At 37.7% G+C, this 70,834-nt stretch overlaps 6 protein-coding genes across 9 annotated transcripts; 2 read left to right on the top strand and 4 right to left on the bottom strand.

Moving 5' to 3' along the window:
- Positions 1-25,507: 25,507 nt before the first annotated feature.
- LOC143753550 (uncharacterized) lies at positions 25,508-27,273 on the bottom strand. The gene is made up of 2 exons (XM_077245949.1): positions 26,375-27,273; positions 25,508-26,214 (listed from the first exon to the last, which is right to left on the bottom strand). The coding sequence occupies exon 2, from the start codon at positions 26,068-26,070 to the stop codon at positions 25,618-25,620; it is 453 nt and encodes a 150-aa protein (XP_077102064.1). The 5' UTR covers positions 26,071-26,214; positions 26,375-27,273; the 3' UTR covers positions 25,508-25,617.
- A 2,145-nt stretch (positions 27,274-29,418) lies between these two features.
- LOC143753549 (uncharacterized) lies at positions 29,419-31,411 on the bottom strand. The gene is made up of 2 exons (XM_077245948.1): positions 31,333-31,411; positions 29,419-30,266 (listed from the first exon to the last, which is right to left on the bottom strand). The coding sequence occupies exons 1-2, from the start codon at positions 31,357-31,359 to the stop codon at positions 29,892-29,894; spliced, it is 402 nt and encodes a 133-aa protein (XP_077102063.1). The 5' UTR covers positions 31,360-31,411; the 3' UTR covers positions 29,419-29,891.
- Positions 31,412-32,139: 728 nt separating this feature from the next.
- Positions 32,140-37,977, bottom strand: ccdc86 (coiled-coil domain containing 86). The gene is made up of 5 exons (XM_077245946.1): positions 37,358-37,977; positions 36,139-36,268; positions 34,339-34,413; positions 33,365-34,241; positions 32,140-33,216 (listed from the first exon to the last, which is right to left on the bottom strand). The coding sequence occupies exons 1-4, from the start codon at positions 37,840-37,842 to the stop codon at positions 34,104-34,106; spliced, it is 828 nt and encodes a 275-aa protein (XP_077102061.1). The 5' UTR covers positions 37,843-37,977; the 3' UTR covers positions 32,140-33,216; positions 33,365-34,103.
- Positions 37,978-39,935: 1,958 nt separating this feature from the next.
- glb1 (galactosidase, beta 1) lies at positions 39,936-49,747 on the top strand. Its single transcript, XM_077245945.1, has 16 exons — positions 39,936-40,086; positions 41,072-41,241; positions 41,560-41,710; positions 42,559-42,619; positions 42,727-42,821; positions 43,335-43,515; positions 44,538-44,596; positions 45,341-45,462; positions 45,606-45,646; positions 45,737-45,849; positions 45,961-46,035; positions 46,735-46,824; positions 47,004-47,117; positions 47,680-47,811; positions 47,953-48,216; positions 48,991-49,747. Exons 1-16 carry the CDS (start codon positions 40,030-40,032, stop codon positions 49,243-49,245), a joined length of 1,980 nt encoding a protein of 659 aa, XP_077102060.1. The 5' UTR covers positions 39,936-40,029; the 3' UTR covers positions 49,246-49,747.
- Positions 49,748-52,210: 2,463 nt separating this feature from the next.
- cldnd1b (claudin domain containing 1b) lies at positions 52,211-61,577 on the top strand. 3 transcript variants are annotated; one of them, XM_077245942.1, is made up of 7 exons: positions 52,211-52,418; positions 56,643-56,704; positions 57,505-57,687; positions 58,415-58,910; positions 59,051-59,158; positions 59,728-59,865; positions 59,966-61,577. In XM_077245942.1, the coding sequence occupies exons 4-7, from the start codon at positions 58,616-58,618 to the stop codon at positions 60,184-60,186; spliced, it is 762 nt and encodes a 253-aa protein (XP_077102057.1). In that variant the 5' UTR covers positions 52,211-52,418; positions 56,643-56,704; positions 57,505-57,687; positions 58,415-58,615; the 3' UTR covers positions 60,187-61,577. The 3 variants fall into 3 exon arrangements, with proteins under 3 accessions (XP_077102057.1, XP_077102058.1, XP_077102059.1); XM_077245943.1 differs by having other exon boundaries at positions 52,220-52,418; positions 57,533-57,687; XM_077245944.1 differs by lacking the exon at positions 56,643-56,704 and having other exon boundaries at positions 52,248-52,418.
- acy3.2 (aspartoacylase (aminocyclase) 3, tandem duplicate 2) lies at positions 61,255-67,475 on the bottom strand. 2 transcript variants are annotated; one of them, XM_077245940.1, is made up of 8 exons: positions 67,241-67,475; positions 66,977-67,140; positions 65,241-65,476; positions 63,726-63,921; positions 63,270-63,363; positions 63,079-63,186; positions 62,890-63,002; positions 61,255-62,422 (listed from the first exon to the last, which is right to left on the bottom strand). In XM_077245940.1, the coding sequence occupies exons 2-8, from the start codon at positions 67,058-67,060 to the stop codon at positions 62,225-62,227; spliced, it is 1,029 nt and encodes a 342-aa protein (XP_077102055.1). In that variant the 5' UTR covers positions 67,061-67,140; positions 67,241-67,475; the 3' UTR covers positions 61,255-62,224. The 2 variants fall into 2 exon arrangements, with proteins under 2 accessions (XP_077102055.1, XP_077102056.1); XM_077245941.1 differs by having other exon boundaries at positions 66,977-67,074; positions 67,241-67,362.
- Positions 67,476-70,834: the final 3,359 nt, after the last annotated feature.

Raw genomic sequence — 70,834 nt, 5'->3', positions numbered from 1 at the left:
CAGGACCAAGGGATTCTCCCCGAGGGGAAATCCGCTCCGCACGTTCAAAGTCACGCGGCGCTGCCTTCGTGCTCTGGTCATGTGGAGAGAAACTTGGTTCCTATCCAAAGGTCCTGTGCTGGGGGCTCTTTGTCGTCGCATAACGCTAACGACGGATGCTTCCCTCACAGGGTGGGGGGCGGTCATGAGTGGTCGCCCAGCCCAAGGTCTGTGGCAGGATCATCATCTTTCGTGGCACATAAATTGTCTAGAGATGTTGGCTGTGTTTCAGGCTCTGAAACACTTCCTAACAGACCTGAGAGGCCATCATGTGTTAGTTCAATCAGACAACACGTCGGTGGTCTCTTATATAAATCATCAGGGGGGCCTGCGGTCTCGCCGGCTTTACAAGTTGGCCCGTCAGATCCTCCTGTGGTCCCAAGGGAAGCTACTATCTCTGAGAGCAATGTATCTCCCTGGGTATTTGAATGTGGTAGCAGACTCCCTGTCGAGGCAGGGGCCGAGGCCAGGGGAATGGAGACTCCACCCCGAGGTGGTGGAGCTCCTTTGGTTGAGTTTCGGTCGCGCCGAGGTGGACCTATTCGCTTCCAAGGAGACCACTCATTGTCATCGGTGGTTCTCCATCACTCTTCCAGCCCCCCTGGGGTTGGATGCTATGGTGCAGCCGTGGCCGAGGTCACGTCTGTACGCCTTTCCCCCGATTGCTCTGTTACCAGGAGTTCTGGAGAGGGTCCGCCGGGATGGGGTCAGTCTACTACTAGTAGCCCCGTTCTGGCCGGCCCGAGTATGGTTTGCGGACCTGATTTCTCTCCTGGACGGTTCTCCTTTGGAGCTCCCGGTCAGGAGGGATCTACTCTCCCAGGCGGGGGGCACGATACTTCACCCCCGCCCAGAATTGTGGAAACTGTGGGCTTGGCCTCTGAGGGGGCCCAGCTCATAGACTCCGGTCTCTCAACCGAGGTTGTTGAGACCATTCTTAACTCCAGAGCTCCATCCACGAGGAAGCTTTATGCCTTGAAGTGGAAACTTTTCACTTCTTGGTGTGGAGAACACCTGCAGGACCCAGTTAACTGCCCAGTGGGTGCAGTGCTGGAATTCCTGCAGGAGCGCTTCTCCACAGGGTTATCCCCCTCCACACTAAAGGTGTATGTGGCGGCACTAGCTGCTTACCACGTCCCTTTCAGTGGAGTTTCTCTTGGGAGACACCCGCTTATAACTCGTTTCCTCCGTGGCACTTTGAGGCTGAGGCCAGCAGTTCGTACGAGGGTGCCGACTTGGGATCTGGCCATTGTATTAGAAGGTCTTTCCCTAGCTCCTTTTGAACCTATCGAAGAAGTTCCCGAGAAGTTTCTCACTTTTAAGACTATCTTTTTGCTTGCTATCTCTTCACTAAAAAGAATCGGAGATTTGCAGGCTCTGTCGGTTTCACCCTCGTGCCTGGAATTTGCACCTGGCATGGTTAAAGCTTTTCTGCATCCTAGACCAGGTTACGTTCCTAAGGTTCCTACTAATATTGTTAGACCTACGGTTCTGCAGGCTTTCTGTCCTCCTCCATTTATGTCATCGGACCAGGAGAAACTTAATTCACTCTGCCCTGTTAGGGCATTAGACGCTTATGTCCACAGAGCTGCCCTGTGGAGGAAATCAGAACAACTTTTTGTATGTTTCGGGCCACCCAGGAAAGGGTGTCCGGCGTCTAAACAGAGAATGAGCAAGTGGGTGGTTGAGGCTATCTCACTTGCTTATGAGTCGGCTGGCCAGCCTTCACCTTTGGTTGTCCGAGCTCACTCTACCAGGAGTATGGCTGCTTCTAAAGCTCTTTTGTCGGGGGTTTCCCTGAGTGATGTTTGTGATGCGGCTGGATGGTCTTCACCGCATACTTTTATTAAGTTCTATGACCTAGACTTAAGCTCTACCCCTGGGGCACAGGTGCTCTCGTCCTCTGTGCGCTAGTCTCACATGACGGTCATTTGGTCCTATGGCGACGTGGGTATTCGCGTTCCCGCAGCGTTTGACGCAGCTCGAAGTTCCCTTGAAAGGGAACGTCTCGGTTACGTATGTAACCCTAGTTCCCTGATAGGGAACGAGACGCTGCGTCGCTCCGCCATACTCCCGGCACTCCCGTTAGCGCTTCCTTCAAGCCTATCAGAAGCTAATGCGCTTGTGTTTTTGGGGTGCTTTATAGTTTCCTGGTCGATGACGTCACCCGCCTATGACGTTTCATCTCTCCATTGGGCTGATTCCATACGTGCTTCATGACGCACAACGCAGGGGCGTTCCCGCAGCGTTTGACGCAGCGTCTCGTTCCCTATCAGGGAACTAGGGTTACATACGTAACCGAGACGTTTCCCCCCGTTATTTTCGTCTTCCGGGTTTAAAATCTTCATCGCAGGCTGTGACGTGGCAGGGCACAGTGTAGTGCGTTGATGACTCATCGGTCTCTCATAATTATTAATGAGACTTGAGTTTTTATATCCTATGAGAAGACACTGTCTCTTAATTATTCATGACACCACGTGGATCTTCCCACAGAAATGTCAAACTGTGATATCGCGTAGTAAAGGAGAGAGACAATCATGGGACGCAAGTGTATATTTTCGTGGTGCAAAAGTCAAAGTGGGTTGAATATATTTCCCCGCGATGCTGCCAGGGCTGGACTCTGGCTCCGGGTGGTTGGTTGGCCATCAACCACGGACACATGTAATACGCGTGCCGCAAACATTTTACCCGAGAGAGCTTCGAGAACTGGATGGTGGACTTCGGCCTTGTCGATGACCAATGCATTACGTCTTGCGAGTAATGCGGTACCAAGTCCTGAGGACTTTTCTATCCCTTCAGAGGTATGTGTGTATCTAAAATGTAACCCTGGTCATTTTACATGCCTTTTGTTAAATAAGCGGTCGTTATGAACATTTTAGATATTTCGATAATATATCAATTGTATGCTTAATGCGGGAGACTTGTGAATGTGTAGTGTTGACCTGCGGGCCGGGCGACACCGTGTGGTGCCTGTGTGTGTGTGTGTGTGTGTGTGTGTGTGTGTGTGTGTGTGTGTGTGTGTGTGTGTGTGTGTGTGTGTGTGTGTGTGTGTGTGTGTGTGTGTGTGTGTGTGTGTGTGTGCGTGCTTGCGTACAGCCAGGCGAGCCTGCGAAATGATTCGGGGTCAGAGAGAGAAGCGGTAGGATGTGTGTTTGGACGAACGACTGAAAACTCTGAAATTATTGTTCATTATTGATCGTACATTGTACAGAGGTCAAAATTGTTGTACAAATACGATAATTATCGTACATCTGGCAACACTGCTGGCTGATGACAGTTCCCACTCTCCCCTGCCGTGCCACACCCACTCCCTCCCTTCTTCTCACAGCCATCCACGCCCATTTAAGTTGCATTTTTCAAAAAGATTGTGAGCTAGACTTGAGCTGAAAGAGGGTGGTTTCATGATGACCCTTTAAGACATGTTTGAATGGTGCTCGTAAGGTAGGCCTACTCGGTTCGGCTCGTAATTCCTCTTACACAATGCGAGCCGCGACCATACAAATGAACAATTTCCAATCGATTTCTCCAGGGAGATTTAAAGAATTCAAAAGTGAGCTTGTAGAACTGCAAAAGAAATACTGTGCTTTACCTAGCCATTTAGGGATCACTTTCCTCCTGACTGCTCTCCTCACTATCTTCTTTTCTCTCGAACATGGTAGATTATGATGATAGTTTCATTTATGACACAGACAACTCCAAGAATATTAGGCTGCTGTCACTTTAAGACCGAATGCACGGACCGAGCTTTTCAGTAAGGTATGACATAACCGAGAGAATACTTGCAATCAACTTGCTACGAAGGAGCAATCATTTCGATGTTCCAGAGCTGCCTGTCTCTCTCTCTCTCTCTCTCTCTCTCTCTCTCTCTCTCTCTCTCTCTCTCTCTCTCTCTCTCTAGCCTCTGTATCTGGATAACCGATCGGATTTCTGTTTCCTGCATAATATTTAAATTAGGTCTGTAGCTCGACACCAGATTAAGAGTAGGCTACTAAAGATGATACCAATTAAACGATGTACCAATTGCTTTCACTCACTCACTTTACTTTCCTGTGCAATCTCCAGTCTTAGATCAAATTAAGTTTTTTGAACGAAGGAATATGTACAGAGTTGATCATACAAAAATAACTGGGTTGATCATGTTAAACAAATCACATCATCGATCGTCTGGGTTTAAGATTAGTCCTATAGCTTGCAATGACTATACAGAAATGACAGAAATGGGAGATTGATAAACATGCTGAAACAATAAAAACATTCAACATTTAAAACATTAAAACAAATTCGATTCCGATTATTCCTCTGGCAAAGCAGCGTGAAGCTCTTCATTAAGATCTCATAACTGTGATTGTAGCCTATAGCCTACAGGCGATCGCCTCGTTCAGATAATGTGTCAGAATTAAAATGAAAAATGACACGCATAGTATCATGTAAGTCTAAATAAACGGTTTTAAAGATTGCGTTTATTGTAAGGTTAAAATAAGTTTAATTTCTTGTCTAAACTGCGTCTGGCCATTATTTTCTGACAGTCAGGAGGGGAGACTGGGCGGGGATGTATATGGCGTCCACCTGTGAATGCAGACACGATGGCTGGATTGAGTTTACATTACACTGAGGTCCGATCACAATGTGTCCTCGACTACCTCCGAACCTGGAGACGCTGATCGCATAACATTTCGATCAGAAGTGCGTTTACATTTGTCTTTTGAATGTGTAATAGCCTATGGGGACAACATCCGGATACAGGTGTATGCCAACAAATGTAAACGCAGCCCCTCCCTCTCTCTCTCTCTCTCTCTCTCTCTCTCTCTCTCTCTCTCTCTCTCTCTCTCTGCGTGCTTACAGCGATTCCTGATTTTCGCCTCTTCTACCGTGGTTACAACCGTTTGAATGTGTACATTGGCAAGACAAAACTCGTCCAAATTATGGTTAAACTAAGCAGTTTATCCGCGAATCACATGCGTGGAAAACAGTGGGGGCTGGTCCGTACTGCAGATCCGTTGCACCCCTTATAATTAATGAACACACTTATCATCATGATTGCTATCTTACCAGGGAAAAATCCTGCTCCAGTAGGCTAAGTAAGTAAACGTATCCCCGTGCCCAAAAATTTACTCAAAAGCGCTTCCCTGCCTCACCACGCATGCGCACCAGTTATGTGCACCCCTGATTTGTTTGTTTGTTTGTTTGTTTAAAAGGGACCATGTGCAATTAATAACATAAATGTAAACATTTGATGCATTACACCAGAGTTAGCCTAAGGCTAATTTACATCTGCTGTCCCCAGGTACAAATAAATACAAATACATACAGTACAGATTAAAATATCAACATTATTCAAGAATATGCGGCATATCAAACATAAAACATCAAACATTGTTCTAGAGCATATAACATGTACTTAATGCCCCTCACTGACACGCACACACACACACCAACGCACACACACACCATAATCACAACTGTATAGAACTGGCTGCAAAATAATACATAGGGCCTACTCTTAATACACGTGTCTAAAAAGCAATAAAATATACTTATTCTGTACCTTGTACAACTTCAGGAAACAACAGCAATTTTACACAACTTAAAATATAAAACAAACTAAAAATGAATCTTGATTCATTTTATTTATAGCACATACAGAATTAGGTTACATGACAAAACATTTTTTTCAACATAGGCTATTTTACAAAATATGATTTTTCAACTAGAGCGCACTGAATTTATCATATGCTTCACAGCCTGAATTAAAATCCATACCAGTACAAACAATAGTTCCTCCTATAATCTTACTATTCTGTTCAACTTTAACCCTCACCATAAATGCTACGGTGTCTGGGTTTTTAGATCAACATTTTTCTACACAATCATTAGCTTTCACTCTCACTACATTTAAAAGCGAGCTCTAAAATATTATTTGAAACAATAATTGAATAAGGACTTATCCACACTCACAGCGAATAACTCCAACAAATCCAACAGTTTTAGGAGACCTGTCCATAATCATTCCCAAGACTCTCAATGACAACATATGTATAACAGACTCTAATAGCAAACCAATTTCACACCCATATTTCTTCAAAACCACCCCTATATCTCATAAAAGGGAAATATTAAAGCCAGCCTCCCATATTGTTCATCCTTTGTACATAGTTTTGGGTGTAACTCAATAAGACAATACAATACCATGCAACTTATTTTATCGGCCATATTTAACATGGCAGATAAAAGATACCAGTATCTGTTTGGTACAAGGTCTTGAACTTCTAGTATACAAACTATTTTAAGCCTAATGGTTTAAAATGTGTATTTTGCTTTACTCTCCTATCTGTGTATTATTGGTATGTGAAAGATGTAGACAATATTAAACCCATTTTACTTCAATACCAATATAGCATATCTCTGCAGTGAGTGTTAGGGAGGCTCTTGAATTGTTTTAGCAGTGATATAATGGGGGCAACACCCCGAGATCACACCCAGACCTTTTGTTTGTACACTAAATCCAAACAGAAAACACAGTTATTATGGTTTGGCTTCGGGACCCAGATTTATCACCGAACATCAACAGGTGATCCAGCACAGTTGTTTATGTAATATCAAACAATATAAATATGAATAAAGACAATAATTCACCACACAACACAGATTCTGACACATGACATTTAACCTCAAAGGCAAAAACATGGGAAGCGTTTTCTCCTCTTTTAGTAAAAGTTTACATTTATTTTGCTATCCTAAATATGTATAATTATTATTGGTTAATTGCATTTTATTTTAGTTCACTGTTTTTGTTTTCTTTTTGTCTTGACGTACTTAGGTTTATACATGGTTGAGGATATCATAGACAGTTGGACCAACTGGGAATATTCTGCACATCCTGCTCTGACATATTAAACCATTTTTTTTACAGATCTTGCAATAGAGTGCAGCAGCGATGATGTGTTTATAGGCCAACCCAGAAGTTTGCATCAGTCTGGTTCACTCGACAAATGCCCAATAGCATTTTGTCAGCAGTGAGTCAATTTACCCATGAGCCTCAGCATATTTTACCCACAGACCAGAGAGGAAAAGCTGCTGTATTGTTTTGATTTGATGTGTGATTTTTGTCCCTTCTGTTAATGTTGAATATATTAAAGTGTCTTAGTAACCTGGTATTTAATAGGTAAACTGTCAATGGTATTTTTTTAAGAAAGCTTTAAGTGGAATAAAGATTATTTTTGTGAAATAAATTTGTATTGTCTTTAAGTCACGTCTATGCCTTTAAATCCAATTCGAACCAACAAGGTCCTTTATTTTATTTTAACCACCTTTGGTTTTCTTTTGGGTATTTTTACTTCATTTTCTCTCACTGGCTCTCTCCAGCGCTGGAAAGCTTTTTTAATATTAACGCGGGCCCAAAAGCTCTTTCCTGATCAACCCTTCATTTTCCAGTGATATTCGTATGAACTTTTCTCTTTTTGTCTCTCAGCCACCTCTCTTTACAGTCTTTCTTCAAAGCTCTGTCTTACTCGTTCTCTTTCCTCCACGGTAATACGCCCCTAATGCTGATTGGCTACACGTTTGTTGTTGGTCCAACCAACCTTTCAAAAAGCGCTTTTCAAATATTCCTCATCATCTGCCACTTTTTTGTGTGGTGTGCCCCAGGGATCCATTTTGGGACCTTTATTGTTTTCCCTTAATATGCTTCCCTTGGCCCACATTTTTCATATCACTACTAGACTAACATGATCTAGTTCTTCTGATATTGTTAAAAGAAGCTATCTTTTGAGATCATTTCAAAGATGAAGCATCTTCTCTCAACAAAGATTTGGAAGTTGTCATACATGCACAATTTAATTATTGTAATTCGCTTTATTCTGGTCTCCTTCAATCTTCATTATCTGGATTGCAAGTTGTACAAAATGAGGCTGCGAGACTTTCGACTGGGTCTAAAAAGAGGGAACATTTCTCCTCCATTTTATCATCTCCCACTGGCTTTCCATTAAATTCTTATATTTGTATATAAGACGTTGTCTGGCCATGAACCGTGTATATCAGTGACCTTCAGCCATACTGTCCTGCAAGGGCATTCAGATCTTAATCACTTACTCTTAACTGTGCCACTGTGTCGTTACAATTCAAAGGTCGATGGCTTGGCCGAGGCCTTGGAATGGTATCGCACATCATGTGATGACATTTTTTAATTAAATCTTATTTGTATTCTTTAGCTTTTAACCCTTAATTGTTGTTCTTATTGTATAGAAATGCGTTGCCACACTGTACAGCACTTTTGATCAATTTATATTGTGTCTAAATCTGCTCCATAAATAAATGTTTTTGTTGTTATTGGTGAATTTAGGATGAGGAAACTCTGTCCTTAAAAAAAAAAACATTAAATACCTGAAATTCCTACCTGATGATTGTTTTTATCAGTAACTGGTTCCTGTTTACAGAGATGGTTTTATCTTATATAATAATCAGTTGTCACGGTGGCTGTAGTGAAGCGATCGAATAAAGGAGATAACAAAATTTTCTTTATTATAATCCACCAAGAGAAAGCTCAGGAGATTGCAGAAGAATAGCATAACAACAGCTTAACATTAACAATACCAGACAAAGAAACACAGGAAACTCAGGGTTTCAATACACGGAGGATGATTGACTAACAAGGAAGACGAACAAGGAACTAGGGAAAACAGGAACTCATAAACTAAACAAAACAGAACATACATGTGACACCAGTACTATCTATATTTGGAAAGAAATTAGTTTTATTCGCAATATTAGTAGCTAAGCAAACTGCTGTACCTTGATTTTAAGCTCAAGTGTGTATGCTCAAAGTCAAACAAACAAAGGAGCAGCAGATATTATACCGCAAAGTACAGACTTGCATCCTGAAAGAACGAATTAGGGAGGACATGCGCACACAGAATGCATCTTTGTGAGAAATAAGGTGTGCTGTGATCTTATTTCGTAACTGCCCGCGATGACTTAACGGTTCGATTATCTCAAGTATCCAAGGATCCGGGTACTTTCATGCGTCCTCTTGCATTCCTGGCTTTGACGCCATCCCTGCACCACTTTACTCTTCTAAATTATTGAGTAGGCCTATACAGTGGTACAGGGATTATGTCAAAACCCGGAGGATTAATTCGCCAGTTACCCTCGAGATTTTCCTTTGGATTTTTATAATAGGGTTTTTAAATGTAGCCTATGAGTCTGTGGTAAACATAACTTGACGATGATACTTGGACATTTGCTCTACAAAGTAAATTGCACCCATACAGGAAAAAAATAAGTGAACTTAATAAGTGAACAAATGAACTTTTAATAAGTAACTAGATAAGAATGTTTGAGGCGTGAGTGTGTGCATTCGTTTAGCTACACTATCCGCGAAAGACGTAGCTAATCAAGTCTTAAAGGAGAACTCCGTCGCAGTACCATCGCGGAGCCATCTTTGGAAAACAGTCTCGACCAGTCGAACCACGAACGCAGTTCTACGAGCTGAACTGTGACTTGGAAACTCACAGTTCAGCTCACTTAGCACGGCATTCGTGGTTTGACTGGTCGAGGCTGTTTCCCAAAGATGGCTCCTGCCTGTATACGCGATGGTACTGTCTTTACAAAGTATATTATTATTAAACTGTCTGTACACTTACAAAGTTCTCAGTGCTTCGGTTTGTATGTAGAGACCCTCATTAAGCTACCGTGTTAGTGTGAGGCTATTTTGAGCCTTGTTAGTGGTATTAACAGGTATTAATACCACTGTTGTTAATAGTGGTATTAACAACATTTTGCCCCATATACTAGCGTTATAAGCTAAACAGTTTTTAGAGATAAAACTCTTTACACTCGATTATCATGAAAACAAATCCCAGAGAACAGTTGACTCGGTACCAATGTGTTATTACACCCCAGGTTCATTTTGCGCCGGAGTTCTCCTTTAAATTAATAGGCCTACTTAAATATTTGAACATATATGCATATTTTGCAATAAATTTCACCCATGTGTTTATATATTAATAAACATTTATATAGGCCTAAATAAACATTTTTAAATGAATAGTTTTATATTGTCTATCGTTTTATTATTATTATTATTAGTAGTAGTATTATTATTATTATGCTGTTCGCAATGCTTTATAGGATTGTAGATCTTACGGTCTTGTAACTTGTAGGCCTAACTGTATTTTTGTCTGATTTTCAAATACTTTTTTGCTTCAAATCAAAGTTTGTATGTTATGATTCACCAGTTGGCTTGGTTCATGGTTTATAACGCTGTAACAAAGACTTTATAAAAAAAATCCATATGCGAAATTAATGGAAAAATACTTTTATAAAATGTCCTGTTTTATAAAAAAATTTAAATGTCCTGTTTATCATTTTTAATTTTCAATGATTTAAATACAGATGATCAAGCTATTTTAAGACATGAAGAAATTTTTATCAAGGAAAAAACATTTAATTATGAAATTTTGATGATCAAACATGGACTTTAGAAGTCGCGTCTTGCCTTAAAATAGCTATAGGCTATTTTTGGATTCTGTTAATACACTAACTACAGGGGCAAAACACCTTCTGACCAAGTAGCCTACCGTCAGAATGACGACCAAGAAATGCTGTTGTCACGTTTGTTACCATGCCAGCAGCAGAATATGCTCCACTACTCCAGAAGTTGATGAACTGGTAAATTCCCATATCATGCGTAAAGCACACCGCGTCATGTCTCCACATCTATTTGCAATAAAAAAACTTCCGCGTCATTTTATTTGCTAGTGTAGATTTGACAGGAAAGTGGAGGAATGGGTTCTGAACACGACGTATTCAATTAAAAGAATATTAAGTTTATAGCAATTCAGCAAAACTCATTTAGGCATAGTAAATACCAATAATTAAATTAATGACTGTTAATGAAATTATTGCACACCTGTATCTTCAACACACCTTTTTGACAAACGTGTATCAAAATATACAAATAAATTGCTATAAATAAATTGCTGGTATTTATGTGATGTGGCCCATAATGACAGTTATTGTCATCTTCTGAATGCAATGACTAACTCCACAAATCATACGTTTTTTTGTTTGTTTGTTTGTTTGTTTTTTGAAGAGGATGATGAGAGTTATATGTTATAACTTAAGACACCCTAAAAAATGCAACTTCGATTAAAGAAGTTGGAATTTACACAGAATATATTCTTTCTTTTTTTAATATTGTCTATTTTCTAGACTACTTGAACCCTGTTTATTGCTGTATAGTATATTAGGCTACTAAGATTACAACTGCACAAACAATACTAATGAATACAATGCATGCATTGTGTGCAAGGCATTCACAATGACTAGATCGGCCAAAACTGTGCAAAGGCTGAGTGGCAATTGGTGAGAATTACTATGGGTGGAGGTGGACTGTCAATTTGTAGGTTGTCAAATGAAATGAGCCTTATAGCTTGAGGAAACATATCATGTTAGTCTGGTTATTTTGGCCAGAAGCGTAAATATGAAGGTGTGAACAGCTACAGTAGATATGCTTCTTCATGCTTCCTGAAACTTTTTTAAAACTTCCGAAAGGTATTTCGCTCAAGAATGAATCTGAAATCACACTTCTGTAGCCTATCCATTAGAAATATTTTTTAAAAAATTATTAGGCAACTGATAAATATTGAGCCTTAATTTAAAGTGTCATAAAGGGTTTAAAGGCTGCTGTCAGGTGCTTCATAGAGTAATTAAAATATAGATTAGATCCGGTTTGCGTTGTACCGCACAGCACAACATGTCTCATGCCAGTGCGTATCTATACCACGAATGTTATTTCTCGTGCCATTTATACGCCACAAATGTTTTTTGCGTGTATATGCTACGCACTGAAATTGTGACGCTGTCAATCAAAATGTGGAGCGGTGATTCGTTCCTTGTGTTTCTGTCAGAAAACAAATGGGTAATTCAGTAAATTAAAATTTTAATTTAACAGAATTTATCAACTTGTTGCCTGGTTGTTTTAATTCACATCCTTTCTTTAAAAAATATGAACGTTTTTGGTGTTATATTCTTAATATATAAGACTGTCAATGAACTAATTTCATGTTGTTTTATATTTTATAAGTTCATTATTTATTTTGTTTGCTTTTAGTTGAACTTGGTGAGAACTGTTTCAAAAATAGTTATCTGCATGATGCCTGCTGCCTTGCTCAGTGATGTTGAATTTAAATGACATGTAAAATAAAGACATGTTACATTGTGATGTACTGGTGTTTTCTGGAAGGGACTAAATAACAAAGTATTTTTATCAGCTGAAATGCAGAATACAAATATTTTTATTAAGTTAAATAGACATTGTATAACAGTTTCAGGTTATGTTTTAGTGTTGGTAACATGTCCCACATTGTCCCACACAAACTTATTAATCGTCCCACATTTGGTTTGTTTGATGGTGGTCACCCGAATTATATACAGTAGGCTATAATAGATTAGCCTACATAGGCACCCGTCCAGGGTGTTTGTCCGTGGATGGATTGATGGATGGATGGATGAATGGATGAGCATATTTATCATGATATTTATAACTTACCTGTTCAGTTCACCACACAACAGGTGTTGTGCCGAGATTCGACGGCCTGCCAGAATACGGATGCATTCCGCGTGTACGGGCATGACGTCATTTGATGACATCCTTGCGGTCAAATTAATTTAATAAATGTTTGTGTTACTCTTCCGCATACCACACTTCCTGCAGGTCAAGTGTTCAGTAAAACAAAATTAGATTATGTGATGTCATGTCTTACAAAGACACTTAAAAATAACCCGACATTTCCTATTACAATGCCAATGTGCTGATAAGCTGCATGCTTTCAAATGCAGAGAAATGAAACAATGCAACAATTCATGACACACCCGAAGTCTCTGTTCTCATCACGTCACCTGAATGAGAGTCCAAACTAGCGCAACAGCCACATTCTCTGACCCATAGATAACAGTCTTAAGAAGGTATAGTTTTCATTTGCATAACAAAGCATTCTTGTTTTTCTGTTTGTCATATGGCTCCAGTTTTATTGTTGCTGACAATTTGCATGTGTGTCAACAGGTTTCAAAGAAGAGCAATGAAGTTTCCATATAGCTACAAATACAGGCCTACATGTGATCTTTGCTCTGCTATCTGGTGGGTCATTCTTAAAATACAGTGACACGTCTTATGACATCATTGGTTTACCCGGCTAAATAGCTATAGAAATGAACTAAATTAATAAATTTTAATACATGTATTTATTTATAAATGTTTTAACATATTTTGTTTTCCAGGATAAAGCATTAGTGCAAATCACAACAATGGTGCAAAAAGTAAAACAAAATAGGTAAATAATATAATAAATAATTAAAAAATTATCATTATTATTATTAGTCATTGGTGTTATCAATGTTAAAAACTTTAAAAACAAACAAAGTTTCATATGTGCACATGCATGTGATTTACCCACCTTGTTGAAAAAGTGTTTTCTTTTCATATTGTTTTATTTATTATTGTCATTGGTGTTAATGTTTATGTAATGTTTTAAGGTTTTCATTAAAAATTATTGTATGCAATTATTTGTTTATTATATCTGATCAATAGTACGAATTTTGACAATATTAAAACCATAGGAAATACATTTTTATGATAATTTGTATAAGAAATAAAATGAACTAAAAACAATTTCAATGACAATGTTTGATATCTTTAAATATAAATTCTAAACATATATAACAAATTATAAATATTATATTAAATTATAAACATATATATATATATATATATATATATATATATATATATATATATATTGTATATATTATTTCTTTCTAATTATAAATATAAATATAGGCTATTCTTACTGTCAGCATTTATGGTAGAAATTTTTGATTCGGAAAAAGTGTAAGGTTTGATTTGCGATTTCTCAGTTTACAGATATCCTGCATGAAAAACTTGAAGAATTACTGTAAGAAAAATAAATAAATCGTTTTAAAATAAACATGCTTTTTTGGCATTAAAGAAATTGGCTATTAAATAAACAGATAAATGTAAAGAAAAAAAAGTCTGAATTTATGAGACAGATCACTGCAAGATATGCAGAACAGGATGTTGTCTTGCAGGTCGACTATTCGACAGACAAGCACTTCTGATTTACTCTCTGGGAATCTGAAGCATGTGTCATGTGTGGCATGTTACTTTCAAAGTCATTGTCTGGATTGAAGAGCTCAAGGCTGTTTCACACATTCTGATCTGAAGTGAACCCACGCAGATGATGTCAGTTTAGAAACCACACAATTTATCATGTGATATTTACCATCAATGCATATTTGAGTGCAGGGCTCTGATTTAATTGCAAGTGAGAATTTACTTTGGATCGAATTGAATGTGTAACAAACCTATGAAGAGCCTGAAGCATCTGTCCCGAGGAAGAGGGCAAAACCCTTTTATTTAAGAGGAACTTCCTTCACTTGCATGTTGTGTGTATAAGATCTCCTCTTAATTATAGTAGAATCACTGTTGCACACAACAAATTGTTCAAAACTGTGGGACCGACATAATATTTGGAAAAAAGGTAACACTCAAAAGCTGTTTCATTTGTTAACATAGTTAACTACATTAGTTATTTCTACAGCATTTATGAAGGTACATTTCTACATACTAATAATTTTTTTAAATCAAAAAGTATATTTTTCAAATTAGTTAATGCACTGTGGACACATGGACAAACAACAATTGTGTTTTAATAAAATCACTATAAGAAAGTTCAAGTAAAAATATGAAAATATATTGCTCAAGTTAGTTCATGTTAACTAATGAGACCTTAAAGTGTTACCAAAAATATTTCAATAATTTAAAACAATAAGCATTGAAATGGTTTACATTTAGTTTTACACTTAATTCATATTCATATACTGGATTTTCAGTTTATGTCTGTTCTTGGGAAAAGTGTAAAACAATACATATCTATGCAAACAATTTTAAAACTAACGAACATAAATGATGATAGGGTTAAAAAAAATAGCCTCTAAGATGGTTTTGATATAATAATCATACAAGTTTAAAACTGTTAGTAGAAACACATATCGCATGAAAAGTGTCTATTATTGTTACTGTACGTACAACCTTTTTTATTATTATTATTATTAATGCCATTAACCAGAACACTACAATGAGATATAATCATTCAAAGTAAAACAAATACAAAGCAAATAAAGTAAATTAAAATAAGAACAGTGCCAGAGGGCACGACATTTTTTTTTACAAACAACAGAAAAAGGGTGCTACTTTATACATGCTTACAATGCTATAAGCTCTAATTGCCTGTTTACTTGTGCAATTACACAAAATATTCTGTATGTACAATGTGACTGTACCGGTTGAGTCATCATTAGTCAGATGTTTGTAGGCGTGTCAGTATAAGAGTGACACCTTGTGGTTTAATTTTGTTTAACATGCATGTGTCATTTAGATTTTTTTGATGCCAAGAAACCACAAATATGCTGTTTAGCCTACTTGAGGGCAAAAGCGTCGTGGCGAGTGTGCCACCCACAGTGGCAGCTGGCACACCTAAACATAGATTTATAAATTATTTTTTAAAAAGTCTTAATAAAAATGTTTTTCTAAACTTGGACTATTGTTGCTTACTTACAATATTTGTACATTTAAAATGTATTTTAATTTTTACATTATTATCGTTAAAATATAGGCCTATCTGCCGACATTCGGACTGCAAACCAATCCGCAAACAGCCGCTGACTGTCTGATGGTATAACAAGGTTGTGCTGTTGAGGCTCGCGCCTCATGAGGAGAAATGGAAACAACGAGCGCAGTTCACACAAAGAAACTTAATGAACATATCGGTTAAAAAATTCATGTGGAGTTTTTTCATAACACATGATACAGTTAAGCAACATCACAAGACCACGGGTGCTGAATACCAAAGAGGTTTTGTTTTGCGATTGGTGGGGACATTACCAGAAGCTGAGGAATCAGAAGATTAATAGGATTAATAGGATAATATTAAGGTTTTTATTCTATATTGACCTTAACAATATGTTAATGAATTCTGTAATGTTATGGTTACTATTAAAGACAAGAAGGGAGTTTAACAGAGACTTAGCTACTTTACTCCGTTCATAGTGCAGTGCAATAGTGCAATACGGTCTTGTTTCTTGCTTTTTGAAGCCAAACACATGTCTGCATCTGTCATTAAAGGGATATAGTTAAGGGAATAGTTCACCCAAAAATTAAAATTCTGTCTCTCCCACAATTGTTTCAAACCTTTATGAATTTCCTTCTTCTACTGAACACAAAGGAAGATATTTTGAAGAATGTTGGTAACCAGACAGTTGATGGACCCCATGAACTTCCATAGTATGAAAAAAAATGTCAATGGGGCCCATCAACTATCTGTCTAGTTACCGACATTCTTCAAAATAACTTCTTTTGTGGTCAGCAGAAGAAAGAAACTGGTTTGAAACAACTTAATGATGACAGAATTTTCATTTTTTAAGGAAACTATCCCGTTAGCAGAAATTCACTTTTGTTAAAAAATTTGTTTCACATCATTGCTGTCCAGTTTGTCCTGTTGGACATGACACACAGCAACTTGTGCCATTGTTCTGAGCCATGCTTTAAGTGTCCTAAGAGCAATGAAACTTATTTCAGCCTCAGCTGATGAGACTGGGATGACAAGGGTTTCAACTTGATCAAACAGACCTCTCATTTCAACAGACCAAGCAATTTTGTTTTCATGTTTAATGTGGACTTTCCATGGTCATAATGATTTGTATAGCCTACTGTAGGAACTGTGTATATTCCCCACACGAACCCTATCACAGATAACTTTATGCATTTTCAAAAAACGTCACTTAGTATGATTTATAAGCTGTTTTCAAAAAAGAAAAAAAGAAAAATCCCCACAAGGATTTCGGAAATTGCCGTCTTTGTGGGGACATTTTGTAGCCTGACGTCGTCATACTCAAATTCTAGTCAGAACTTCCCGACCTAAAACTTTTGTGGGCGGGATTCGGCCTGGCATCCAGGCTAGACATTTTGTCTAGTCTTTGTCAGTACAAAAATGGCAATAGGGCCTATACGAAAATCTTGTCCTTGTGGGTATTTTCGGTAGTTTCTTTCTTTTCTTTTTTTCCTTTTTTGGAAAACGGCTTATAAATCATGTTTTAATAAGTTTCAGTGGTCTTTGCGCGCGTGCACACACACACGCACTAACGATTATGTTTGCCATATCCCGCGATTGTCATACATTATAGCCTATTGTAAAGACGGTAAAAACCATGGGCTTTATTCCTGCCCAGGAGAAGTGCGCCATGACTGGGATGCTCTTTTCAGAAAAATCAGCCCGTCTTTTCGTAGAGGTTTTATGATTTTCAGAGCTCCACCACGGTGGAGATTGAACTCACTCCCCAGCCAGAGTGCACTCTCTCAGGCTTGTGTCAATGCCTTGAAGGCCCTGGAGCTTTGAGACCACCGCAACTTTTTGGACTTTGTCATTTTTAAAAGCTTGGTAAAAGACCGTCTTTGCTCCAGACGGAGCTCCAGGGGTGGCAGGCGAATCTGACTCTGGCCAAGTACGGGCCACCCTCCCTGGCTGGCCAGGGAAGTCTGAGAGCATGGAGCTCTGAACCCATCACAACTTTTTGGACGTTGTCATTATTAAGAGCTTGGCTTCAGAGTCAACATCACCATGGGCTTTATTTTGTAACCAGGACAAGTGCGCCATGCCTGGAATGCACTTTTTCAGAAAAATCAGCCCGTCTTTTCCAGGAGGTTTCATGTTTTTCAGAGCTCCACCACGGTGGAGATTGAACTCACTACCCAGCCAGAGTGCACTCAGGCCTGGGTCACAGCCATTGAGGCCCTGGGGGTTTGAAATTGTGTAACAGAGCATGTGTGTGTGTGCGCGCGCGCGATCGCGAGTGAGCGGGAGTGTGTGTGATTCGCGATCGAGCAAGAGAGTGTGTGTTTGTGTGCGCGCGAGATCGCGAGTGAGCAAGAGAGTGTGTGTGTGTGTGTGTGTGTGTGTGTGTGTGTGTGTGTGTGTGTGTGTGTGTGTGTGTGTGTGTGTGTGTGTGTGTGTGAGTAAGCGATCGCGAGCGAGCGACGAGCAAGAGAGAGAGAGAGACAAAGAGAGTGTGTGTATGTATGTATGTAGGCCTTATCTAAGTGCGCGCGATCGTGAGTGAATCGGGTGTGGCTGCGTGACATGTGACCTGTGTTCTCCGCCATCTTTAAATTATTTATGTTAAAATTTTCTCTTCTGACCCCACCAGATGGCAGTGTAAGTGTCCTCCCTTTGTGAAAAACATGTTTCATTTACACAGAATTAAGTATTATGCTGCACACAACCAAAAATGTGATGTCCTCATATGAGGTCACAGGGTCTCAGGAGGATACATAAAACCCACAAGATCCAACCAGGCAACAGTGGTTATATATAGGCCTAGAAATATTTTAATTTTTGATTGAAATTATTGCCAGGGACAAATCAGTGTCACTGGATATTGGTAGGGACCACGCCTGTCGCACAAGCCCTGAAAAGTGAAGCCAAAACGTCTCAATCGCCCCCCGGTGACCGGTCCTAGTATAGCTCATAAACCCCGCCTGCCCATGTTATTCAATGAGACGCGAGACCAACTAAACAATTAAATTACACTTCACGTATCTTTTTTCCAAAGATAGTTTCGGTCATTTACTGTAGTTTTCATCACGCTGATGTAATTTCAAGTGTTTGTTTTTAAAATAAGTTTGTTTTTAGTTAGTTATTTGATTCTATAAAAACAGCGCTGTGGCGTACATGATTGACAGCTGTGATTGACAGGTTCTCTGAGCAAAGTAGTCACTGAAGCAACAACTGACTTTTTTCGGGATCTTTGGAGGACTGAGGAGATTGGAGCTTTAAATTTAATATCTAAATTTCTATAATTAATTATTTCACACCGACATAATGGGTTGTTCTGCAGCAGAGGCGCGTGCTTACGATTGATTCAGCGAGAGTGAGGGCGGGACGCGATATTTTTTTACACAGGATGATAGGGGAAGACTCATGAATATTCATTAGGGAACTCATGCCTGATTGGTCTGATGACCTACCCCCTAACCCCGCCCCTAAACCTACCCGTCACTGGGGGTCTGATGACCTACCCCTAACCCCTCCCCTAAACCTACCAGTCACTGGGGTTAAGACCAATCAGGGATGAGTTCCCTAATGAATATTCATGAGTCTTCCCCTACCATCCTGCGAAAAAAAATATCGCGGGCGGGACGTTGATTTTGCGGCTTTACTTCCTGCTTACTACTGCGCATGTCTGGTCCTGAAATCGCAACTGCGCAGACTCAAGTCCCAAGATGTCAGCGCCATATCGGGACAATCATAGATATCATATAGAGACTAGATGCCCTATTGGCCGCTGGGAAACCGAGAAATCCGGCCGCCATCTTGAACCGGTCATATTAGTTTTGTTGCGTGGCAGCAGATAAGATGCCAGAGCATTGTGGAGCATTTTCCTGTTCTAATCGCCGGACCATCGAAAAGGGGGCTTTTCACAAGTAAGTCTTAACATTACCGTATTGGTTGTATTTTGTGAATAGAATATTACCAGATAATCGAGAAGGAGCAAGGATATTTGCTATTACTGAAATGAAATCGTTGTGAAATGCTGTTTACTGCATCAGCCTGTGTTCACCCGGCATGGAGAGGTGGGGTAACTGTTAAAGTAATAATTACAAGAGCTTCTAGGTTATCAGATAAGCATTCAACTGCCCTGTTATAGGTTATTTGTGTTTGCGCACATGATATCAGGAAGCAATGTAATACACGCATGACAGCGATGCGCAAATTGAGTTACCCCTCCAACTTCTAGTGTTATTGATAACATATATCTTATCACATGCGATTTGGCTACTGATATTACAGAAGTCCTGTGGTAAAATTACATTATTAACTAACTCCATCTACCCTTGGGGTAGACTGAGTACAGTTGAGACACTTTTTTGCGTTTTGATTTTTCACACAAAAATAGATACTGAAAAGAAGTGAATTTCTACATGACATGCCACATGACATTTCATTAGCTTGTAGACTAAGATATTATCAATCAATAATACCCATAAGTAGTTTATATTTTCCACAATTAGCTCATAAAATAAGGTGCTTTTTGTCTTAACTTTGTACATATTTGTACCCATATGTGGTACAGTTGAGACAGTATCATGGTACAGTTGAGACACCCATTTTTAATGATGTAAAGGTAACTAAATGTTCATTGCAAATATAATAAATAAAGACCAATAAAGAAAAAAAACAATTGGGCAACATGTTTATTTATTCATCCATTTAAATTAATTCATTTTATTTAAATTAGCACTGGTTAAAATATATAAAACAGAAACAATATATTTAATATATTTATTAATAATAGGCTACACAGTTTAAATATCACAAATATCAAATTTTATTTTCATTTGCGTCCTATGCTGGCTAATTACGACGTTAAACCTGTTATCATAACACTGAACAACTAAACAGTGTGTTCCTTAATAGAAATCTATCGCGGGTACAGTTGAGACACGTGTGTCTCAACTTACCCCGCTGGCCACCTCGCACATTTCTCTAGATTTTGCAATGATCTTGCATGACACAATACCATGAAATATGCCAGTTTTTAGTGCACAGAATAACGTTTGTGATGACACCAGTTACGTTTAACAGTCACATAAGGATAATAAGCTATTCATTGTGGAGTGTGCAAAGTGAACGTCTTATCTTAGAAAAAAAAACTTTTGCCGATATCTTCGGATCGGAGATGCGTCCGTTGTTCAAATTTCCCAGGATCAAAGAGGACACTAATACGCATGTGCACAGCAAAAATCACAAGTTGTGCTTGCTGCGCACGCAAGTTATTTAAGGTGTCTCAACTGTACCTATGTCTCAACTGTACCCAGTCTAAAGTTAATCCGAATAGGCTCCCACATCCACACACAATAAAAAAGGTATAGGCCTAGGCTTAATGTTGTCCGAATTTAATTTTTAGAAATTACTGATGCAAACAAGTTGAAAAGCTTCTTCTCAATTTTTATTACAGGTGGCTGCGTTCGGTGGATTCGGTGGCTGCGTTCTGTGTCTGAAAGTGTGTGTGTGTGTGTGTGTGAGAGAGAGAGAGAGAGAGAGAGAGAGAGAGAGAGAGAGAGAGAGAGAGAGAGAGAGAGAGAGAGAGAGAGAGTCTGTTCGTGTTTGTTTGTTTGTGTGTCTGTTCGTGTGTGCGTGTCACAAATCATAAATTGTTTCTTCAACTTATTAAAATATCTTACTGCAACTATCTGTTTCTGCTTCTTTATTATATTTATAGTGTGTGATTTATAAAATACATTATATCCTTCATCACACATAATGTGTCTGGTCACTTTATATCTTATATCAGAATATTATATTACTGTTAAGACTACTATGGATATTAAAATACGCCGAACCATGTGTCCTGTATCATAGCTAGGGCCTATATGAATGACCTTTGCAGCAAAAAAAAAAAACCCGCGTGAAAATCAGTTCAGTATTCAGTGAGATATGATTAATTTAATGCGCTGATCAGCTCATTTCACCTGCCATTCAGATTACACTGAGCGGAGCGGATGACCGGTTTAAGATGGCGGCTCCAATTCTCGTCCGTGCCAATATGCGGTAAAGGGTCAATAGGGCGTCTACCTATATGATGTCTATGGGGACAATGGCGGCTTCACTTCTCGCCAATGGAAGAGACATAGACAGTAAAAGAAGGGAAGAGAGCGAAGAGGCGTCGTCCATCTTTTTTTACAGTCTATGGTAGGGGCACGTCCCTATAGCGTCCCTATATTCTACGCTCTTCTGAATACCATATCACAGTTGAAAATGTGACACTGATTTCATATGACAGTTCAATAAACAAGGAATTAATATCAAGTCACTTACATTTTAGACACAATATTGACTGTTTTTGTTCTATTTGAGCAGCGAAAATAGTTCAAAACAAAGATCACAGTAGAACCACAGCGCATCTCACCGGAAAACAACCGCATTACTGAATGATTCAGCGCTTTGAATTAATCGGTTGAGTCAAAGATTCAATGACCCATTAAACAACTGCCTCATTCCTGAATGATTCAGCCGTTTGAACGAATCATTTGAAGAAATGACTCAATAACTCACTCATTAAGACGGTCACCTGCCGCCCCCTACTGGTTGTTTAGTTTCGTAAAAGTAGGCTATCGTTCTATTTGTATATTCAAAAAGTATTTAAAACAATCTCAGAACATTATTTAATGCAGTTGTAATATTTCAGTGTAAATTAATTATTTGATTGGTAAGAGCCATATAGTTTCTTATTGTTTCAATTGAATTTATTGATCAAATTTAAGAACTTGAAATGAAAGATGAAGCATATATTTAAACCGATTAGGGAAAAATGCTCTTTATAAAAGGTTAAAATTTCAAAAATATCCTGATTTAAACATGTAAAAGCTGACTGACCACTGATGAGAATATTGCTTCAGAATAAATTGTATTCACAACACAAAAAAAATCCCATTTTTTTCTGGACAAGCAATTTTTTTACTTGGACAAGTGAATGTCCGATTTACTTGTTCGAACGACAAGCACATGAAAAGCCTTAATATTGAGCCCTGAGTTATAATTTAGGCTATATGGTATTATGTTTATGTGCCGAGCCTGAGTAGGCCTATAGTTTTACACATCAGCCCAGTCTATTCAGTTAGTCATATAGGCTACGCCGGGTCAAGTTTTTCTTATGCACACCCAGAGACGCTTTTCTGGCTACGCTAGTGCTTGAGGGACCCCGCTTGTAATATTAAGAGGGCTTTTAGAGTTGTCAATATCATCACAGTCATTTTTCACAACATTTTTTTAACAGGAGCAATACGCCTACTGTGGTTAACTTCACTAAACAAAACTTACTTTGAAACAATTCTCACTCTATAGTAATAGTCAGTAAAAAAATAATCTAGAAGCATCTTACGGTCGAGGACGTCTTTGGTCTTTACAATTTAGGCAACGTAGCCTAGTTCATTTTTACCCAAAGTGAAATTTTAAAACATTAACTGCAGAGGTCGCCCTAAGAGCAGGCTGTGTATTGTGATATTTAGGCTATAGCTTACCTGGGGCCTGTTTCAGAAAGGAGGTTAAGTGAAAACTCTGAGTATGTTAACCCTGAAATGAGGGAAACTCTGGGTTTTTTGTTTCAGAATGGGAGGTAAGTCAAACCTGAGAAAGCAGGGTAAGTCAAGCCTGTTTCTGAAAGAGAGGTAACTTATACTCAGAGTCAGTTACCATGGTAACTTACTCTGTGAACCTAACCTGGTCGGGAGCAGGTTTACTTCCTAAGCCCAGAGTTTATTTCGGTTTCCTCCCCTTTTTTAAAGAGGAAGCGGTGTTTAAACACCTCATTCATTCTTTCGGTACATTTATTCATTGCTGTTTTTCCCCCAATTTTTTTAATAAGATGAAGTCTATATAACTTCTTAACTGGCAACTGAAAATACAGAAGATTAGAGTTACATCATGTAGTTCTAAACAAATTCTACATAATTAAACTGTGGCATTCACTGAAAATCACTGAACTGTGTTCATCTGTGCACCAGAAGTTGATGGACCTTCCTCCTGCTGTTCTTCCACACTCTGGGGACGGGGGAGAGATAAGAATATCCGTTTATACTAGATATAAACTTAGATTCTATAGGCTACTCCACATAAATAATGTGAAGAAATGTGAATGTGTAGATTGTTCGATGTGTAGACACATAATATTAACATTTCCTCTGTAGGCCTCTCTGTGGCAGCAGAAACTGTTTCTTCATCCTCATCGTCCTGTGAAGATGAGCATTTGGTTGAGCACATTTTATAATACTATTTGTCACAATTTCTGGTGTATTGAGTAGGCTATTTACAACTGCCTTGGGTTCTGTTGGGACAGGAGGCCCCAAAAGACAAATATTACCATCAGAATCTGTTGGGAGCAACAAAAAACCCAACCCAAAGTAAAATATATGGAAATATCAAAAACAGCCTAAAAAAATAACACATATGCAGACCTCTTACATTTTATGAAGGCACTTGAATCTTCGGGAGTGACTGGCTCTGAAGTCCCTCCAGGAATTCCCTCAGCCATTGGCCTTCCAGCATTCAGGCTCAGGGCCATCTCCATCTCCTCTGCATCTCCATCTTCATCTCCTCTGCATCTCCATCTCCTCTGCATCTCCATCTTCATCTCCATCTCCTCTGCATCTCCATCTTCATCTTCATCTCCTCTGCATTTCCATCTCCATCTCCTCTGCATCTCCATCTCCTCTGCATCTCCATCTTCATCTCCATCTCCTCTGCATCTCCATCTCCATCTCCTCTGCATCTCCATCTTCATCTCCTCTGCATCTCCATCTTCATCTTCATCTCCTCTGGATCTCCATCTCCTCTGCATCTCCATCTCCTCTGGATCTCCATCTCCTCTGCATCTCCATCTCCATCTCCTCTGCATCTCCATCTTCATCTCCATCTCCTCTGGATCTCCATCTCCTCTGCATCTCCATCACCATCTCCTCTGCATCTCCAACTTCATCTCCATCTCCTCTGGATCTCCATCTCCATCTCCTCTGCATCGCCATCTTCACCTCCTCTGGATCTCCATCTCCATCTCCTCTGCATCTCCATCTTCATCTTCATCTCCTCTGTATCTCCATCTCCTCTGCATCTCCATCTCCATCTCCATCTCCTCTGCATCTCCATCTTCATCTCCATCTCCTCTGCATCTCCATCTCCATCTCCTCTGCATCTCCATCTCCATCTCCTCTGCATCTCCATCTTCATCTCCTCTGCATCTCCATCTCCTCTGCATCTCCATCTTCATCTCCATCTCCTCTGCATCTCCATCTTCATCTTCATCTCCTCTGCATTTCCATCTCCATCTCCTCTGCATCTCCATCTCCTCTGCATCTCCATCTTCATCTCCATCTCCTCTGCATCTCCATCTCCATCTCCTCTGCATCTCCATCTTCATCTCCTCTGCATCTCCATCTTCATCTTCATCTCCTCTGGATCTCCATCTCCTCTGCATCTCCATCTCCTCTGGATCTCCATCTCCTCTGCATCTCCATCTCCATCTCCTCTGCATCTCCATCTTCATCTCCATCTCCTCTGGATCTCCATCTCCTCTGCATCTCCATCACCATCTCCTCTGCATCTCCAACTTCATCTCCATCTCCTCTGGATCTCCATCTCCATCTCCTCTGCATCGCCATCTTCACCTCCTCTGGATCTCCATCTCCATCTCCTCTGCATCTCCATCTTCATCTTCATCTCCTCTGTATCTCCATCTCCTCTGCATCTCCATCTCCATCTCCATCTCCTCTGCATCTCCATCTTCATCTCCATCTCCTCTGCATCTCCATCTCCATCTCCTCTGCATCTCCATCTTCATCTTCATCTCCTCTGGATCTCCAGCTCCTCTGCATCTCCATCTCCATCTCCTCTGCATCTCCATCTTCATCTTCATCTCCTCTGAATCTCCATCTCCATCTCCTCTGCATCGCCATCTTCACCTCCTCTGGATCTCCATCTCCATCTCCTCTGCATCTCCATCTTCATCTTCATCTCCTCTGTATCTCCATCTCCTCTGCATCTCCATCTCCATCTCCTCTGCATCTCCATCTCCATCTCCATCTCCTCTGCATCTCCATCTCCATCTCCTCTGCATCTCCATCTTCATCTTCATCTCCTCTGGATCTCCATCTCCTCTGCATCTCCATCTCCATCTCCTCTGCATCTCCATCTCCATCTCCATCTCCTCTGCATCGCCATCTTCACCTCCTCTGAATCTCCATCTCCATCTCCTCTGCATCTCCATCTTCATCTTCATCTCCTCTTTATCTCCATCTCCTCTGCATCTCCATCTCCATCTCCTCTGGATCTTCATCTTCTCTGCATCTCCATCTCCATCTCCTCTGCATCTCCATCTCCTCTGCATCTCCATCTTCATCTTCATCTTCATCTCCTCTGGATCTTCATCTTCTCTGCATCTCCATCTTCATCTCCTCTGGATCTTCATCTCCCCTGCATCTCCATCTCCTCTGGATCTCAATTTCCTCTGCATCTCCATCTCCATCTTTGCGAGCCTCTTCCTTCTTTCTGTTGGCTGAGTAGAAGTCAAATGAGAATGAACATTTAATCATGTCAATTAGACCTATGTCAAAAATGCTGCTGCACTGCAAGACACTGGATGCTATTTAGTTATTGGATATGTCAAATGTTTGTAAAGTCAGGTAGCCTACATCCATGATATGCTCAAGCCTTACCTGATTGAATTATGTTTTTATATTTCATTTTCAGCTGCTGCCATGTTCTTTTAATGGCTGCAGGATTGCACCTACATGAAAATTAAAATTAGGTTGAATAACATACTGTTCTTCCAGTTTCACCTCTGATATTATAACAGTTGGGTAAGTTACTCTAAAATAGTTATTAATTACTAACTACAAATGACATCTTCAACAGTGTAATTAGATTAATGTAACAATTACTATCTCTAGAAAGTATTGGTCTACTTATTACTAATTACTTTATAAATCCCATATCAACCTCAACCACTTGAACAATACAAAAAGAGACCATAAACTGCACTTTTAATGCTTTCAAATTAACAATATTCAATTGCATGAATTATTCTTGAATTGACCAAAGTGTGTAGAGACAGAAGGTTACATTAAAAAATATACCTTTAAAAAATGTTATGTTAAATCCACTATTGTTTTATACAGAATTGTTCTATAGTCTATGCAGTATTTAATGCAATGACATCATATTTTACTTTATATTACAGAATAATTAAGAGTAATCCCTTTAATTAAATTACAGTATTTAGATTACTTGGTAATTACACCCAACACTGTATAACAGTAATTAAAATGTAAACTTACGCATTGACTCGAGCAACTATTTTCTCCCAAACTATCTCGCTTGCCGCTGCTGCCCTGTTGCTTAAAAAAAAAGTTTGCGTACTGCTGGTGAGAAATATGCAGACCTCTTTTTGTGTGGCTCTGTTACCATGGTGACTCATAATATCTGCACTCCATTGATAATGGCTTTTTATAGTTGTGGTGCACGCGCTTAACTCAGAGTCAGTCAACTTAGAGTTGATTGAACTTACTCATTTCAGCTGTTCTGAAACCGAAAAATCAGAGTTTCTCATCTCAAGGTAAGTCAACTCAGAGTTCAAGTTTTAACTCAGAGTTGGTTGAACCTCCTTATTGAAACAGGCCCCTGTAGGCCTACAGTTCATCACCACACAACAGGTGCCGAAATTAGGATGCCTTCAGTGTGCACGCGCATGACGTCATTTGGTGACATCTGTGCGGTCAAAGGAATTTTATGTTTGTGTTGCTCTTTCATTTTCATTTAATTTTATTTATTTATTGCATCCTTATAGCCTATGGATAAGCATTATTTGTCAGAATGTTTTGAGAAAAACTGAATTGTTTTGTAGACTATTTTTATTTTATTTTATTGGCCTAAAAAATGAGTAAATAAATAAAGTTTCGCGCTGTTTGCGCTTAGCATTTTGTAAGCAGTCTTTTCCACCCAAGTTGCACAATGACAACAAAGTGTCAAGAAAGCAAGAAAACAGTTTCAACAGTGTATTTATTGTCTTAGAGCAGTCTTTTTTCAAAACGCAATATAAAACGAAAGGGAAACAAAAACAATAAATCCCTTTGGCCGCACCGATGTCATCAAATTACGTCATGCGCGTGCACGCGGAAGTCAGTCGAGAAGTCAGAGAATTTAAGTCCATTCAGGCAGTCTTATCAGACCTTAATTCGCATCTTGTCCTTTATTATATTTAAAAGCATTACATAAAGGTAACATATGTTCCGAACATTTTTAGCCTATAAGACAAAACTATTAGGTTAGGTTAACATTAGTTAACGCAACATTAGTTAGGTTAATACATATAGGCCTTGGGGCGTAGCACTAATGTTGGGCCCTGGTCACAGAACCAAGGGAAGACACCCAAGACTGCTTTATTTTCACTATTATTCAAAAAAAAAATATATATATATATTTTCACAAGGTTAAATTCAGAGTAGGCTACCAACTGCAATAACATAGCAAGACATTTTAAGACAGACTAATTTGAACTATTTAACTATTTTATTTATTATAAAATAATAAATTAAATAAGTGAATTATTAACATTAATAATATAAATGTAAATAATAGCTACATTCAAATCTAGCCTTCAAATATTTTTCAATTTTGAGATAAACAAATATTCAAACCATTGCATACCATGATATATTCTAGGCTATATGTTATATAGCCTACGATCCGAAAATCTGATATTGTTTGTTGATAGCCAACTACCTGCAATCAAAAAGAGAAAGAGAAACTTTGTTTGGGAAAGAACCGTTGTCTCTAGTAAACACGTCTGTTTCTCACCAAACACGTGATTAACAAGAACCATCTGGCACTGCCACGAAACTAACCAAACGCTGTGTTCACGTGACTGCTATGAGATAGCTACACACTTGTGAAAGATTTAAAATCGCAGTCTTTTGTCTTGCAGTTCAAAACTATATGCTAATGCTTTAGGAAGCCATGACATGATAGTTTAGCCATCTTCTTGTGCCTTTCTTAGTTATTTTGTATTTGGCGTTTTATCTCTTTTCCCATAAATTCTGGACGATAAACTCCGTGTAGCTACAGACTGAAAATGAAACCGTTTTGCTGCATCACCTCCTGTGGCTTCAGTACAGAACACAAGACAAAAAAAAAAGTGTAATTTTTTTTTGGGCATCAGTCAAGTTCAATGACAGCTTGAAAAAATATCCGCTCATGCATTACCAAAACATTTGCAAACAACTGCTTTTGTTTTATTTGGTTTGTTTGCTTTTACTTTCGCTTGCATGGACTTGGCTGGTTGTATTGTTGTTGTTTGTTAGATTTAGAAACCATGTGGTATTTAGTGTGGATTTACACTATAGGCCTATTTCTTTCTTCACTTTTGATATTTTTTACATTTATAATATGATTAATTGATCAATTAAGTTAAAACAAACAAAAATGTGTGTGTGTGTGTGTGTGTGTGTGTGTGTGTGTGTGTGTGTGTGTGTGTGTGTGTGTGTGTGTGTGTGTGTGTGTAAAGGATGTAAAATATATTTATATATATATACATACTTTTTGACTTTTTTAGATACAAATTCGGTAAAATGTGTACAAACCTTTGACAGATATATGACACATGGCACATTAGGCCTATAATATTTGGATAATATAATCAAGGCGCATTCACAGTCACAAAGTAAGTCTGCTCATGCATTATCACAACTCAAAACACGATTGCTTTCTGTTTTGTTAGTTTATTTGCTTTTTTCACTTGCATGGACGGCTGGTTGTGTTGTTGTTTAGAATTAGAAGCAATACAAAAAAGCATTTTACACATCTTTGTTAATGAATTTTTTAACTCGAAATATCGTAGTCATATAACAGTAAAAAAATAGCATGGATTTATACTGTACATTTCTCATTCTTTATTTGTGCTATTTTCCACATTTATAATGATCAAAACAACAAAATTGCATTGTACTATAACTGGTGTTCACAGAAATTTATTAAACATAAAATATATTGGTCTACATAAACAATAATTTAGGCTTGTAGGTCACAAATATTATTAAGATCATTAGATACAAATTCAGTAAGATGATGTCCAAATCTGATATATGACACATGGCACATATGCACTATATGAGTCCCACAGTATGAATAATCTGATGGCTTAAGTAAACAGAAATGGGAAGACAAGAAAAGTCATTTTTAACCTCCAACACATTTCTGGTAGGTGATGAACATGGCTCCAGGCTTCACTTGGAGCTCAGACAGTGTCTGCTGCAGCTGAACCGGTTTCCCATTGTAGACCAGATTCCCACAGCCTCCGAGCTCTGGTTTCAGCTTCCGGACCTTCTGCTGTAGTTTCCCGATGGTATCGATGCTCCTCACAGAAACAGCAACCTTGACTCCTTTAGAGCCATCAAAGATATTCACCAAAAAGCGTTTAGGACCTGAAGAAATCTGCTTTTGAGCCCGGAGAACAGTGTGTGTGGCATTTCCAAACGGCTCAGGAAGGGGATCGGTGTCTCCTTTCACACACTGCCGGAGTCCACATGCTTCCGGCTGAAAAAGGTTTGGAGTCTGAGAGAGAATCAGGATATTCAGTGAATAAATGCAGGGCACCTCATGACAATAAAACTAAATAAAAAGGGAGAATTTTCATAAGAACTCATCTTTAATATATACCATTCAAAACTTTGGGTCAGTAAGATTCAGTAATGAATATTATTTTTTTTATTTAACAAGGACACATTAAATTGATCAAAAGTGACAGTAAATACATTCATAATGTTACAAATGATTTCTATTTCAAATAAATGCTGTTCTTTTTAACTTTATATTCATCAAAGAATCCTGAGAAAAACTTTGTCAACACTGATAATATTCAGAAATGTTTCTTGATCATCAAATCATCATATTACAATGATTTCTGAAGGATCATGTGACACTGAAGACTGGAGTAATGATGCTGAAAATTCAGCTTTGATCACAGGAATAAATTACATTTTACAATATATTCACAGAAAAAAAAAGTTATTTTAAATTGAATTATTTCACAATATTGCTGTTTTTACTGTATTTTTGATCAAATATTGGTGAGCAAGAGACTTCGGTAACTTAAAGCTTTTATATAATGCCTTACAAAGGTAGGTCTATTCATAATGTACATTACATGCATTGTGTCTTTGCACAAATAACCAAAGTTATTTAAATATTATAATGTATTGTAATGGTGGTTATAATTAAGTAATCATGAGACCATACAATGCATTATAAGGTTCATCACAAGGAATAATTAATTGATTAAAAAATACTTTATCATGCATTATATATAAAGGCTTCGAAAGAACACTTCACTTAAAGCCTTTATATATAATGCATTATAAAGTATTTTTAAGTATTGCCTTGTGGTGCAATTTACAGTATAATGCAGTGTATGGTCTCATGATTACTTAATTATAACCACCATTACAATACATTATAATATTTAAATAACTTTGGTTATTTGTGCAAAGCCACAATACATGTACACAAGATACATGTAATTATATATGTATTATCGTTCAAAAATTTGGAACGATAGTACATATATACTTACATATATCTTACATTTTAACTTAACAAAATGTATTTAAAATCATCTCACCAGTGCTGGGTAAATGACTGTAGTCATGTTGCCTTGAGTTGCTTCTGTTCACAGTGCAGGTCTGGCATGTATTTATAGAGAGAGTTTTGGGAATGCACCTATCTTCCCTGTTGCAAGCCCTGCCCTGTAAGGGTTCGTTCTCTCCAACCCAGGATTTACAGGAACTGCTGCCATGCATTTGTTCACAAAATCCAGGTAATAGAGAAAATGGGAATCACCGGACTTATATTCTCTGTTCAAAAGCAATTGATTTCCCTGTATGTTTTGTTTTATATGTTGTTCATGTATGTGTTACATCTGGTGATGGTACTGTGATAAAGATCTACATTACAGCTGATACATGAATTTCAGTTTCACCGAGATTACATTGTCATTGTTGTGAATGACAACCCATGACCTCTACAGGAAGAAGGTCTCTTGTTGATCATTGAGTTTTGGGGAGACTGGAGGCAAATGTCTTTTTTTATTATTTTTACTTCCTTCATAACTCTCATAATACTACAAGTCTTCCATCTTTTAGTATAAGAATCATTTAAATGTCCTGCAACCCTACATACGGCCAGTGGTTTGGAAAGTAGATGGATGGACAGACATTTACAGTATATGTGCCAAAAAATACTGTTTAATAACTGCACCATTACTCATAAACTATACATAATGGCACTAAAACAAAAGTATTTAAGATTCTGCTTTATTTCTTGGTGATACTGATCATGTGACTCATCGGTCAGATGTTCCTGCTTCCATTGAAGCTCACGAGGCTCATAATAAAATAGTTGAATAAGAAAAAAAATGCATAATACAATATGTGGGCCAAAGACTTTTATTTTTTTAATTAAAATAGAAGAATCAGATTTACATATAAAAGTGCAAATCACAATTACAGATCAATAAATTAAGTCATTTTTCAATATGAAGTTTCCATTAACAAACTGAATTAGGGATTTTCTTTTAAATCATCCGTTCATGTTGGACATCTATAAGGTTGCATATGACAAATTTTCTGTTATGCAAAATAAAAGATGTAAGATAGAATAAGACACTATGTAGATAGAACTATCACTTCTACTATCTGTGTTTTCCCTGAAAAACTGAAAGTGAAACTGTTTTGTTGATTAAACCTTGAAAATACCTTAAAAAAAACTCGTTCAATTCTTGACCACAAAAACAAACGGCCAAACAAAGTAGATCTTTGTCCTGTCATGTTAAACAAAACACTTGAACAAAACAAAAGTTCTATTCATGTCGTCTTGCAGCTCGAATAACACATTCAACTCAACATTGTTTGCACTCTATTTTATGTTTGCATCAACAATCAGGACTTGTTACATTAATCATTACACTGAATCAAGTATTTTCAAACCTTTGACGGATATATGACACACACAGCTATAAGACAATGAAATATTTGACAAAGAAAAGTTTGACAGTAAGATTAATTTACAGTGTGATTAAACAGTGACGAAGACAGAAAGAAAAGTGGTGTCCAGATCTTTGTTAACCTCCAACACATTTCTGGTAGGTGATGAACGTGGCTCCAGGCTTCACTTGGAGCTCAGACAGTGTCTGCTGCAGCTGAACCGGTTTCCCATTGTAGGCCAGATTCAGGTTTACTCCGAAGTCTGGATTCTGCTTCAGAACCTCTTGCTGTAGTTTCCCGATGGTATCGGTGCTCTTCACCACCACCGAAACCTTGACTCCATTAGAGCCATTAAAGAAATTCACAGAAAAGGCTTTAGATTCTGAAAACGGGTTTCGAACCCGGAGAACGGTATGGGTGGCGTTTCCACACGGCTCATGGTAGGGAACAGGAACCGTGTCTTTGGGGTCTCCTTTCACACACTGCCTGGGTCTACATTCAGCATGAAGGATATGGTTATGAGGCTGAAAGAGAATCAGGACATTCATGAGGGAGACGCGCAAGGCTGGAGAAAAGCAACAATTACAACACTTTCATGTTAAAAATACATTTCAAATGTCAGCATATCATGTTAAATGTTTGTATTTTAAAATATATTAAAAATATTCTTACCAATTCTAGATGTGCTATTGTAGCCATGGTTCCTGTATGTGCTTCTTGGTTTTTGTTGTACTCTTCAACAGTGTTTCTTACAGAACATGGGTAGTGCTTATATACTTTTATTTAAGCTCCACCCCTTAGAACCTTATGTAATGGTTGATCTCTTCTTCCTAGTTCACTTCAGGCCACTGGAGAAGAAAAAAGCATTCAAAGGCAGCTCATATAAAGGAAATGGTCAAGTACTCAAAAAAAGTACCTATCTTTCCTCCTCACCATGTAAAAGCACCTGATATACCAAAAGCGCAAGCAATTCGGTGAGATAAACATTGCCATAAACAATATCAAACCATAAAAGTGGAAAGTCCCATGTTTTCTTCAAGGCAAGTTAAGTTTGAAAATGAAACCAATTCTGCCCTGCTATAAAACAATAATTCAATAATTACTTAACATGCATGAGCCAGGAAGATGTTATTTTTTTAATGTGACAAATCACATTAACTTATGTTCACATAAAACAGTGATGGGGAAACAGGTGTCCATGAAATCAACACATTTATTTGCATTTTTGAAGTTGCTGTACAAATATTACATCAGACCCAGAGATTTGAAGCAGATACACAACTCAAACCTACTTCGAGTCACAGATACAAAATCATTACATTTCCATAGGTTTTTTTTATATTTTTATTTTGAGGTCCGCATGCCAGTTCATCCAAGATTGGCACAGCATATTAAGAGGGCATTAGACCCTCTACAAGCTGCTGATAGTTTTCCCTCTGCCCTTCTTGACACTAGGTGGTGTTTTCTGCACCATTGACAGCGTGTCTCTTTTCTCAACCTTCCTCAGCTGCTTCTTCTTCATTCTCTTGATCTTTGCTGTATTCTTAATCTGAAAGGGGCAAAGCAGTTATGAGTTAAATAAGAATGTGACAGAAAAACTGTGAGAAACATATGAATTCTGGTGCAAATTGACATTCTGTATTTACCACTTGCACAATCTCCGCTTTTCTCTCGTTTTCTGCTCGTCTTTTTAGATGTTCTGCTCTCCTCCTCTTCTTGTCCTGCAAGAAAAATAAATGAATACAGAAGAAGCACATATGACCAGTGTTAACTATGATATTTCAGCTTTTAACTTCAAAACTTGTACCAGCCTGAATCTTCATGACATTTTCCACAGGTCACAATGTCACTGCGTTTCTCAGAAAGTAATACTTTTATTCAGCAAGACTGCATTAAATTGATCACAAGTGACAGTAAAAAGTTATATTTCAAATAAATGCTGGTCTTTTGAACTTTCTATTCATCAAAGAATCCTGAAAAATACTGATCACAGTTTCCAACAAAGTATTAATCATTATAAAAATGTAATTATTATTAATAATATGTTTCTTGAGCAGCAAATCAGCATATTAGAATGATTTCTGAAGGATCATGTGACAAGACTTGATTAAAATGTAAGAATGTTTCACAATATTACGGTTTTACTGCATTTTTGATAAAAAAAAATAAAAACAGTCTAAAATAAAAACATTTCAAAATCTTAAGCCCCCAAAATTTTTAACGCTAGGGCAGGGGTCCAATCCTGCTCCTGCCAATCTACTGTCCTGCACAGGTCATCTCCAAGCCTAATCAAACACACCTGCCTTTAATTTTCAAGTGATCCTGAAGACCTTAATTGGTTGCTTCAGGTGTGTTCGATTAGGGTTGGAGATGAACTGTGCAGGACAGTCTATCGGCAGGACCAAGATTGGCACCCCTGCTCTAGGGGTAACTACTAAGTAAATAGTTTATTAATAAGTAGTGGTGGGCAGATCAAGGCTTCGTGAAACACTGAAACAGTTGAAACAAATGTGCCATATTGTGCCGAGGCTTCGAAACAATCCGACATCCGTCTCCACGGTGACCCCTAGTGGTCAGAACAGCGTAAATGCAACAAAAACCCAGGTCAAAAATGCATAAAAACACCTTTTACAATCTATTGCAAATTCTTTACTGAGAGTAAAATCTTTCAAATGCAATTATCTAATCATCTAATAAGATTACCGTGTAAACGTGTTCTTTTATCAATTATCAAACGTCTACAAATGTATAAAACTGATCAAAGATCAGGTAAAACCCACAGACGTGTTCTCAGGTTCATTGGTTCTCAGTGACTCATGATTCATGGGTTGACAGATCAACACCCCCCAGCGGTGAACCATTGAAATTTCGAAGTGTTTCGAAACAGTTATGACGTAATGAAGCCTCGTTTACTGAAATCATGTGACTCTGGCAGTTTGATACACGCTCCGAACCATTGATTCGGAACAAAAGATTCGTAAAGGCTTCTAAGCTTAATGAAGCAGTGTTTTGAAATTGCCATCACTATTAATAAGTGAAACTTTACCCAAGTTTTGTCCCAATTAAATCACACACTACAGACTCACCATGTACTCATCCGTGTAGTGTATGAGTTTTAGGCCATTTTGTCAGAATCTCGCTGGAAATAGTAGGTCATCCAGGTACTGTTTACCAACTCTTATGAGCACTGTGATTTCTAGCATACTTATATGGTCACATACTGTTTTTCACGTACTATATAGTAAGGAAGTATGCGATTTTGGATGCACTTTCTAATGTGAATTTTCAGTGAACACACTACTAGCACTAGTTATACTACAAAACGGCATAGAATAGTGCAGAAGTGCGCAAATTGGGACGCACTTCTATTGTTTCAAAAACAAACAATGACAACATTCAATTCATACATAATGAGATAAAAGCACAGTTTTGGTGCAGAAATTCACCTCTTTTTCTCTGGCCTGCTCATCTTTCAGCTGCTGGTGGTACTGCTTCACCAGCTGCTTCTCTCTCTTGGCCTCCATCTTCTTTTCCCATGAAGTACGCAGAGGTTTGTCTCTCAACAGAGCAGAGAACCTACAAAACAAAGTCAGCATGTCTGAGCAGAAGAAACAAATGCACTAGCAAACAAACAAGTACATAGGGAAATGTTTATGTAGCAAATCATCATTTTGGATTAAAGGATTAGTTCACCTCATAATTAAAATTTCCTAACAATTTATTCACCCCAATGCCATCCAAGATATCCATTTCTTTCTTTCCTCAGTGGAAGAGAAATTAAGTTTGAGGAAAACATTTCTGGATTTTTCTTCGAATAATGACCTTCAATGGCAACCAATGTTTTGAAGTCCAAATCAATGCAGTTTCAAAGGTCTTTGAAGGGCTTCAACTGGCTGTGCACGATCGCAGCTGAGGAAGAGGGTCTTATCTAGCTAAACGATAGGTCATTAAAAAAAAAAGAATATATATATATACACACACACACACTTTTTAACTAATTGTTCGGCTTGAGCTGATCTGCAACGCGCTGGGAACTAGTCATCACGTTGAAAGGTCACGCTCGATGTCGCCGGCGTCAGCGGAAGTACCGCCCCACTGTTTACAAAGCGACCGTGCGAAAGAGGATAGTTCAAATTGTATTGGTCGCTTTGTAAACAGTGGGGCGGTACTTCCTGCAACGTCATCGAGCATGACCTTTCAACGTGATGACGTAGTTCCCAGCGCGTTGCAGATCAGCTCAATCCGAACAATTGTAGTTAAAAAGGAATATACAGTATATATATATATATATATTTTTTTTTTTTTTTTTTGTGTGAAAATTACATCGTTTCGCTAGATAAGACCCTCTTCCTCAGTTGCGATCGCGCACAGCCCGTTGAAGCACTTTAAAGACCTTTGAAACTATATTGATTCGGACTTCAAAACGTTGGTTGCCATTGAAGTCCATTATTTGAAGAAACATCGAGAAATGTTTTCCTCAAAAAACTTAATTTCTCTTCCACTGTGGAAAGAAAGACATGGATATCTTGGATGGCATTGGGGTGAGTAAATTACTATCAAATTTTAATTTTGAGGTGAATGCACAAATATACAAATACTCATGTGATATCAGGCCAAATACCTGAGAGTAATAGGAAACAAAATGTTTATAAAGAGTAATTGCACCTTTGCTTCTTTCGGTCTTTCCATACTCTTCCAGACTTGGGTTTCCCAAGAGGCATAGGCTTACTTTTCTTCTCAATGGATTCAGAGTGAGTCCTTTTTTTGGACCCTTTCTTGAGGTCTGTAGGACCTGTGGACCCTGTCTCCGTGTTATTTACCACGTTTTCCTTCTCACTGGTCTGATCTACAGTGTCCGGAACTGACTCTTGACTGACATTTACTGCTGATGCTGATAATGACGCGGTTTCGTCTTCACATACTGTTTCTGTGACTGAACTGCACTGATCGCCTTTAGTATCTGCTGTACATTCATTGATGCTTTCTGCCGGATCTTCTCGGACAACCGACTTTCTGGTCCGGCGAACGGGAGTTTTGGCCGCGGGCGTCCGGAGTCTGCGACCACTCCGTGTGCGGCTCACAACGGGAGAATCCGCGTCGTTTTCGGGACCTTCAGCCTTCATAACATCACCTCCACCGTCTACTTCCATGTTTATAGACGCTGAGATCGTTCGCGTTGAGTCGATTGATAAAATATAAAGCTATTTAAACTGTAAAAGACACCACACATGTGCGGAAACACACGTGCATTCCTCCTGTATTTCCCTGAGAAACGTAGAAGAGGAGTGTCAATAATCATTTGGAAGTAATCAATAGCGCTCCTTAGTGGTTGGGAGGGCAACTATGTGAAGTCCGACTCATTTAAGCAAGTCGGTTCTCGAACCGATTCAAAGGTCCGAATCATTGATTTATTTGCATCATCAATTGGCCCCTGCAAAGCGTTCCAGTAAATTTGTTGAATGGAAAATGATTTATCCATAAAAGTCGATTGTCTAAATCTTCTCCTTTATACAAAGTTTTCTGTAACGAACTTGCCTTTTTAATGAAGTCTCTCTTAAGGTAGAGAAAATTTAAACGGTGCAAATAAGTCTTGGCGTCTTGTCAGTGTCTTTGGAGCTTCTGACTTTGGTGCCTGTTTTTTGTAATGTCGGGTACAAGTTCATAAAATAAAATAAAAATAATTTAAAAAATCCAGTAAGATTGCTGTTTTTTAGGCTACAGTTTTCGGTTAACAATGTATATTTTATATTTTCTACAGTTCAGTTTGTCACAATATTAAAATGAATTTGTTATGACTAGAATTCTTATATTTTTATTTTAATCTTCCGGAAGACAATTAATACTAGTAATAAAAAATAAGTAGCTACGAACATGAATGAAATGCTAATTATGTTTTAAATATTGAATTAAAGCGTTGGACACGTCTGAAAGAGATGACTCTCAATAAATTAGTATTTGACTTGAGAACTTTACTGATTCAGTGGCTGTATATACACAACAACAAAAACAGAAAAAAATGTATTCGATTTGGCAGTTCATTTACACAACGAGGGTTCTGGGGGCCTGAAAATGCAAACTTTTGTTTTCAAAGGGTACGTTTACACGATAACAATATACTAAAAACAGAAACGTTTTTTTCGCTTACAGACAACAACATTGTCAAAACGATCCTCGTTTACACGGATACGCAAAACCGACTAAAAACGTTTATTTATGCCAGGCCAGTAGTTGGCGATGTCACTTTGCAATGAAACACTGAACACGTAATACGCATACCCATGATTTCACCGATTTTCACCGTTTTCACAAATTCGATAACAGTTTTGTTTTCTAAAACTTGCACTTTGAAACCCATTTCAAAAGCTTGCGTTTTCAGGCTCCCAAAATGCCATTGTCGTGTAAATTAATGGCCAAAATGAATTAACAGTTTCCCATTTTTAGCTGAAAACATAGTACAATTTTTTGAAAACGGTGACGTCATGCGTTTGTGTATTACGTGTTCAGTCTATAGACACATAGTGTTTCTTCACCAAGTGGCATCACCATCTATTGGCCCAACATGAATAATACCGCGTTTTTTGTCGTTTTCACGAATTCATGCGAACTGGGAATGTTTTGAGAATGTTGTTGTGTCGTCTGTAAAACACAGTGGAAAAACTTTTCTGTTTTTAGTACATTTTATTCCCAGACAGCAACATAATGTCGGCCCAGATCCGGCCCACATCTGGGCCATGTGGAATCCATGTGTACCAGATGTGGGCCAGATGTGGGCAGGGATCTGATCCGACATTATGTTGCTGTCTGGGTTGTCATGTAAATGTACCCTCAGTTTGATTTCCAACTATAGTGATGGTAAAATCTGCGACCGTGAGATGGTTCTCAAACCTGTTCAAAATCAAAACATGAATCTCCTTTAGCGTCACCACATGGTCCATGCTTTACATTAAAATATTCCGATAAGTTTGTGTTCTGGTAATAAAGGTGTTTGTTGTAATCTAATTTGTCCAGTTCAGTTTGACACAATACTAAAACCCGTTTGTGACCACCACAATTTATTAACTCACTAGGTGCATTAGCATTTCATTTTATTCTATTGGATTACTTACTAGTTGTGAAAAATAATTCATAAATGCTAGGTCGGTTTTAACGTAACTTTTATACCGATTCAGTTCTATTTGTGAACAAATCTTCCAGACCTGCTCTGTGAACCGGTTCAACTAGTTCATTAAAAAGATCCGATTCCAGACAACGATTCATTCACGAGTCGGTCATCGCTAGCAGCAACCAAAATAAATGGCATTTGACTTCCGCACCGCTGTTTGGCTGATTCGAACAACATGACTGCGGGTCTCGAACTGGTGTTGGTTCTGCTCCTGGCCCTACCATCGGTCACGGCAAGTATTGACTTTGCCCATTTGTTTTAAAAGTATAATTTAAAGCAAGCGTAAAGCTTGCTTACTAGTGTTATGATGTTCTCTCCATAACTTTAAATAGTGACTTGGATATGCAGTACTACCATCTAAGAAAAGTGTTATACTTTCTAGTGTTTGTTATTCTGACACTGTTTATAGAAGAATATTTCTGCTGTGAGATATTCGGTCGCACTTTTGGTCTGATGTTATGATAATGAATATACTGACACCTGACAAGTGCGTCCAGACTGTCATGACTCGTGCGTCTTGTGACTTGTCATGTGAGGACGTCAGTCATCATAATCAAACATCAATCCTTAATACTATTATTTAAAGAGATAGCTCACAAAGATCACAATTCTGTCCTTAATTACGCACCCTCATTCCATCTGAATCTTTAAATTTTGCAGGATGTTTAAACAACTGCTCTTTTCCATATTATGAAAGTAAATGGAAACTGAGGCTTCTGTGCTGAAAAAATGACAAAAACACGTCTTGTCATTATGTTGTACCATTTCTGATGTCAATAATAATTGTCCACAAGACACATGTGAACCATGCTTGACGTCAAACCTGCCATGACTTCTTTGAGACCACCTTTTTGTCATTTGGGACTCATATGCCCCAGTCCCCATTCACTTTCATTTATATGAGGGGAAACAGTTCAGACAAGAATTTAGTGCAAAATATCTTTGATTGTGTTCCATGGAAGTAGGAAAACCAAACCAGTTTTGAACGTGAGACTGAGTACATTATATAATTACACAGGTCTCTGGAATACTGTACTTGATTCAGATTCTTTAATTGTGGTATTCTGTGGTCAAGTATTATTCCTTAGTTATTCCTGTAATTTTTAGTTGCTCAGTTTTTAGTAACTCATTATGATTTTTAAAATTTAATGTGCTTAAAGTTAATTAATTTTTACTGGAAAGTTTTAAAGCGCTCTGTATCCTCTTCCTTTCTGTAGTATGCTTCAACATCCAGTTTCTCCGTGGATTACCGTCAAAACTGCTTCCTTAAAGATGGAGAGCCATTTCGCTACATCTCGGGCAGCATCCACTACAGCAGGATTCCCAGAGTCTACTGGAAGGACAGGCTACTCAAGATGTACATGGCTGGTTTGAACGCCATCCAGACGTAAGAGGAACTGAAAATGATTAAGTATTAGTCATTTGCAATGTTTTGTATTCCCACAGTCAAGGAAAACCTGGAAATATTGTGATTTCCAAGCCTGGAAAAGCCTGGAAATTATTAATAAAAATCATGGAAAATTCAATAGTGAATACTGGGATATAAAATGTTATTGTGGAGAAATTGCTCATTGCAAGTACAATATTTCTGAAATGATTTCATAATTATGTACTAATCAATGGAATTTCTTTGGCCCTTTTTATTCTAACTTTGTATTACACTCATTCCAACAAAGATTTCCCTAATGGCCGAATTCATCCACAGGTATGTGCCATGGAACTTCCACGAGCCGGTTCCGGGTCAGTACGACTTCAGCGGAGACATGGATCTGGAGCACTTCTTGCAGCTGTGCCAAGACATTGGCCTGCTGGTCATCATGAGGCCTGGCCCCTACATCTGTGCAGAGTGGGATATGGTGAGAAAGGACCTTTATTAAGGACTGTTATTAAGATGCGTTTCGGTTGATCGGATCACAAGTGGATGATGCTAAAGGTGTAAACGGGGTTAAAATGTTTTGCACTTTCGATCACTTCCAGAAGTAGTTGAAAACACATTTGACCGGATTGCTTTTGTAGTGTAAACGCTCATGTGGTCGAACGTGTTCAAACAGCCACAAAAGACCGTCTTCTCACTGTCTACTGATTTAATGCATAATCATTATGGGAAGAGCTCTAGCCAGACGGGATTTAAAATTTGTCGGCTGGAGACCCAAGTTTGGTTTGAAGATGAAAAACGTACCAAGCACAATGTTCTCTCAACATTCCTGATTTCGAACAGCCACTCATAGCTGACAATTTGGCGTGATCGTACGGCTGTCAGAGCAGAAATGAAAGCTGATGCTCCGGTCGCATTCATATGTTCATTGTGCAAGCTTATTTTGTCCATTAGATCTGAAAAAAACATGTACATTTACCCTCCACTCGAAGAAACCAGGACAGAAGTGGTTGAAAGTGGACAAAAGAGACGGATTAAAACACCAGGTGTGAACATGTGTCCTCGTCGTCTACTTGTGATCCGATCGACCAAAACGCATCTTAATACGTAATCGGGGCCTGAGACGCATCTTAAACTAGGGTCCGGGGGCCACAAGAGTGAGCTAGGGGGTCTGTGGAAAAACAATGTAAATATTAAATAATTAATTAATTCTTATGATTTAAAATAAATGTAAAAATTTGATTTACATAACTAAATAATAATAAATAATAAATAAAAATATAAAAAAAATAAGATAAGACCTCGGATGGTTCATTTTTCTTGTTTTAGGGGGGTTTGCCTGCCTGGCTGTTGAAAAAGAAAGACATTGTGCTGCGATCTTCTGATCCAGGTAATAATAACATGAGTTATTGAGTAACCTTAGAGTGGAAAAGATGCAGTTGAATGAGTGAAATGTATATCTTGTAAGTTCAAGTGGCGTTTTTTATATTGCTCTAGATTACCTTACAGCAGTGGATAAGTGGATGGGGAAGTTGTTGCCCATCATAAAACGTTACCTGTACCAGAACGGCGGACCCATCATAACTGTGCAAGTAAGAAAGTTATATAACAATCATGCTGGTGGTAAAAAATTAAAACATTATATATACATTATGATATACTGTATATTCAACTATATATTATTGAATATGTAATTTTCATAACATGAGAGAAATCAGATTGCTGTGATTTCAGCCTGCCTTAGTGCTAAACTCATGACACTGAACAGTGGAATTTCCTGTTGAACGAGTATTTTTACTCAATAATAATTCAGTTACTTTCCAGCTTATTATGTAATCAGTTCATAAAATGTCTGCTCATGATTTGATGGGTTTAACTTATGAAAAGTGTGACAATTACATTACAATGACATGAAAACCCTATATACCGTATATAGATAACCCAATCTATAAAATGTTATATATAATTTGTTTGTATATATAATTTCACCCTTTTTAGCTATTTAAGGACAAACGAGTATGTAAATATGTGTAATATGTATTAAAGTTTCATTTTCAAACACAAGCACATCTTACATTTGTGAATGTGGTTGCTTTCATATGCAGGTAGAGAATGAGTACGGCAGTTACTTTGCCTGTGATTTTGATTACATGCGGCATCTCAGCCAGCTGTTCCGGGCTCATCTGGGAGACGAGGTGGTCCTGTTCACCACTGATGGAGCAGGCGTGGGTTATCTCAAGTGTGGATCCCTCCAGGGCATCTATGCCACTGTTGACTTCGGCCCAGGTCTGCACAGCCTATATGTCACCTGTATATATATATGTATATATATATATCACCTATATTTATGCCTAAATGTTATATACAGAGCTTGGCATTAACACCTGCCAAATGCGGATGGATTTCAGCAGTGTAACGCAGTCACTCCTACTAGCCACTTTGGCGGGTTAAATTTTATATATAATATATTCATTTTTCAGTTGTAGTCTTTTTAAAATGCCATCTGAAATAAACTAAGTGCAATGTAGTGTTGTCAAAAATATAGATTTTTCGATACATATCAATACTGAAATAAATTAAACGCTTCCAATACTTTTTTTCCACAGAATAGATACAGGTAAAGCTGCGCTTTCTCACTCTCTCATCTTTCCAACAGCGAGTGACACACAAACCCGACCTCTCCTCACTCACTCGGTTCATTTGCTCCTGATGAATATTGTTGGTGTTAAAGGGCTTGAATTTCACACCCAAAGAAAACACATAAAGCCGCCTCTCAGTTATAAATTGAGTTCTTTTTTATTGCTTATTGCGCTTAAAAAGCAAATATACACAAAATCAAATAAATGCAAAATAATGTCAACATGCAAGTCTTGGTAAGTATTCACGTAAAAACAGTCAGTTATATTTTAAGTGAACGTAAACAGTTGAGAAAGAAAACACATGTGTAACAGTATAATAGTGCGTCAGGTCTAATATTCCTGCTGCCAAATTATGAGATAGTATTAAAAATAGCTATATGGCATTTTTCCCCCATGGTATCGATGTTCAAAATGTGGCCAGTGAAAATGCTGAGTGGCAAGTAACTTTAGAAAACCGCTAGCCACAGTAGCTGGTGAGCAAAAATATATATATATTTATATATAGATGCCTAAATATTGCCTTTGCAATTACCTAAATACGTTTTATGTTTGTTTGTTTTTTTACTTCAGTTAACGTTTATTTTTTTACATTTTTAGTTAACGATAACACTGGTTCTGACATTACTTAGCATTGCGATTTGTACATTTTATTGTTGTATTTTTGTGCAGGTTCAAATGTAACCGCTGCGTTTGAAGCACAGAGACATGCAGAGCCACGTGGGCCTTTGGTAAGAGTCAATCATTTTCCCTATCAGCAGTTATGAATATAAAGACACAGGATGACAAAGCCACACTGAACTACATTATAATAATAATAATGCATTTTATTTATATTGCGCTTTTCTCAAACCCAAAACGCTACACGGTATTAATAACAATGACAGCATTATAGTAAAAAACAGAAATGACAAAGTATACTCAATAAAAAACAGCTTTAAAAAGATCTTCTTAAAACAGTGAAGTGTTGGGGTCAGTCAAACTGCAAATTTGTAATGGCGAAAGGAAGAGCATTCCATAACTGTGGAGATGAAACAGAAGAAGCTCGACCTCTTATAGACCCTGTTTTAAAAGATAAGTTTCAAGAATCAGAAGAGCGGAGAGAGCGAGTTGGAGTAAAAGGGGCGATTAAATTATAAAGATATGCTGAGTCTGTCCCATTAACAGCTTTATATGTTAAAAACAAGGTTTTAATATCAATATGCACCTGTATGGGAATCCAATGCAATTTATAAAGAACAGGGGAAATATGCTGGCAAGCAGTTGCAAGTCAGTACCCGAACGGCTGAATTCTGAATATATTGCAGTTTCTTATTTTGGAGACTAGAATAAAGTGCAATAAAATAATGAAGCCTTGACGTAATAAAGACGTGGATAAGCCTTTCCACATCTGGCAGGGAGGGAGAATTATGTGCCACAATTCTATGTAGAAATGTGTTCTGGAAAATAGAACTGAGGCCAGTTTTTTTTTGCAGGTGAACTCTGAGTTTTACGCAGGCTGGTTGGACCACTGGGGCGAGAAACACTCTGTCGTTCACACAGCCGCTATCGTCAAGAGCCTCAATGAAATTCTGGGAATGGGAGCCAATGTCAACTTGTGAGTTGGTCGCCCATAACAATTGAATATCGGTTTTATACTAAAAAAGGACTTCTGAAAGGAATGCATTGATTTATTTTATTTATTTATTTTGAATAATCAGAATTGTATAATTGATTACTATTTTTGTTATTGTTTTCAAGATATATGTTCATCGGTGGAACTAACTTTGGTTATTGGAATGGTAGGTCTTGGAGGTTAGTACATCAACAGGCCAAGAATAACTTACAATGCGTCTCGATTCATGTTTTTCCTTGATTTTATCACATTATAGGCGCAAACTCTCATTATAGTCCTCAGCCAACCAGCTACGACTATGACGCCCCCCTTACAGAAGCTGGAGACCTCACAGAGAAGTATTTCGCCATTAGAGAAGTCATCAAAATGGTAAAGATTTAGCTATTTATTGATAGAATTATGATTTTCAAAGGAGAAATGCAATGGTCAGTAATCATGCAAATCGATCTGATTGTTTTTTTGTTGTTGTTTCGGATACAGTACAAAGATATACCAGAAGGAATGCTGCCTCCATCGACACCTAAATTTGCATATGGACAAGTGCAAATGAAGAAGGTAAATAATTTTTTCATCGTTGCCTATTTATTCTACTGTTGGAATAGGATTTATATTTCGAGTCTCTGTTTTATTTAAAGATGACCAATTATGCCGTTTAGTCTTTGATTTTTGTTTTTGTGCTCTAATAGAATAGGTTTTCATGCTTAAATGTAAAAAAAAACACAAAAAAACGTAATTTTTCCAATATTTGACATTGTTGCAGCACCTCTCTTCCCAATCTGTCAGTAACGCTCGGTTTAGATCTATATGAAGCCCCTTCTTCTGTGCTCTGATTGGTCGGCTTGTCCAGTGTGTTGTAATTGGTCAACCACTTTCAGCGTCTTTCAGAAATGTCACTCTCCTTACCATAACCACGAGTTTAACACACTACTAACTAACTCAACCAGGCCCCTTTTTTTTGCGTATGTCTTGGGTGGGAATTATTTAAATGAGGAATATTGTGACATTTTCGTTCCCAGAAGAAAACTCAAGACTACAAGTGGAGGCGATCCAGGGAGTTCAGAAACAGTACGACTGATGTATAGAATAACTCCTGTCAGAGTGACTTAGTGTTTAGTAACTTTTCAGACCTTTTTCATGCCCAAACAACAACATTACACTCTAAAGAAAGATGAAAATTTAAAAAAAGCATTATAGGTCCTATTTATTTAATCTGTCTATATAACACTCCTCTATATAACTATCATGTTCTTGCAGCTCAAGACCGTGTCAGAGTCTTTGGATTTATTATCTTTGTCCGGCCCTGTGAAAACTCTTTACCCACCAACATTTACTGAAATGAATCAGGTATGCCTGCATCTCATCTTAATTGTTTTTCAGTAAATGTGCAGTTCTGTTCAGTAATGTTAGTGATTTAAATGCTCCCTCCACTTTGTCTCAGTCAGTGTTTATGCAGATGCTTTTTATGTACTGTATTGCTTTGTCTTATCTGTTTAATGATTATGGATGTCTCATTATTCCGTCAGGCGTTTGGCTTTATGCTGTATCGAACTGTGTTACCTGTCAACTGTCTGAAGCCCACCCCGCTGTCATCTCCTCTAAATGGAGTCCATGATCGGGCATATATATCCATTGATGGCGTAAGCAGCACTGTGTTACTCTGTTGATGGTTTCATGCCTGAGTTACTCATAATCATAATAGATGTGATGGTGAAAAGGCTCTTAAGATAAGATAAAGTCTGTGCACAGGTTTATATCAAATTGGAAGTGTTTGCATAACACAACATTTTATACAGTACACCGCCAAGTTTGAGGTCATTACGTTTTTTTTTTTTAAAGAAATTAATACTTTTATTCAGCAAGGACAAAAGTGACAGTTATAAATTAATGAAATTTCTATTTCATATAAATGCTGTTCTTTTGAACTTTCTATTCATCAGAGAATCCTGAAAAAATGCATTACTCTTTCCACAAAAATATTATGTTTTCAACATTGATAATAATCAGAAATGTTTCTTCACAGGGTTTTAAAAATATATTCACATAGATGAAAGTTATTTAAAATTGTAATACTATTTCACAATATTTTGATGAAATACATCAGATAAGCAGAAGAGACTTCTTTCAAAAACCTCAAACTTTTGAACAGTAGTGTAATTGTTTCATTTCATTCTGTGCTTCTTAAATCAATTTTTTTTTTAGATTTCTTCTGGTATTTTGGAGAGGAACAAGGCACTCACTATGAATATAACTGGAAAAGTTGGCAGCCGTGTGGACATCCTGGTGGAGAACATGGGCAGAATCAACTACGGGAGAGAAATTAATGACTTCAAGGCAACCAAAACTTTATCCACTTCCCATTTTACTCCGCAAAGTCCCTCAACCTGTTCTAACTAATCAGAATTACAGTTTTCCTGTAGCTGACAATCCCACAGAAATATTAAGACTCTTTTTCATTTTCTCTCTGTTCCTCAGGGTCTGGTGTTCAATCTGACTCTGGGCGCTGAAGTTCTGGTTAACTGGACGGTGTACTCTCTGAGTATAGATGAAGCCGTGCGTGAGGGGCTGTTGTCGGCGTCAAGCTCATCTGTCTCCATCTCCTCGCCCTCCACCAGTTTAACCACCACACCTCCTCCTGCTCTTTCACCTCCAACCTTCTACGCTGGCAGCTTCCACATCCCGGACGGCATTCCCGACCTCCCTCAGGACACATACATACAGTTTCCCAACTGGAGGAAGGTAGGACTCTTCACCACTGCTGTCGCTTTTAATGAGATCTAGGGATGCACGATATATCGGTATCGGGCGATATATGTTCATTTTTAATGTTATCGTTATCGGCCCGATATGAAAAATTTGCCCGATATATTAAAGCCGATAAATAATGTAGTATTTCCTTCAGCTGAGACACTTCAGATCCGCACTGTTCGCCATGATGGTTTTTAATTGTTTGAAATATGATTGGGAAAAGGGAAAATACTAGGGATGCATGGTATATCGGCCACCATATCAGTATCGGCCAAATACGTTAATTTTTAATGTTATCGTTATCGTCCTGATAAGACAATTTGGCTGATATATTAAAGCAAAAAACAATGGATTATTTTCCTTCAGCTGAGACACTTCATGTGTGCACTGTTCACCATGATGGTTTTTAATTGGTCTAAATATGATTGGAAAAAGGGAAAATATGGTTAAGTGAAACATGTGCAAGTTTGTCATATAAGCTACATAGAATTATCATGAGAACATTATAATTGTGTGCTTGGGACATGGCTTTTAATGATGAGACTTTTGTTTTTGTAATCAGGCTCATAAAAATTATATAAAAATTTTAATTTAGATTTATCGGCCGATATATCGGTCATCGGCTTTCAAATATAAAGAACGATCCGCTATCAGTATCGGACAAAATCTTCTTATCCGTGCATCCCTAATGAGATCCATTTACAAATGTAAAGAGATTAGCTTAGGTGAAATTTTAAAGGATCATAAAATGCTTTTTTATTCCAGGGTCAAGTGTGGATTAATGGTTTTAATGTGGGCCGCTACTGGCCTTCCCGCGGGCCACAGGTGACCCTCTTTGTCCCAGCCCACCTGCTCAGCACCTCCGTTCAAAACAACATAACCGTTCTGGAGCTGGAGGCGGCACCGTGCTCCTCGGGTTCCTGCGTGGTGGAGTTCACTGACACTCCGGTAATAAACGCCACAGTGAAGACAACCAGCCAGCACACGAGACGGCTGTTCGAAAAACAAGACCTCTTATGATTATACCGACCACCACAAGCAGAAGAATCTTAGAATAATTAATTTGTGTCACACATTTTACTGATCTGAAAGGATATGACATGCGTCAGCTCTATATGGACAATTTTAAAACTATAATATATGATCACTGTGAATTTACTGTAAAATCTGCCAATGCTCAGTTGTCAAAGCCGCTCAGGGAATGAGCTGTGTGATTTTAGTTTGAGTGCACTAGTTCCTCTCAAGGTGATGTTAACATTATTTCCTAATGCGGATACTACGTTTATTTTGCACTTTTCAGTATTTTGAATAATACTAGGAACCTTACCTTTCATATGGACAAACATGCTACATTGTTTAGTCAAGCGTTTATTGCATATGAGTGATTTTATTTTTGCACCACATTTGACTTGCCTTGTAATGTATCATGATGAAATGATGTTAAATGGTTTTATGACTTTGAATTATTGAAGCCTTACAGAAATCCATGGTTGTGTGTAATTAAACGGCACTATTTTATTAACGCAGTCTTTATCTGAGACATACATATGGTTTGTTTTAAGGTTCTAGAAGTGGGGTGGTTTACCGGAATTTTGTTTTATGTGTACTGCAATTCTGCAGAAGGGAAAGTTTTTGACTTTCTTCTTCCTTTTTTGGCTTCTCTTTTGCATCTCCTCTCATACTAAAGCCTGATTGAAAATTATGAAAACTTAGTTTTCAATTGTTGTCAACACCAACACCACGTACATTTTGAACATTTCATTTTAAGAAATTTAGGAATAACGAGTAAAAGAATAAAAGTTGAGATTAATAAATATAGCAGTGGCCAAAAGTATTGGTAGCGACTTAAAATTTTGTGTTTTATTATGTGATTATTTTTTCACAAGTTTCTTTGGTATATCGGGAAACTATACTGATAGGCTTAAAAGGCTTTTATTTGTAACACAATCAATAACGGGGCAGCCGTGGCCTAAAGTTGTGGGTTCGATTCTCAATACCAGTGGGGCAGTTAAACAACATTGCTATTTTCCACCGTCAATACCCACGACTGAGGTCCCCTTGAGGTTGTACCCCCAATCGCTCCCCGAGCGCCACAGTGTGGTTTGCAGTCTGTGTGTGTGTTCACTGCTCCTAAAGTGTGTGCACTAACTTGGACGGGTTAAATGCAGAAGACAAATTCTGAGTACGAGTAACCATACATGTATATACAACCGTCAATATACGCAAAGACTCAATATTTACAGTGTTCACCCATTTCATAACCTCTGCAATTTGCTCTGACATGCTGGATATGAGCTTCAGGGCCAAATGCTGACTAATGGTAATCCATTCTTTCCTTATTGATTGCAATTAATGGGTTTCTGCTTGTCCTTTTGAGGATGTACCACATGCTCTCTATGGATTAAGATCCGGGGAATTGCCTGGCCACAGACCCAACATTTCAATGTAATGATCTCCAACGTTTTGATACCATTCTGTATTCATGGCAGTGTTTTTGGGCAGAATTGTGAGAGAACACCCACTCCCTTGGATTAATGCAACCTCACTCATGGACGGTCTCACGATCAGGATGCTTCACTGTTGGCCAGACACAGGATTTATGGCAGCGTTCACCTTTTTTTTTTTCTCCGGACAAGCAATTTTCCAGCTGTCCCAAACAGTCAGAAGGAAGGTTCAGCAGAGAAAATAACGTTGCACCAATCTTCTGCTGTCCAATCCTTGTACTCAGTCTGTCCTTGGTGTTTTTCATTTCTTCATTTTCAGTGTTATTCAGTGGCTTCATTTCTGTCCTTCTTGACACCAGTTATTGTCCAAAGGTCTTTTTCACTGCAGCTGAACCTCTCTCCTTGAAGTTCTTAATGACCCGGTACATGGTTCTTTCAGTTGCAATATTTTCAGCAATTTCCTTGCTGCGATGACGTTTGCACATTCTTCATGCAGGTTCTGCTGCTATTCTCGTCACGTACACTAATATGGCAAGCCGTTTTAACTTTTATTCATTTCCAGGATATGAATTCTTGATATCAACAATTTAATTCTTGATATCTGTAATTGTATTTTCACTAGTGAAATGTCACCATAGGCTGCCATTCAAAATTAATTGTTGATATCAACAATTGATTTCTTACTAGTAGAAATATAATTTTTCATATCAATAATTACATTGTTACTAGTAAGAATGTGAATTCCTGATATCAATAATTCAATTGTCACTAGTTGAAATGTCTATTCTTGATATCAACAATTTAATTGCTACTAGTAAAAACTTTCATTTTTGATATCTGAAAATGTATTTCTGATATCAATATTATTTCAGATATCTAAAATGGCTTTCTTACTAGTAACAATCACATTCATGATATCAGAAATTAACATAGTCACTAGTGAAAATGGAATTATTGATATCAAAAATGAACATTGTTACTAGTAGCAATTCAATTGTTGATATCAAGAATGGTGACATTTCACTAGTGAAAATTCAATTACAGATATCAAGAATTATAGTTTTTACTAGTTGAAATACAATTCTTGATATCTAGAATGAGCATTTTAATTAGTAAAAATTTAATTGTTGATATCAAGAATTAGCATTGTTACTAGTGGAAATGTAATTTCTGATATCAAAAAATGCCATTGTTACTAGTATAAATCTAATTCCTGATATCAATAACTATAATTTTAACTAGTTAAAATTGAATTGTTGATATCAAGAATTCATATCCTGGAAATGAATAAAAGTTAAAACGGCTTGCCATAACACTAATCGCGCTCGTGCGGATTGAGGTTGTGAGGGCGCGGCGGAACGATGACGGGTGAACGTCAGCACAAACGGAAACTGACTCCGTGTCAGGTGGATCATGGCAACAGCTGGGCTGGGAATGGTCAGGAGATGGAGGAAGGAAGTGACGGAGTAGGTAGTGAGACAGGAGAGTTGGGGAACACTGGAGAATAGGCTCTATGCACGATCGCTTCCGCGTTTTGTCTCAGCCCGCCCAGTTACATCCGGTGCTGCGTCAGAAGCCGGGTTTGCCTTAGGTGGAGATAATGGCAAATTACACTCGCTGTTTACAAAAACTTCCTGCGGTTGACGTGAATGATGTTAACAACACTGTGAGGCAGTTAGCTGTCATACAAGAGTAAGAAAGAGAAGGGCTTTAAATTATATATTTCGACCTACATCGACAACTTTGAGGGTGAGTATTCTCTCATATCGTGCGAAATCCGACTAGCGAATCAGTTTCTAAAATCGTTGTCTCCGTTTCTGAGAAAATGAATTTTATTAAAGTTGTGCCGCTATACACTTCGCGCTATGCGGAAGTAAAGACGCTGGCTGAGATCCTACCGGAAATACGTCAGCAGCGTTCGTGCATAGAGCGCATTGGAAGACAACGAGGGTAACAAAGAGTGGAAAGTTAATCAAAAGAAAAAAAAGAAAAAGAATAATACAACAGAATGTGGTGAAAGGGCTTCTTTAAAGGATGATGGGGAACAATTTAAGGTATTTGTTAAGTTGGGGCAAGAAGGTACCACGTTCAGAGAGTGGAATCCGATACAACTTACAAAAGGTCTAAGTAAAGAAATTGGAGAGGTAAGGAGTGCAAAAATATTAAGAGATGGACAACTACTGGTATTTTGTAAAAGCGAAGAACAACTCAAAAGAGCAGTTAAGATGAGTAAAATTCATGGCAAACTAGTGCAATGTTCAAAGGCTAATGATAAAAAGTTAGTTAGAGGAGTCATTACCGGCATTCCGGTAAATGTACAAACAGATGATATAATGGCAAACATTAAGCATGTTAAAGTATGTGAAGCCAAAAGACTCAAAACTAAGAGATTTGGAGACATTTGCGACAGCTTATCAGTTATGCTTACGTTTGAAGGGGAAACGTTACCAGATAAGGTTTTTGTTGGTGTTATGAGTTATGTGGTTAAGTTGTACATCCCTCCACCACTTCGATGTTATAAATGTCAACGGTTTGGGCATATCGCGGCTGTATGTAAAGGAAAGAAGAGGTGTAGTAAGTGTGGAGGAGAACATGATTATGATGAATGTGACAAAGTTCGCAATCAATGCTGCAATTGTGGAGGGGAGCACAGTGCAGCATATCAGGGCTGTGAATTTAGTAAGAGAGACAAAGAGGTACAAAGGATCAAGGTAACTGAAGGCATTAGCTACTCTGAAGCAGTAAAGCTAGTCCCCAGAGTGAATGTAATACCACAACAAAGGGAGGGCATTGGAAATGACATAATAAATGAAGATGATGGAAAGACAAGGAAAGACAATTTAGTTGTCAGCAAACATGATTTTGTGATTTTTATGGTTGAAATTATCAATTGTTCTGCACAGACAACGAGTCGTACCGAAAGGATTAAAATTATTGTGAAAGCAGCTGAAAAATATTTGGGGATAAAAGGAATGGTTTGGGAAACAGTTAGGGATAACTTAAGTACAGATACTCAGTCTTCCCAGCACAGTGCTGGTGTAGATTAAATGGTGGTAAATGTTGGCATACTACAATGGAATGCTAGAAGTTTGATAGCAAACGGCCAAGAATTTAAGAAATATGTAGATGAGTTAAGAGAGAAACCAAATATAATATGTGTGCAAGAAACATGGTTGAAATCAGAGTTAGATTTTATTATTAAGGGATATTCAGCAGTTAGAAGAGATAGAGAGAATGGTAGAGGGGGAGGATTAGCAACGTTCATACAAAATGGTTTAAGCTATGAAATTATTAAAATAAATGATAAGAAGGAATCAATTACAATAAGGATATGGACTAGTAAAGGTTCTATTGATGTAATAAATTATTATAACCCTTGTGGGAAAATAGAGGGTAGTAATTTGGAAAATATTTTGGGATCACCACTTGGTGAGGTAATATGGTGTGGGGATTTTAATGCACACAATACGTTATGGGGTAGCAACAGTACAGATGCAAATGGTTTAGTTTTAGAAGAGTATATCGATGACAAATGGTTGGTATGTCTTAACAATGGAGAGGGAACGCGGTTTAACTGTATAAATAATACTGAATCAGTACTTGATTTAACTTTTGTGTCCAGTATAATAGCAGGTATTAGTACATGGAATGTAGATAAGGAAACTACAATAGGTAGTGATCATTTCCCTATTATAATTAAAGTTGGATCAGGGACGTGTCAAGAAAGGATTAAAAATATTCCAAGGTGGAAAATAGAGAATGCGAATTGGGAACTTTTTCAGATCATTTGTGCAGTTAAATGTCTTAAACTTAATGAGATTAAAGAAATAGAAATAAATGAGTTTAATAATGTATTAGTAAATGAAATAATATTGTCAGCTGAGGAATCAATACCAAAAAGTAAAGGAAATAGGAAATGTAAGAATGTACCATGGTGGAATGATGAGTGCAGTAAAGTAGTTAAAGCAAGAAACAAAGCTTTTAAATATGTTAAAAAATATCATTCTCAGGATGCTCTGATAGAGTACAAAAGAAAGCAGGCAGAAGTTAGAAAAACAATTAAGAAACAAAAGCACAACTTTTGGAGGAAATTTTGTAATAGTATAGGAAGGGATGTGAAGTTATCTGATATATGGGGAATGATAAGGAGGATGGGAGGAATTAGAAGGAATTATGAATTACCTGTATTAAATAGTGGTGATAAAGTGGCAGTTACTAATTTAGAAAAGGCTGAAGTTTTAGCTCAAACATTTAAGAAAGTGCATAGTTGTGAGAACCTCACTAAGGAAGCACAAGTGAATAGAAGGGAAGTCTTAGAAAGTTTCCCTGATGTTTTAGAAAAGAAAGGACATTCAGGAAATCCATTAGATGTACCTTTAAATATGTTTGAATTGAAAAAAGCAGTCCTTAATGCAAAACAAACTACTCCAGGAAAAGACATGGTATGTTATAAAATGGTAGCAAATATGACAGAAGAAACATTAGAAATAGTACTAAATTTTTTTAATAAAATTTGGGAAATTGGTCAGCTTCCATCAGTGTGGAAACATGCAATTATAGTGCCTATTTTAAAGCCAGGGAAAAACCCATCTGACCCATCTAGTTATAGACCAATTGCATTAACATCGCAGTTGTGTAAAATAATGGAAAGAATAATTACATATAGAATGACTCATTATTTAGAAAGCAATGACCTTCTTTCCCCGTATCAGAGTGGGTTTCGTAAGGGACGAAGTACAATGGATTCATTAATATGTTTAGAATCAGATATTAGGAAAGCACAGACTAATAGGGAGGTGGTAATAGCAGTATTTTTTGATGTTGAGAAGGCATATGATATGCTTTGGAAAGAAGGGTTATTAATTAAATTACAACAATTAGGAATTGGTGGTAAAGTATACAATTGGATTTTGGATTTTTTGTTTAATAGGAATATACAGGTAAGAGTAGGTGCAGAATTATCTGAGGTATATACAGTTGAGAATGGAACTCCACAAGGTAGTGTATGTAGCCCATTATTATTCAATATTATGATTAATGATATATTCTCAAATATTGACCAGAAAATTGGGAAATCCTTGTATGCTGATGATGGAGCATTATGGTTTAGAGGTCGTAATGAATTGTATGTTAAATAAAAAATGCAAGATGCAATTAAGGAAGTGGAAAAATGGACAAATAAATGGGGATTTAGATTATCAGTGTCTAAAACACAAGTCATATGTTTTTCAAAAAAGCATAAGATCACACCTGTATCCTTAAAGTTGTACACTCAGCCTCTTGAGCAAGTGAAGGTTATTAGATTTCTTGGGATGTGGTTTGATGAAAAGTTGACATGGAAGATTCATTTGGAAAAAATGGTTAATAAATGTAAAAAGATTGTTAATATCCTACGATGTCTATCAGGACAAGCATGGGGAGCAAGCAGGGCATCATTACAAAATATATATTGGGCACTAATGAGGTCTGTCTTTGATTATGGGTGTATAGCATATATGTCATCAGCAGAGTCTAATGTCAAAGCATTGGATGTCATGCAAGCTCAGGCTTTAAGGATATGTAGTGGATCTTTTAAAACATCCCCAGTGTCTTCTATGCAAGTGGAAATGGGTGAGATGCCTTTGAGGATCAGAAGGATGCAACTGATGTTGGCATACTGGGTTAATGTGAGGGGACAAGTTGATAGCCACCCAGCTAAAGCTATCTTAAAAGACTGCTGGGAACACAGTAAGTCCAATTACAGAAGTTTTGGGTGGATTGGTGATGTGAAAGCTGAGAATATAGGGTTACATAAGTTACAGTACTGTTCAACGGTTTCAGTCCCTCCTATTCCTCCATGGTTTTTCTCTATACCAGATGTAGATTTAGGCATTCATAAGGAAATCAAAAATAAATCAAAGGAAGTAGCAGTGAAGGATATTGTTAATTGTTATCTGGATATGCATTTTTCTGAATATACATTTATATTTACAGATGGTTCCAAGGATCCAAAGACAGGACATGCTGGGTCAGCAGTATATATTCCAAAGAATGGGGTAATATGTCAGGAAAGAATAACAGATAATTTATCAGTATACACAACAGAGCTGGTTGCAATTTTGTTGGCCCTGGAATGGGTAGAGGGAAATGATTTAAATAACTCCGTGATTATATCTGATAGTTATTCAGCTTTAGAAAGCATGAAATCTGGGAAATCTATAAGAAATGATATAATTCATAAAATATGTATGGTTTTACATAAGTTAAATGTAAAGGATTTAAAAATCAGGTTTCTTTGGGTACCTGCACATGTTGGAGTGAAAGGGAATGAGGAGGTTGATAAACTTGCAAAACAAACACTAAAACATAATAGAATATTACAAGTTCCATATAGCAAAACTGAAGCTAAAATATTAATTAAAGCATATGCAAGATCAAAATGGCAGGAGTATTGGGTGGATCAGGATAAAGGGAGACATTTATATAATATACAACCAGAAGTGGGTATAGGAAGGATAGAGTGTAGGAGTAGAAGAGAGGAAAGTATAATTACACGGTTAAGAATAGGACACACAGGGCTCAATTCTTCATTGAAATTAATAGGGAAACATCCAACAGGGAAATGCCAACATTGTACTCATTTAGAAACTGTGGAGCATATTTTATTTCAGTGCACAAAATACAGTCAAGAAAGAAACCAGCTTTTTCAGTCTCTCAGAATGATCAATCAGAATAATTTCACAATGCAAGGTTTATTAGGGAAAACATCTAGTAACACTTATCACTTTGTTATTAAGTATCTGAGAGACATAGACTTAGCCAAGAGGATTTAATTTTTTTTTTTTTTTTTTCTAAGTTCCAATATCTCTTGATTCACACTCCAGCCCAGTCGGTGGCGGTAATGCACCGTTAAGTTGGTTTGCCAACCGCCATAAAAAACAAAAGAAGAAGAAGAAGGATTGAGGTTGTGATGTGCGCGCGCATTCGTAAGCGCAACCGGAGTAGAGTCGTCATCAGCGCGCTGGGTTTTTTCAATATGGTAAGTGACAATCGTAAACAGATTTTATTGATTTAAACAAAAAGCTTCCGGGTGTTGTTGTTCTAAATAGGAAGTTTCATTAGAATTAGAGGTACAGAACGCTCAATTTAATTTTTTTTATTCGTCAAAGTCTCGAGTATTTCGCTAAAAACACACATTAGCCTGTTAGCTTTTATGTTAGTCAACGTCAAGCAACTTTAATGTATGAAATATTGAGCATTAGGCTATTGTGTCGGTTAAATATGTCCAATTTGTATTAAATATCGAACGATATGCCCTTTGTGCATTTAAACACTTCGTGACTTATTTTATTATCTCGTTTTCTGAATATTAAAGCACATCGACCAGGCAAAGAGCACTTTTTCATGGAGAGTTTGACTTTTGTTTTCCTTTAACGTTATTTCTTTTCTATTTATTTTATTGGACATAACTCTCATTTTAAGGAGTTTATCAATAAATATGCTTTGATTATATCTGAAATAGATTATAGTACAATAATACGTGTGGATTATTTCACAGACATAACTCAGAAAACAGCACTATAAACCGCTTTGGTCTTGGATATCTAGCTACTTGAAGTGATTCGAAACTGGGATAGTCTTTATAAAACTTTTCTAAGAGTACTTAGTACTCCTCCTTAATAGCTCTTAGTGTATCAGCTTTGTACCTTGTAATTAAACATGTCTTTGACTTCTTTGTGATTTAATCACACTTCTCTCTGTTTCAGATGACACACTTCTTTATATCTCAAGAAGGATCGTGTCCATGAAGATGTGATTTGACTTTCTGCAATGGATATCACAGGAAGATGAAAAGAAACTTCTGTTTAAAACACCAAATTATATGATCATTCTCCTCACACTAATCTACTAAAGAGTTCATTTTTGTCTATCTGGAAGTTGTTTTTTAATATTACGTCATCAAAACAATGGTGGACAACCGCTATGCCACAGCTCTGGTCATCGGCTCTGTGCTGAGCCTTCTTGCCACTGTCTATCTCTCTGTTGCAATGGGAACACAGCACTGGTATCAGTACCACAGTCAGCCGGCCAGCAACGATGTCAACAACGGCTCAGATCTGCAGATCCTGCGGCAGGACTTTGTGGGAGAGGATGTGGATGAGAGGAGCTACAGTGTCGCTTTGTTCCGGTTGAATGGCACGCTGGGTCTCTGGTGGCGCTGCATTCAGGTGCCCCGAAACTCACACTGGTTTAAAGAGCCTGGTGAGGAGAGGATGTTCAACATTGTAATTTATGTTAATGTATGAATTATTTATTATTAGTTATATATTAGGTTAATAACTGATGCTAACTACCTTTTGCTTTGTCTCTCTCCTCGCTCTCTCTGCTTCCTTCTTCTCCAGATCCGATAATGGTGACTAAATGTCAGGCCTTTACTTTGCCCCAGCAGTGGGAATCCAAGTTCAAATCTCCTGGAAATATTAACAGTGGAGAAGATCTGCTGCGTACCTGTATGTCCTCCTTACTCAAAATCAAGTATTCAATTTTATATGTGCACCACTGTTTAAAAGTTTGGAGTCTTGTAAAAAATGTTTATATATAGATAGATATTAATAGTTTTATTCAGCAAGGATGCATTAAATTAAGCAACAAGAAATGTTTCTTGAGCATCAAATCATCATATTTGAATGATTTCTGTAGGATCATGTGACATTGAAGACTGGAGTAATGATGCTGAAAACTCAGCTTTGATCACAGGAATAACTTACATTTTACAATATATTCACATAGTAAAGTGTAATACTATTTCACATTATTACTGTTTTTACTGTAATTTTTGATCAAATAAATTTAGCCTTGGTGAGCAGAAGAGACTGAATTCAAAACCCTAAAAAAATCTCATGAAAACCAAACTTTTGAATGGTTTATCCGTCCATCTATCCATCTGTCTATCTATCTGTAAAAGTCTTTCTTATAGAGTATTTGTCCCAATGAGCTGAAGCGGGCATTTTGTAATTTGCGTTGTCATTATGTTCTGAAAGCCTTCAGATGTTTGTCTGTGTTGTGTGTGTGTCCTCAGACCTGTGGAAGTGTCAGTTCCTGTTGCCGCTGGTCTCTGTCGGAATGGTGTTTCTCGCGGCATTGATCGGAGTGTGTGCCTGTCTTTGCCGCAGTGTCACTCCCACCCTGTTCGTAGGGATCCTGCATCTGCTGGCTGGTAAGACAGCTGTACATTATGGATAAATGGGGATAATAATAATAATAATAATCACAGCTCCCCAACAAAGAAAGCATTTAAACATATATTTTGCTCCCAGGCCTGTGTACTGTGGCCACCGTATGCTGTTTCCTCGCGGGCGTGCATCTGCTACATGAAATATCAGAGCTTCCAGAGGGTATGGACTACTCTCCGGGCTGGTCCTTGTTTTTGGCCCTGATCTCGTCTCCGCTGCAGATCATGGCTGCTGCGCTCTTCATATGGGCTGCGAGGAGTCACCGCCAACACTACACTCGAATGACAGCCTACAGGGTTGCCTAGGCAACAGAGAACTGACTGTAGAGTTGCCAAAGCGATTGTCTGCTCTCACAGAAAGCACACAGCTTCAGCAGCTGCTTTTACCACTAGCCTAGTAGCTGATATCTGCAAAAGTTATGAAGGAAACGGTCTGAACACACCACCCAAAATTTGTAGGTTAAACTTGCGCCGTCCACTCATAGCACTCTCCTGTGAATACTTGCATCTCTTGAAGGATCTTCCTACTATATAACTGCCTTTGTAACCACTTTGTTAAATCTTTGCTGTTTGAGATGAGAAACTAAATCTCTACCACAGCCAATCAGACTATAAGCATTTATAATAATCAGTGACACTCCAATTGTTCTTCAGGGCTTCACCATTTTAGTCACATTTTACCTGTTGACTAAGCTTATTTTAGATGTGTTAGTTTCGTTTCCTCTGTTTTAAAAAAACACCTCTATGTTTTTATTCCGCCTGTTTTGAAGCTATTTTAGCGCTTTGCAATCCCAAGATGCACTAGGGTCTTTGCCTTGGCCTAAAAGACTGAATGTTTGCATCTGTCATAACCACTCGAGCCTTTTGTGTTTTCCTGAATGTTTGTTGTGCTTATTTATTGCTTTATTTCTTATGCTGTACATTGGTTAAACGGTTTACCATTTAGTCTCTCTTTGAGAATTTATTACATTATGAATATTACACTTGTTTGGTAACTTTGTTTAGAATCCAATTATGTTTTGTGATGGTTCAGGTCAGCCATTTAAAACCATCTCAGCTGTGGTTTATATCCTTATTTATTTATACTTTATTTGAAACGTTAATTTTCCCCATGTTCTAGACGGTTCGCCGCAGTTCAACAAAATACCTAGGCAGTCCATATAAAGTCAAAAGTTAGCAAACGACACTCAAAAAATTGGCGAAATTAGTGCAAAAGTAACATTTGAAGTTTTTGTATATCATGCACAATTGGATGTAAAAGACTGTTGATGTCTTGCGGTCGGTTGTAAAATTGACCCAAGATTTCACTAGGATCATATTGTAAAACGATACAAGCGAAACCTATGGTAAAAATCAGTGTACATCCAGCTCCAGTTGATTTCATTGTGCCACATGGTTTATTCTGTGTTGTAATATTTTGAGATCATATTTTGTTCAAGTGAGTGTGCTGTTTTTTTGTCTTTTTATTCCAAGCCTGTGAGAGGCTTGATTTTTATTTAATTTTTCACAGCAATCAGGTGAGAGCAGCATATGAGCAATACAATCAAGAGAATACCTCACACTCCACAGCCCAATGTGACATAATCATGACGGTGTCCCAAATACTTTAGAGGGTTTTGCCTTTTTTATACAGTTTTGTAAGCATTCCTGTTAAATGAACATTTTGCTGGTCACAATAAATATCTTTTCATCCAAAATATTGTTGCTCATGATTTTAGCAGTAGATCAAAATGAGCTATTGATTGTCATATAAAATTAAAATTGTACAAATGTGATCCTGGATGACAAAACCAGTCTTATGGGTCATTTTTTTTAAATTGAGATTTATACATCACATGAAAGCTGAATAAATAAACATTCCATTGATGTATGGTTTGTTAGGATAGGACAATATTTGGCCGAGATACAACTATTTGAAAATCTGGAATCTGAGGGTGCAAAAAAATCGAAACACTGAGAAAATCAACTTTTAAAATTGTCCATTTATGTTTGCGATTGTGCTGCATTCACTCACAAAAATATTTTTTTTATACATTTACAGTAGGAAATTTACAAAATATCTTCATGGAACGTGATCTTTACTTAATATCCTAAAGATTTTTGGCATAAAAGATTTTTTTTTAATTTTGACCCATACAATGTATTGTTGGCTATTCCCACAAATATACCCGTGCTACTTAAGACTGGTTTTGTGATCCAGGTTCACAAATAAGTACCTAGTGTATACCTGAGTGATAAGTGACTGAAAATCTGTTAATCATTTCAGTGACATTCTGTCTTGTGAAATCATCTGTATGATTACCAAACCATCTAACATCAATCAGAGTTTAATATATTTTCCTCTTCAGTCTTTCTTCACTTGCACCGTTGGAATCGTCAGCGTCAACTTTTTTGCCAAGTGAAAAGCGATTCCCTTTTCATAGTAGGCACACTCGTTGATAAAGAAAGGATGAAGGGACTCTCCTTCTTCATACTTCACAGTTTCTCCAGAAAATGACAAAAACAAAGGGTCACCCCGCTTGAGGAGACAGAAGTCCCGGTCCTAGACAAAGAGATCATGAAAAAAACAATTCATATTTTTGGCTGTGTTACTAAAACATGTTATGTTTTATCCTAAATCAAAAGAAAATGAATCATATTTTGCCTAAAGACAATTGTTTTTTAGCCCATTAAGATTATTTGCATTGTGACATTCTGTAATATACAAAGCATGTTTGTATATAGACATCTTACATTTTTCACATTTTATATAATTCCCATACAAATATTGCAATACAATCATTTTTTAAATTTAGATTGGAATAAAGGCCGTACAACAAATGCTGCCATGATGAATTAATATTTTACCATTAATAATTGATCTTTTTTCAGACTACATTTATTACAATGAGATTTTCTTTCTTCATTACTGTAAGAAAAATGGCCCTAAAATAAGCTCAATTTTCTTATGACCTGAACATTTTTGCAGATTCTGTGAGTAAATATAATAAACACCAGAACGATCGGCACCTGCAGCTGAGGATGAATGGCAGCTGAGAGAGTCTGAGTCTCGGGATCTCTGGGATAATCAATACTTTTAATAAACTTGAAGGCTTCCATATCCCCTCCTTCAAATACTGTTCCTGAAAGCAAAATAAAACACACTCACTACTATAGTATTGCAGATACATAAGTAAGCCACATTTGGTTAGCTCTTACCTGAGTTGAACTTGTGGATCCAGTCTATGGTCATGTCGACGGCCTCTTTCATAATCAAATAGATGTCAGCCCTGACGACACCATGCGGCTGCGGCCCGACCTCTATTGCTAAAGAAACACAGGTCATGATTCCAGTCATCTGAGCATGCATTTGTGTGTGAGTACTCGAAAAAATAATCACCATCACTTACAAAAGCCATGCTTGGAGACAGACTCCAAGGAATATGCATCACTAATCGGGACATCCATTACCAGAACTCTCACAGGCACTTTGGTTATCTTAGTCTTAAATGTGCACATGACAACACACAACATCAAAACACACATGCACAGACACAAAACAAAACCTATTCTACTCATGGAATTGTACACACATTTAAAATGGCACATAAACAAAAATCCAGGTCTGTGGTTCTTAACTGGTTTTACTTCAGGACACAGATTTTACATTTACAAGTATTTTTTTTTTTTTTTGCCATGCATTACTATATAGTTAGTTTGCATTTCTCATTGCCCCCCCCTGCTGTCTGTCTGATCAGATCTGTGACACAATTTTTGGTCACAACAAGAACCCACCAGCTGAGATCAACTGACTTGGTTTACAGTATGGAGTTTATTGAAGCACACTTGTGTTGTGATGCTCTTGCCTGTAAGTATTTGCAGATGTGCATGGTCGCCCAGTCACTGGTTGTGTAATGGATGAGTGTGAGGCCCATGTTAGATGTGGTGTTATGGAGGTCACAGATCATGTCTATTGCATCTGCAGATCCTTTCAGTCCCAGCAGATTGTTCAGTTCCTGAGCGTGTTGGACTTCATATGGGCTGCTGTCTGTCACAGGTGAACTTCAAGAAACAGTTGACAGATAGATTTACATAGTAACATATTTGCATCATGCAATATCGCCTATTTACTTGCTTTGCAATAGGCCTACTGTAAACCTTAATGTTATCATAACATTACTTGAAAATGCATTGAATATCATATTTTCATAACTCAAACAGGCATGTTTAATTACAATTTAAAGGTTAAGAGCTATGTATTTAAATTATTTTTAATGAATTTAACGCTCTTTCTTTAATTGATTGGTCATGCTTGAAGTTCAGCCTGACAACCGCGCTGAATGGTAGAAAATAATTGTCTTTGAAAATGTCCCAATGGCTGTGACAACAACATACAAACTCATCGCCGTGACGATGAAAGGAGTGGGAGTAGTACCCTAGGATAATGTAACATTGGTAGTTTAACGTTAAAATATGTATAGCCTACACTTTTTTAATCGACTAAAACGTTGTATTCTAATGTTATTAGCGAGTACGATTTCTCGGTCAAACCCTGCAAATTTCTCCAAAAAAGCTGTGTTAAAACTATAATATATTTTATTTAATATAGATATAATAATATTTTATTCAATATAGAATATTTTATTGAAGTTCAGCCATGAAATGTTAGGGAGCACACTGTATTAAAGCTGTTGATGTGAAGAAAGCATTATAAATGGGAAAATTTGAGTTAAGTCCACTTAAATCCCTTTTAAGTTATTCGTATGTATTAAAAATAGTCAATTTTTGTGTAGGCTACTACATTTATGTGAGAAACAGAAATATACATTATTTTTCAGTGAAAAACTTGTTTTCTGCCTTTTTCAAGCGAGTCATAGCCTAATTGCATTATAAAAATTATATAATATATATTTATAATTCGAAATATTAAAAATTTTACAAAAAATTAAAATTATTTTCGACTAGAAAGACTGAGATGAGATTAACCTACATTTCAAAGCGATGTCGGGTGACGTCACTTCTTGTTGACGTTTAAAGTATTGTCAAACAAAACGGAGGCTAGCTAGACCCTCCCTCCTCCACATCCGAGCAATGACCCCCCCAAAATATCCCAAATCCTTCTTGTCGGTGGCTGGAACCGTTTGTTATGTTTCGTGGTGCGGGTTAGCCCAGTTTATTTTTGTTGCCGTTTGTGGAGCCTGGGGTGTCTGCACACCGCGTTTTTTTTACAGTGTGTTCAGGGGACAGACAGCTAACGGATAGTGAGGAGATGTTTGCTGTATATGTGACAAAAACTTTAAAAATGTTTTGGCCTAAAAACGCGTGACATCGCTTAGAACACCTTTAAACTGAACAGTCTGTGTTGCAGTTCCTCATCTCACCTCAGCATGTCTGTGGTGAAGCAGCGATTCATATCCGTGTCAATATATCTTCTGCACTCTTTCACAGCCCGTGGGTTTGACTGCACGGTCGTCACGGGAATCGGCCACACACCGTCTCCCTTCTCTTTCCGCTGTCTCTCCATCTCCTGCACCAGATAAACACCTGACAGCTCATTGCCATGAGTCCCACCACAGACGGCCATGCGACCCAGTGCTGGCAGGTACAACGATGCCATCTACAGCACAAAAGTAAAAACATTATTATTTTGAGTTTTCAAATGCCACCGCAATACGTGTTTTTTTGAAGAGTGAATGAATCAATCATGAGCCCTTTAATATTGCATTTACAATTCCTCACTGTATTAGACTGATTTTTATTTGGCTATATCTTAATTATTTTTGATGCAGATCTAGCAGCTTTTTTTAAAAAAAATTTGCATTTTGCAAATAATCTCCTGCAATGAGTGAGAAAGAGGTGTGGCCATTTGAGTTCTATGGCTAATACAAATATAGTAATTTGACTTCCATTGTAAGTGCATTACTTTAAACCTGTTCTTTGTTTTTACAAATGAAAGGAGCAAAATAACGTTCTGTGCCACAAATGCAGTCCATAGAGATTAACATACTGAACCCTATTAGCTATTTTGATTCAAACTGACAATATGATGTCATTATGTTGTTGACGATTTGTAGTAGTAGATAATTTGTAAAACTGCTTAGAGAGTTAATATACAAAACCATCATTAATAATCCCACAACAGAGGTCAACTGAAAGAGGTCTTTGAGGAAGAGAAAGCATGACAAAGTCACACATTGACTATTTTGCATGGCTGGCACAACTGATAATACTGAAAATTGCACTGTTAATCAGAACAAAAAAAAAAGTCGTACACAATTATTAACTGAAAATTCAGAAAAACAGGGTTAATGTTTATAAATGAGTAGGGCAGTGTTATAATTGTTAACTACAACTATAACTAAAGCCATAAAGAATGTGTTACCTGAATCAAAATAAATGCTTAACTAAAATAAAATATATAAAATACTTATTTTATTTCAGTATTTCAGCATTTCTTATTTTGGTTTAGTATTAAAATAACTCAAATGAAATGAAAATTATTAAAGACAATATATCAAAGAAATAATCAAAATGACAAAAATACAAAAAAAATGTAAACAAAATTAAATGTAGGCTAAACTACAAAAATAATTACTAATTAACTAAAACTATAATAGTATAAGTTATACTAAAATAACGCATGGAGTTCTGGAGGAAAAAACTTTACGCATTCTAGATAAACTTATCTGATAGATAAGGTAGATGATATCAGAAGACGTGCAATCACTGCTTTCTTTAGTAGAAAGTTTTTGTCACATTACTTCAATCAGCAATAATCTTTCCTAGAATTCCATTTAAACTGTAATGTTTTTTTTGTTCCTAATAAAGTTACTGGCCAACAATCAAGTTAACTTTTTAAACTTGTTAACTTTTTTATTATGTCAACGTTTATTCATGTGTATACCTTTAAGAACAGTTGGTATTGGTACAGAATGGTATTAGTTCATTAAACTCCATCGCTAGAGGGAGTTTAGCTGTTTCCCTTCAGAATGAAGTATTCTGTTGCTCTGTTAAACAATGTACATTTATTGAAGCTCATTACAATCTGTCTCACATTCTACAACAACATGCAACATATCAAAGCGAAAGCTGCAGAAACAAAAGGAAAACCTCCTACCGTTATTTTTAATACAGAAGTATGTTGTTTCACTCCTTCTTCCAAATGCTTTCCCTCTGATCGTCTTACTGAGTGAAGTTGCATAAGGCATCAGAGACCTTTGGACGGCATGCAGGTTGACACACATTTAGCAAGTACAGGCCTTATAGCTGCAGGGGATGCACCTACACACACACACACACACACACACACACACACGCAATTTAAGACATTCTTCAACATTTGCTCAAACACAGTAAAGTAACATATAAAGCCATTATTTACCTCCTCCTCTGCCTCGCCTTCAGTCATCAGCCTTGGATCATGTTTTACACATGATGTCTCAGCAACTTTACCCCTGGCCATGAATCTGCAGCATTAAGCCAGTGTATTGCTGACTCATGTATGCGCTAAAAAGAGAGTGTGTGGAGGAAAAGCAAGAGGGGGAGGAGAAACATGACAACTGAGAGGACTGAAGATCTTACAGATTATTACCTAAACATTACGACTGCATAATGACAGAGAAAGGCGGGGAAGCGTTTCACAACAAACCAGTATTTCCTGTCACAGTTTCCTTTTACTTCCCTCAGGGCATGAACAGCTGAAGCGTGTTAGAAAATGCAATGGCCAATACCAAAATCCAGCTCTCAAGTCTTAACACAGTAAAATCAATGAAAATCAATAAATGCACAGAAATGTATGAAGTATATAAACTCTTTAAGAAAGGTTTGATCTTGTCCAAAATCTTCTTAACTGCAATTTCAGTTTCATAGTGGGGTTTTTTGTCACACCATCACTTTGATCAGTGGTTCTCAACAGTCTTTGCTTCAGGAACCAAAAATATTCTTAAAATTGACACAAATGGCAAAGACCAAACAATATGCAAAATGATTAATATGACTATCTCAGCGGGGGAATTGACAACTTTATAAATGCAAAACATTAAAACAGTGTTGAGCCTTAAATTTAAAACAAACTCTGAGACAAATATTGTATTGGCCTAGTGTTAACATAAGACTGCAAATTGACTTGTCATTGGGGAAGAATGATATTCAGAAAGAGCAGTCAGAACTCCTTAAGAATGATTTCAATGACCATATTGAAACACTTAGAAGACTTAAAATTCAGCCGTTCATGAGTGGACCACTCCCAGCAAGAGGAATAAATGGGTTTTCACGGTTGCTTGGGCTTAAAGGGATTGTTCACCCCAAAAATTTTATGTTATTAATTACTCACCCACATGTCGTTCCAAACCCGTATGACCTTCGTTCATCTCTGGAACACAAATGAATGTTGTCTTTTTTATGAAATCCGAGACCTTTCTGACCCCTCTATAGACAGCAACTCAACGACCACTTTCAAGGCCCAGAAAGGTAGTAAAGACATTGTTAAAATAGTCCATGTGACTCCAGTGGAGTTACCTATAACCTTAATGTTATGAAGCAAGGAGAATACTTTTTGTGCACAAAAAAATAAATAAATAACGACTTTATTGAAGAATTTGTTCTCTTCTGTGTCAGTCTCCTTCACTGTTTACGTTGTAAGCATATGTTTTCATTTTGGAGTGAACTATCCCTTTAATAAATGGCCACAAAGAAACGTGCAACTTGAACTTAATTGACAACTTCAAACTTTTCTGTAGACAGAGACAACTGTTTATACAGGATGACCTCCACCCAAACAAACTTTGTGCAAGATTGCTAAAGGACAATATCTACTTATCCCTCCATTATCCTTCAGCAGTGTCTGCCAATCCACTCAACCTGAATGACACACACACCTGGACAGAGTATGTATGACCACAGGACTTCAGCACCTGAATGGACATGCAGCTGACAAATCCCACAAGGACAATGATAACACAACGCAGACAACATCAACCACTGCTCACGGACACACAGCTCACCACAGACAGACTGTGACGTATAAAAACTGCTCTAAGATTCAGCACCCAAGGACGACTTTCTGGAAAACAGCCAGGGCAAAATATGAGGCACGTTATCCCTCTCTCCAGCATCCCCGCTTCTGAGCTTCTCAGAGAAAATTGAGGAACTGGTGTATGCTGGAACCAAACTATCCCACTCTATTGTTGCGAGCCCCCATATATCAACCAAAAGGTGCCCTTCCCCTCCTTTGAGAGCTCTCCGGCCTCTGCCACAACGCGTGTTGGGTCCGCGGGAACCCAGTGTGCCTGTGTATCTTTCTCTATTTCTGTTCTATTACATGATGGGAAGTCTATGGCCTTCTCAAGCCGGATGGCAAAGTCTAATCTGCTGCCTATTACACGTCAAACTAAGATTGCTGTGAGGACAAAAAGTAATAATGTTAAGTTAGCACATTTAAACATCCGCTCACTTAAATATAAATCATAGGGGTGTAACGATTCACTCCGAGCCAGTTGAAAATCCATAAAAATATGTCACGATTCAAGTTGGTTGAGATGTTAAACAAATCGCGATACTTGTTTTAAACAGCAGGGGTGTTTACTCTATACTGTCTGTGACCTCGCTTTACAGGCACGATAGAAGCAAGCAAGTCATAACTAGCGTTATGGATGGTGCGTGCACACTGGCGCAGAGCTTCTGTTCATCTCTGCTCCGCGCCAGTGTGCACGCACTGTCAAACAGTAGCAAACATGGCGACGGCAAGCGCGTAGATGTTGACATTGACTTATTCGAATCGGAGGTGTAGCAGCATTTTGACTTTGACTAATAATTTTGACTTTTGACTAATAATCACCACTGTGACAAGCTCCAGTCACCTCTGTCTGCATGTAGCCTAAATAGATGCTTAACCACACTGACCAGCAGATTTACAACCCCACTCGCGGCGACGAGTGCGAGAGCCACAGAGATCACAAGATGCATCTGTGTTTTCATGGAAAAAGATATGAGGCTGTTTGTTTTCTGTCATAGTAAATGCGTTCCAGGGTCTGCCTCATCAAGTGAAAGACCAGCACGAGGAAGTATTTCACAGACTGAAGGAGAAAGCGGTGCTATTGCATTTAAAAATAAATAATTTGATTAATATGGCATATTTTTCTAAATGTGTGCTGTGTTTCTAACTCTTGCAAGTGTAATGATACAAATTATAATAAATAATATTAAAATCTTGCCTTATAACAATGTGAAACCCCTGTCAATGTTGTACTTAAATTTGACATAAAATGTATTTCAATTTTAGAAAGAAATATCCAGCATTTTGTCTGAGAAATAAAAGGACTCTTTTTCATTAATAATAATTTGTTTTAAATCTCATTTTTTTAAGAAAATCGTATCGTGACTCGTATCGCATTGTGAGTTGAGTGATGCGTTACGTCCCTAATAAATCACTTTTTGTCAATGACTAGAATGACACCAAACAACCTGGATTTTATATTTCTAAATGAAACGTGGCTTAAAGACAGCTGCAGGGCAACAGTCCTCAAGAAAACAGCCCCTCCTAACTTCACTTTTATGAGTGTCTGCAGAACTGTTAGGAGAGGTTGGGGTGTAGCCGCTCGATTTAAAGATGTCTATCAATGCAAACAAGTGTCATTTGGTGATTATTTGTATTTTGAATATCCGGGTATTGTGTTAAAATGTGCTCCACGCATTCTACTTATTATTTACAGGCCTCCGAAATACTCTCCAGCTTTTGTTGAGGACTTTACAGAACTGTTATTAACAATTTCCTCTGAGTTGTGTAAAAGTCAGTATGGCAAAAGAAATCACAACTGTAAATTAAATACTTTTGATATGACTCAGCATGTATGATCCCACACACAATCGAGGACACACTCTAGATTTACTTATCAGTTTAGGGCCTAAACGTTTCATCGATTTGTTATTAAGGACGTAGCACTGTGATCATTTCTGTATTCTCTTTGATATATTGATC

This window comes from Siphateles boraxobius, unplaced genomic scaffold (assembly GCF_051911475.1).
Source record: "Siphateles boraxobius isolate OS27281-9 unplaced genomic scaffold, OSU_SipBor_1 29, whole genome shotgun sequence".
Lineage (NCBI taxonomy): Eukaryota > Metazoa > Chordata > Actinopteri > Cypriniformes > Leuciscidae > Siphateles > Siphateles boraxobius.
Note: the sequence above shows the minus strand (reverse complement) of the source record. Positions and strands in the feature narration are given on the sequence as shown.

What these genes read in the sequence shown, in the direction of transcription:
- acy3.2 (XM_077245940.1), bottom strand. Translation starts at nt 67,060, where the DNA reads ATGCAACTTCACTCAGTAAGACGATCAGAGGGAAAGCATTTGGAAGAA. An exon ending in ACATCTGCAAATACTTACAG is followed by an intron (nt 63,364 to 63,725) that starts GCAAGAGCATCA and finishes TGCACATTTAAG; the next exon opens with ACTAAGATAACCAAAGTGCC. An exon ending in TGTCTCCAAGCATGGCTTTT is followed by an intron (nt 63,187 to 63,269) that starts GTAAGTGATGGT and finishes GTGTTTCTTTAG; the next exon opens with CAATAGAGGTCGGGCCGCAG.
- glb1 (XM_077245945.1), top strand. Translation starts at nt 40,030, where the DNA reads ATGACTGCGGGTCTCGAACTGGTGTTGGTTCTGCTCCTGGCCCTACCA. An exon ending in GGTTTGAACGCCATCCAGAC is followed by an intron (nt 41,242 to 41,559) that starts GTAAGAGGAACT and finishes ATTCATCCACAG; the next exon opens with GTATGTGCCATGGAACTTCC. An exon ending in CATTTACTGAAATGAATCAG is followed by an intron (nt 46,825 to 47,003) that starts GTATGCCTGCAT and finishes TTATTCCGTCAG; the next exon opens with GCGTTTGGCTTTATGCTGTA.
- cldnd1b (XM_077245942.1), top strand. Translation starts at nt 58,616, where the DNA reads ATGGTGGACAACCGCTATGCCACAGCTCTGGTCATCGGCTCTGTGCTG. An exon ending in ACACTGGTTTAAAGAGCCTG is followed by an intron (nt 58,911 to 59,050) that starts GTGAGGAGAGGA and finishes CTTCTTCTCCAG; the next exon opens with ATCCGATAATGGTGACTAAA. An exon ending in AGAAGATCTGCTGCGTACCT is followed by an intron (nt 59,159 to 59,727) that starts GTATGTCCTCCT and finishes GTGTGTCCTCAG; the next exon opens with ACCTGTGGAAGTGTCAGTTC.
- LOC143753550 (XM_077245949.1), bottom strand. Translation starts at nt 26,070, where the DNA reads ATGAAGATGAAGATGAAGATGGAGATGCAGAGGAGATGGAGATGCAGA.
- ccdc86 (XM_077245946.1), bottom strand. Translation starts at nt 37,842, where the DNA reads ATGGAAGTAGACGGTGGAGGTGATGTTATGAAGGCTGAAGGTCCCGAA. An exon ending in AGCAGGCCAGAGAAAAAGAG is followed by an intron (nt 34,414 to 36,138) that starts GTGAATTTCTGC and finishes TTTTTCTTGCAG; the next exon opens with GACAAGAAGAGGAGGAGAGC. An exon ending in AAGCGGAGATTGTGCAAGTG is followed by an intron (nt 34,242 to 34,338) that starts GTAAATACAGAA and finishes TGCCCCTTTCAG; the next exon opens with ATTAAGAATACAGCAAAGAT.
- LOC143753549 (XM_077245948.1), bottom strand. Translation starts at nt 31,359, where the DNA reads ATGACTACAGTCATTTACCCAGCACTG. An exon ending in CAGTCATTTACCCAGCACTG is followed by an intron (nt 30,267 to 31,332) that starts GTGAGATGATTT and finishes ATTCTCTCTCAG; the next exon opens with ACTCCAAACCTTTTTCAGCC.